Source organism: Heterocephalus glaber, unplaced genomic scaffold (genome assembly GCF_053883595.1).
Source record: "Heterocephalus glaber isolate CG9 unplaced genomic scaffold, H.glaber_assembly_v1.0 deba00001613, whole genome shotgun sequence".
Lineage (NCBI taxonomy): Eukaryota > Metazoa > Chordata > Mammalia > Rodentia > Bathyergidae > Heterocephalus > Heterocephalus glaber.
The window spans coordinates 9393368-9465456 of NW_028258384.1; the positions used below are offsets into that span (position 1 = coordinate 9393368).

At 34.4% G+C, this 72089-nt stretch overlaps 1 pseudogene; it reads right to left on the reverse strand.

The window, feature by feature from the left end:
• Window positions 1-14155: 14155 nt before the first annotated feature.
• Window positions 14156-16564, reverse strand: LOC101710929 (calpain-7 pseudogene; annotated as a pseudogene).
• Window positions 16565-72089: the final 55525 nt, after the last annotated feature.

Consider the following 72089-nt stretch of genomic DNA (forward strand, 5'->3'; position numbering starts at 1 on the left):
TTGTCTCCACAGTTTTGTTACTAAGAGAAATTATGTATTTTTGAAGTGAATATTAAAAATAGAAAATATAAGGGAAAAAGTGATCCTATTACTATAAAATGTTTCAGAAATGTACTTCTTTCAAAGAAATAAAGTAACTTGAAGGTCTTAGAATCCAGATTCTGAGAAGATTCTCACTAAAAGTGCAGAACAAATACTGGAAAATAAAAATCAATGGCAACATATACCAATTCTTGAAAATAAAATTTCATATGTGATTGACTTTCTATGTTTTCAATTACTCATAGTAAATCATACTCTGAATATATTATATGGAAAAGTCTAAAAATAAGCAATTTGTACGTTTTAAATTGCATGCTATTCTGAGGAGTGGTGATGAAATTTCATGCCATCCCACTTCTTCAGCTGGTATATGCATCACATTTCTGCAGCATACCTACAATGTATGTGGAACCTAACACATCAATATCTGGATAATGATCTGGTTATTAGATAATTTTAACAATACTGTAGTGCTTGTCTTCAAGTAATCCTTATTTTACTTAACAATACCCCCAAAGCAAAACAGCAGTGATGCTGGAATTCAAATATTCCAAACAGAAGCTATAAAGTGATTCCATTTAGAGTAAAAGTGAAAGTTTTTAACTTAAGGAAAATAAATTGTACACTGAGTTTGTGAAGATATACAAAAGGATTTTTCAAGAGAAAAGTTATTAACATCAATTTTGTTATAATATATTGTTATAATATTTCTATTGTTGTTTGTTGTGTATTGTGATTCATTTATAAAATAAACTTTATCCTAGAAATGTATGTTTAGGAAGATACATAATGCTTAAGTCTCCAGTACTGTATGTGGTTTTAGGCATTCACTGATGGTCTTAGAACATATCCACCATTGATAAGGGGGTACTACTGTAAGGCACAAAAACACATGCTTATCTCTTAGTAATGCCAATAGAAAAGTACTGAAAAGTCAACTTTTGTGAGAAAATGGCATTCAAAATAATGGAAAGCAATTGCTGTTACCACAATCAGGTTGAGCATTTAAGGGATGTAGAAAAAGCTAAAGTTTATTGCATGCATATATTAGTGATGTGAAACAAAGTTTAGGAAAATTAAACTCAACTTTGGTACTTCTGTTATAGATAATGGAGCTACACACAGACTTGTGCACCTGTACATCAACAAAATTACAGAAAAGTAGAAAATGAAATTAGATAATAGCCAGTTTACAAAGTATTTTTAGAATGTATTATTCACAGATGATCGAGTGATGATTGCTAAATCAGAATTCTAACTAAAGATCAATAAACTATAACTGCAATGAAACAGAATGTGAAAACAGAACATGCCTACAAATAAAAATTCAACAAATGGAAGAAAATCATCTTAGAATGAAAATAATACTTAAAGCTGAGCAAATTTTTGAAGGTGAAAAATGATTAATAACTTGAACTTAGTCAAATATTTAAAGGCTTTTCTAAAACTCTTACATTAATATTTATATATCAGATAGACAATGTTTGAATCATAACTTTTTTAAAAATTTTATTTTATTGGTACATTTTAGGGATATAATACAATGACATTCATCATTGGAAATTTGCAACTTTACATAATCTCTCTTGGTTCTTATTTGTAACATGGAGATAATAATCACTCTATATGCCCTACTGAACCTGTTTCTGAGTCATCCTCCAAACAAAATTAAGTTTCTTGTCTCTCCTTCAAATAATATTCTGTTATTCCTTTCTTGTTATATTTAATATTGCTTTATATATATATCAGTTGTCTGTTTTCATAACTAAGACAGTTATCTCTTGAGAAAAGAAATTTTATTGTACTTAATGTATATATCTAGCATGCGGCACAGTGCTTGGCACATGGCAGATGTTCCATAAGTGTTAATTGAAAGAAAATACAATAATTATTCTAAACTTCAATAATATGTTTTAAGTGTTTTTTGGCCATGGAATGTACTGTGGGTTATATGGTGTTCATTCACAAAGATTTAGGAGCATATAAGGAAGAACAGAAAACACTGGTATTGGTTGTGTTATCAACATACCAAAAATTGGAAAGAGGCTTAATTATTTAGCACTTGGCTCTATGAATAAATTATGTACATAAATATTTACACTAATAGAGAAATAGGCAAATAAGAAACCCTGAACAAAGCTCTCATTGAATGTGGTTACATTCTTAACACTGCACTAAGCCAGGGAGTTACAGAGTTGTGAGGAGTAAGGGAGACAATGTATCAAAAACATTTTAGTGCAGTTATGCAGTTACTGAATCATATGGAGGGTTCAATAAATGTTATCAGAGAGAATGAGGAAGAGAGAGAGAGAGACAGAGACAGAGAAAGAGACAATGGGTAAAAGTTGAAAGATGAAATAATTCAATTGTAAAAAATAGGTGAACTATAACAGAAAACTTGAACACTGATATCTGAAAAGAAGACATAACCTTTAATGTGTGCTTTATGTACAATTTCTTGAAATATCATGGTTACCTAATTTATTTTCTTATCTTTTATTATTTTTGATATATTTAGCCTTCAGTGCCATATGAGCAAGAAGTCCTTGCTGAAGATATCTGTGTTAGGTCTATATTTGAAATGCATTTTAGCTTAGTATTATTTTTTAAACTAACTGTATACCACAGCCTACACGAAGAGAAGCCAAAAAAATTCTAAAAAATGTAATGAAGTCTAATAAATATGAAAATTGAGGTGGTCATTTAAAATGTTTTTCAATAGTCAGCAAAAATCAAGTTAAGTTTGCTCTAGTTATGCATCATTCATTTTTTTCTCATGCAGTGCAAAACTTCAGTTGGTCACTTTTCTGTTTAGATATCCAAAAGAGTGAAAGTATTAGAGTGGATAGTATCTTTAAAATAACTTTTTTCTTTTTATATATCTTTATTCAAAACTATTATTCAGTTCAAATACAATTGGAATAATGTCATTTCCACTTTCTGAAATTTATCCTCCTTGACTGGTAATACAGCATGCTAAGCATTGTGTGACAAAGGAAACAGCTTAGATTTGGAGGAAAAATTGTTGAAAATTCTAATTCATATATTACTTTCACATCCTGAAGTTTGAAGCTTTCATTTTCTTTGATATGTAAATTGAGATATTACTTCCTCCCAGGAGACACTGAGATTTGCCAAGATACATAACAGTATATGTCCTTCAGGATAGAAGCTGAGCTGCCTGTAACAGTCAAATTCACATTTGTTTGGGGGCTGAACAATGAAATACCATTATTAGTAGATTTTACTTCCAACATAAATGTTTTTATATTTACTCAGCTATTCTTCTTGATTAGCAAATAGAAAACAAAAGCTTTGCTGTTCCTTTTTCTGTCCAATGTGTTACTAAACTTAATTTCTTCCTTTGAATATATTTTTATGGTAGCTTTGGGAGGCTCTGTAAAATTACACTTTCTCTATATAAAATTTATCTTAACTGGGTACAGAGACATACTTTGATGACGAGTAAAGCTTCTATAATTGTAAAATTGCTAGTTTACATTTAGAGAAAGAAAAATTTTTACCCCAGATATCATATACAGCATTTCTAAGAAAAAAAAAAGCCAAAAATTTAGGTTGAATCTTTTTACTTTACTTAGATTATTTTTTAAAATCCTGGCTCGCTTTGTAGTTTTTCCTGCTTATATATTATCATTAAAGTAAGAGTAAATGAATAATTACAGTAATTTCATTAATGCCTTACATTGTTAATAGCTTCTCTGAATTGATAGCTATTGGTTCATTCTTGGTTCTCAGATATTTAGTCATACATAAGTTGTAAAGTATAGTATTAGTGATATTATCTTACATTAAAGCTAAATAATATTGTAAAAACTTGCCAATGCTAATAATTAAGCCATAGCTATTCACTTTAAAGGCTAACATGAGGTTTTTATGAATTAATTTATAAATAAGTTTTCTTATACATGACACAAAGATAATGAAATTTTAAGATCAATACCTTAAAAATCACCCTTTTGTAATAAAAATTTAATAAAGTATTATTTTGAATAAGAATAATAATGGTTTCATTTGGAAATTCATAGACATGTAGCTTAATGAAAAATTATCTATTAATTTCTTCTCTCTGCCCTTCCAGATTTATTTCCCTGTATTTCTCTCCTTTATCACCTTCTTTGTTTCTTTTTTCAATTTTCTCCTTTGCTTTTTCTTGCTTTCTTTATTCTCTTATATTATTTCTTTACTTAATGTTATTTTTGTAATCTGTGTTCTTTTTCTTTCTATCTTCTCCCTTCTTCTTCACTGAAAGTTGAGATTTTTAATCTTTTTTCTCCTTGCTATTTGATTTACACAAACTTTCATTTATAAAATTCCTTTTGTCAAAGTATAAACTTTTCCATACTCTAAAATTCATAAATATATAAAGCAATACAGCTAAAAATAGCAATAACATTTGCCTTCTCAACCTTAAAATGATTATCTTTGATGTATAGGAAAGCCTTCTGCATTGGAAATTGTAGAATTTTAATGTTCAAAGGCTCCAACTTTCCAAATGTACTTTGTTTAATCCTGGCCAGATTATAGTTTGATTCCAACATCTTGAGGAAAAGACTTGTTTCTGATCAAGCACAGGTATATTTTTAAATTCAGAAATAAATAATAAAAAGGTAATTTCATTGTTCTTCTTAAGTGATACCTAAAGTTCTAAAAAAAGTCCTGAGGGCTAGTAAAAACATGGCAAATATTCTAAACCTTGCTCCCAATTAATATATATATACTATATATATATATATACTATATATATATATATATCAGTAATTCAAATTTATAGTGCAAACTTTTTTGTTTATATTGATTTTTAAAATATAGTTTAATGTATTATCTAAAATTCATTTAATAATATAATTTATATTATAATTTTATATTATACAATATTGAATAATATTTTACAAGAAACTTACAACATAGTCTCTGTTCTTGAAACTATCTAGCCAGATCTGTCTAGTTTTGGACATTAATGAACAAAGAAAAATTAACAAAAGTGTTCAGGTGCCTGAAGAATAACTAAGGTGAACTCATTTGTTTGCTATCATTATTTTCATTATTATTTTATCTTTTATTCATCTAGAGGTCTATTTTCAGTTTACAAAAGAATAATCTTTTTTGAAGCATGATGAGGAAAAGAGGTGCTTGTTTATTTTCTTGGAAGAAAGAGTTAAAATATATAAAGAGTAATTAGACAAAAGAGCATATAGTAGGTAGTTTAAGACCACACTGGCATTAGGAATTACAGAGGCTCTCACTGGGTGTAGTTGGCATTAAGAAATATCTGGAAATTTTTAATTTTGTTGCCAATTTCATAAGTACTACATCTTCAATTTATTATTTTAATGTATTATATTCAAAAATAAATTTAGACTCCAGAAAAAAATATTCCTACAGTGTTAAAGGTATTTAATCACTTGATTTCTATTAATCTGTATTAGAGGAGTGCACATACATGAAAATATTGTAATAAGTTAGTTATATCTTGAAAATAAATACTTCTATTACCAAACTAAGTCACTATCTATGTGCTGAAAATATTTTCAACATCTGAAAACTAAATGTGTCAAATACATAAAATTCCAAACAATGAATGAACAAAAAACTGTGCTTACCTGTCAGACACTTTTACTGTTGTATTTTATGTCTCAAAACAATTGTAACTTGCCTTAGTCCCTGAATCCTGGAAGAATTCATTGTGGAAAAAATAGTAGAGAAATCAAGGCAGCATTTATGAAAAATGTAGCTCATGATCTGATTGAAAATATCTATTTCTGATAACCTAGGTGAAGGGAAAAAGGCTGGTTGTCATTGTCTCAACCATAGCAAACAAGTACAATATCCAGGGAAATTAAAGTAGCTGCATTTGGTTTTTGAAGAATCCAAAACAACTACATACATTGGAGAATTTATAAACCTATATGATCTGGAAAAAAAATCAGGATCAGAAAAGATCAGGAAATGTATTAAGGTTTCACTTGAGACTCTTCTCTGGCACAGAGATATCACAAATCAGTTTAAAAAAAAAAAAAAATTCTAAGGGCCGGGGATTTAGCTCAGTGGTTCTGCCGCCTGCCTCGAAAGCACAAGAATCTGAGTTCTATCCCTGGTACCAAAAAAAAAAAAAAAATTCTGGAGAAGAGATATAATCCATATATTCCATAGTTACCATATTATAAGATTTAGGTATCCACTTTTTAACAGTAAGATCACAAGAATGCAAAAGAATAGAATGGTATGACCCATTCAAATGAACAACCTAAATTTAAACCACAAAATATGCAAGGAATTCCAGATGTTAGTCAGAGGACAAAGTTTTTAAAAGCTAAAAGAAACTAATGGAAAACACAAAGACAGCAAAACAACCTACAAAAACAAGACTATGAATAGAAAGATTTTGTTTGTTTATTTGTTTGTTTGTTTTGTGACAGTGTCTCTCACTACAATGTTCAGGCGGGCCTTGATTCATGGTGTAGTCCAGGGTGGCCTTGAAACCTCAGTGATCCTTTTGCCTCAGCTTCCCAAGTGCTGGTATTACAGGCATGTGTCACCACACCTGGCAGAAAATATGAATGAGGAGACATTATGAAAAGAAAACACACAAAAATTGTGTAGCTGAGAAGCACACTATCTGAAATCACAATTGCAATGTATGAGATCCAAAGGACTTTCATACAAGCAAAAGAAAGATTCACAGAAGTTGAAGTTAGGACAGCTGAAATGATAAATTCTGAGGAAGTTTGAAAGAAAGGAAGGAAGGAAAAAAGGAAAGAAGAAAAGAAGGAAGAGAGAAAAGAATAACTAAATTTAAAGGCCTTGTGGCACACATTCAAGTAAACCAACACATGCTGGTACATTGAAGAATATCTGAAAGAACAGAGAGAGAGGAGGGGAGAAATAGGGATGTGAGACAAAGGGCAGGACATAGTAGAACCTTAATTTGAAAGCTAACCTCCTTTACTGCAACGTATGTAGCCTGTCAAAGCATAGTTCTTTGGGGTAATATGTTCACAGCCCAAAGGTTTCAGATAATTGAGATTCACTTGATCTTAGCCATAAGGCTGAGAAGTAATGAGATAATTGAGATTTAGACAATTGAGAACAAACAAGACAGGGCTCACTGTTCTCTTGGTATCTTTATTTTTTTCCTGAATACAAATGAAGCCAAACACGCAGATGTTGCACTCTAAACTAGGTGTCAAATTAGTCTCCTCAGGAAATATTAATATTGTATTAGCTTTGATATTCTTAAAGTTGCCCTGAAAAACATTTAATTTCAGTGGTTTATTCAACAAAGAAGTTTGTTGAATTTTTCATTTTTGAAAGTCTTTAATGTATAAAATTCTTGAATATTTTATACTATTTATACAAATTTAAACATAGTTTATTAATTTATGTTACTAAAATAAAACTTGGGCCCTCATACCCTTTTTACAGAAACCTACTCATTGAATCTTTCTAGTCAAAAGAAATGGGAATCACTCAGGCAATGAGCAAATGAACAAATTCAAATTTTTGTTTCCAATAACCATAGTAATAGAGTTTAGTGATGTAATGTCCAGCTTGTTTGTACTAATCCTTCCAGCCACCCTTCCAATAATAAGGGAAATTAGAGTAACTAAAGAGAGATGCAGATCATTTGTGCTTAAAATCTACCTCCTCCATTTTTAATCTGAAGAATAAAAAGAGCAGAAAAAAGAAATTATTTTGCACAGAATTAAATGAATAATACATATTAAAGTGCTTTGTGAAGTATTTATTAAACTAAACTGTGATTTAGATACCCAGGGACATGAATTTTGTTGAAAAACTTTCTACTTTTAACCTCAGTGTTCCTCAAAATTCCTTTGTAACCCTATCTGTCATCCCAAACATTTCTCCAGAATTTAGCTTATCTGGCTAGTTCAGATAGTGATCTCAGAATCTGCGGGATACTAGTGACAGCAATAAAAGGATGCTTTTTGTCATTGGGAAAAATAAATAATCTTAATATTTGGAAAGAGTAGATCTCCTAAAACCCTACAAATAAGATCATCTTAGCATATTTATCATAAAGCAAAATACTCTCACAACTTCCATCTTGTTCTTCCTCTTTTTTTTTTTTTGGAAAAATAATTTTTTAACTTCTTTATTGGTACATTTTAGGTATGCAATACGTTTACATTTATCATTGGGTGCTTGTACCTGTACATGATATATCTTAGTTCTTATTTTTTTCCCCAGTACCTGTGCACCCTTCACCCCCTCCACCCTTCCCTATTTAGGTAGATTTTGTTTCCATTTTTTTTTCTTTTCTTATAATTTTTCCTTTCCCTTCTTCACTTTCGCCTTCCCCTCCCACCACCCCTACACCTTTGGACCTTTTCCTATTTCAAATTATCAATTATTCATTTTAATCATTTTAATCCTTATTTACACTTTCAGTGTCTCACACTAGAGAAACTATTTGGTATTTACACATGTGTGTCTTATTTATTTCACTTAAAAGTATGGCCTCAGTATGCATCCATTTAGCTATAAATGACTCTAGTTTCTCATTCTTTATTTATTCTTTCTCTTTAAGCCTTAAATCAATAGATTCTTTTTCCAGTAGTAAAGAGAATATGGTTAGCACATAGCATCACATTATTATAGTGAGGCACTCAAGGTAGCACCAATTGATACTCCTAATCAAATTCTTATAAAGAACTATATTCTAGGAAATACTGTTTTGATATTATACAACATTTTTATCACACTGATGAGTATAGTAAGATAGGATGATTGTTCCCAACTCTGCTGAAGTATGTAGGGAAAGAAAACAATAAGCTCAAGGGGATCTTTGACAAAGGGGCAAAAAGCATGATGTAAGAAAGATAATTTCTTTACCAAAGGTTGATGGAAAAAATGGTTACACACATGCAGAATATCAAAGGTACACCAACCACATTTATTACCATGTAAAAAAATCAGAACAGATCAAGACATAGATATTAAAACATAAACAGTTAATCTGTTGGAAGATAAAATATGTACATCTCTTGAAGGCATAGGAACTGGAAAGGACTTTCTAAACAGAACCCGAATGAAACAAGAAATATTATCAAGATTCAAGAAATTAGATTATATCAAATTAAAAAGCTTTTCCAAAGGAAATCATCAATAGAGAGAAAAGTAACCTACAGGACTGTGAAAATGTTTGCTAACTATTGCTCTGACAGAGGACTAATATCTAGATTTACAAAGACCTAAAAATTAGATGCCCTAATGTTATGGCTTATATATAGATGTCCCTTGAAGCCTCATCCACTTGTAGGTAGGACGTGGGAAGTACTTGTATTATGAGTGTGTGATATTAGATTATAGACATGTGATAATGGATTAGTCCACTGATTGTTTTAGCAATGGTCTAGGTGTGGCTGAATGAATTTACTGAAGATGGAAAGACCCATGCTGCATATGAGTTGCAAAAAATGATAGGCTTGTAGCCTTAATGGAATAAAAAATGGAAAGCAGAAGGATGGCTTCTGCCTCCTGCCTGACACATAAACTGTTTCTCCACTGTAATACCCCTGCACCATGGCACCCTTCCTTGGAGCCAGCCTACAAACTACAAACAACTACAAATTGTGAGGTAAAATGAATCTTTCCTTCTTTAATTTGCGGAGGTTGGAATTTTGTCCCAACAAGAAAGTAACTACAACAGATTTTGGTACCAGAATAGTGGGGTCATTACTGTGATACTACCTAGATATGTGGTTCTGAAGTCCTTGCAACTGGCTTGCAGCAAGAGTTTGGAAGGGTTTGGAGATGCCAAGTGTTGAAGAAGCCTTAGAATGCTGTGAGCCAAACTTAATGGGAGATTCTGTTCAGAGCACAGAGACTGAATGTTGACAACAATATAGCTGGAAAAGACCATACTCAAGATATTTAGGTTAAGAATAAGAACTGCAATGGCAATTGGACTCCAGACCATGTGTTTTGTGCTCTAGCCAAAAGGTTGTCCACATTTTGCTGATGTCCAGAGGCATTGCAGGAGGCTGAGATTAAGGACAGTGGCCTAATTGGTCTGATAGAAGAAATTTCAAAGTAGTTGTCATGGCTTTTGTCTAGCTGTCCCCCCATAGCCTCATGCAGTCATAGGTGGGGCTTTTGGAGATGACTGGATCTGGAGTGTGTGATTCTGGGATAAAGGTTATGTGATTAATAAATTAGTCCATTGATTGTTTTAGTATAGTTCTGGGTAGGATTAAAGGTGTCCCAAACTGGGTGTGACAGCCACCTGCCCTAAGCCCAGTTAGCCTGGCTAAAGTACAAGGGACAGAAAGAGCTGTTTGCCTGTCACTTGATTGCTATCTTCTGCCTGTATGAACACTTTCACCTATGTGATTTTCCTCTTGCCATGCCAACCTGCACTGGAGTCAGCCAACTATGAAATGAAACCTGTACATCTGTGAAGAAAACAAAAAGTTTTAATCAAAGTGGTGGAGGAAAAATCAAGACTAATGACTGGCTGGCCAAATGAAATTCATACTTTAGAAAAACCAGGGCTCAAAAAGGGGAGGTTTTATGTCATATTTTTAAGATGGGAGCGGGCTAGGGGTCAGCAAAGCAGAATTTTATAGGGGCAGAAATTTTTAGCAGATAAGCAGGTGTCACAATTGATCTGTGGTTAGGTGCTTTTTTTAGAACCAGATTGTTCACATAGCATAACAGGATGTTTAGTGCTAACATGACAGGATGCATATTATGACTATAAGGATAACAGGATATATATAACAGGACTTTTAGGGCTAACAGAAAGAACATATATTGTGAACACCAAAGCTATACATTGTGAATATATATATATACACACACAGACATTGTGAATGACAAAGGATATACATTGTGAATGATAACGCTAACTATATATATATCATATATATATATATATATCATATATATGTCAGAAAGAGCATAACAGGATACACATGAACTATAAAGCTAACAGAATATATAATGACTTACATTGTGATTATATTTAAGCATAAAATATAACCTTCTGGGAAGGGTTGTCGGTCCACTTGTTTCTGTAACATTGAATGGTGGACAAGTTTCACTTACATTTCATTTTCTTTTTTTTTTGTATTAAATTCTTTTATTGGTACATTGTAGGTATACAACACAATTACATTTCTCATTGGGAATTATACCTTTATATAATGCATCTTGGTTCTTATTTTTTCCCCATTCCTAGCCCTCCCTTCAGGCCCTCCACCCTTCCCTATTTACAAAGACTTTATTTCCATTTTTTCCATTTCTCAGCATTTTTCCTTTCCCCTTTTTCCTTTCCCCTGCCCCTCCCATTACCCCTACCCCTTTGGACCTTTTCTTCCTATTTTACATTATCGATTATTCATTCTAATCATTGGTACATTTTAGGTATGCAATATAATGACATTCATCATTGGAAAGTTGCACCTTTACATAATCTCTCTTTGTTCTTATTTTTCACCCTTGCCCAGCCCTCCCTTCATTTCATTTTCACAAGGGCATACAGCTAAGAGATTACATTATGTCTTAGAGGAGAATTTGGACTTGGACTTTTCAACAATGCTGAAGTTTTTAGTTTTGGAACAAACTCTTAGAGAAGGACTAAGTGTATTTTACATAAAGGTATGTTTGTGAGCCTTTTTTGGACCAGTGGCAAAAGGTTATGGCAAAAAGTTAGTATGTAGCTGTTGCCCCTGAAGCCTCATGTTCTCATAGGTATGGCTTTTCAGAGGTAGCTGGATCTAGGTTGCATGATATTGGATCGTGTGTGTGTGTGATACTGGATTAGTCCACTGATTCGCTTAGCATAGTTTTGGGTGTGGCTGAATGAGTTTACCAACCTTGGATGTGAGTAGTATCAATCGATAAACTTGTAGCTTTAGTGGAATAAAAAAAGTGAAAGTATAATGTGATAGTTGATCAATTGTGTCAATTTGAGTAAATAATGCCCAAGTAAATTTGCTTAGCATAGTTTTTGGTGTGGAAGACCCACCCTTTGAAGGGATTATTGCCAGAATACTATAAAAGGGAAATGAAGAGGGAAAGGTTGCTTCTTTTTCCTTTGGAGGAACTATAGTCTTCATGTTCACCTTGGCCATTATTTCTTGGCTTTCAGTATAGACTTTTCAGCCTCTAGCATCAACCCCTCAGCCTTCTGGCATAGAACTTCTAGCCTTCTGGCACAGACTTTTCAGCCTTCTGACACAGGCCATTTGGCCTCCTGATACAGACTTGCATGGGACACTACATGGAGCTCCAGGCCTTCAGCTGGATCCTTTCAATCCCCAGTGCACAGACAGACCTTTTGCACTCTTCCACCTTTTACTCTGTGGGCAGCCTTTATAAGCCAAACTGTAAATTCTTATATATTTGTATATCTGGTATTATATTTGTTTCTCTAGTAAACATTGACTGATACACAGAAAGAAGGCTCCTGCCTCTTGCCTGTCACACCATGTACTGTTTCTCCTCTTTGATTCCCTCTACTATGATGCCCTGCCTTGGAGCCAGCCAAATATGGACTGAATCCTCTACAAACTGACCTGAAATTAATCTTTCCTCCTTTATCTCATTTGTTTCAGGCATTTTGTTCCAGCAACAAGAAAGTAAGTAAAACATTCAATATACAGACTGAATTATATAACATGCAAATTAAATTAATACACACTTCTCTTGAGAAGAGATACAAATGGTCAATTAATATATAAAAAATTTCTCAACTTTTCTGACCATTAACAATAAATACTAAAACAATATCGAGATTTCTTTTTACTCAAAAGAATGGAAGGCACCATCGAAAAAAATCATACTATATCAAATTCCAGCAAGGTTGTTTGAGACAAAGTGGGCTTTCTCCATTGCTGGTAGAAATGTGAACTGGTACAACCATTATTTTTTTTTTCTTAAAGTGGCTTATAATATATTTGGGAGGATAGGCCATCGTCATAGTCCTAAAAAATAATAAAAGGTTTTGTAAGTGAGACATTTGTTGGTACATTTGTGTATATATATCATATATGTATATTATATATATTATATATATATCATATATATATATATATTATATATATCATATATATATGATATATATCATATATATCATATATGTGATATATATATAATAAGATTCATCGTAGGGATTTTTTTTCCTTAAGTATAAACTTTATTTCAATTAAAGGCAGCAGAAATACAAAATAAGAGGTTTTGATAATTATAAAGTAGAGACAAAAATCTCACCCTATTAATTTTCAGAACTTTAGAATCTCAAGCATTCTATTTGGATGGATTTTTATGTAAACAGCTAGGAATTTACAATACATGAGGTCCTGGCAACTCACCTTCTCTGAATGCTGTATAACCCCATCACCACAAACTAAATTTTCAATTTCTTCAAAGTGCTGTTACCACAAGAGCACTGAACTACAGAGTAATTTAAAAAGACTATACAAACTAAATTGTAACCTCTTCAATACCTCAGATTACTACTTTCATCAACCTGATAAAACTGCAACCGTGAATGTACCTCAGTTCTCTCTATGCTTCAATGGGAGACAGGTTCTAACCTCAGAGACCTTCATTCTTAAGCCTGAGCATCTCCATGCTAAGCTAATTAGTACTTCTTAAAGCTTTATTCTTTTATAACATCTGGGTAACAATAAACATTTAAAGTCATAAATAATGCAACATTAATTACAGTGACATGATTCATTTGGTAATCAGTTGTCCAAGATATACAGAGGAGTCAACACAAACAGGTTTAACAACATGCGTTCTAAAAAAAGGAAACATAATTAAATATTTCAGGGATATTAAAATAGTCCGCCATTCCGTTCAGTGAGTCTACATCCCTCATCTGATCTCAGCCTTGTCCTCTGAGCAAAGGCATCTCACAGTGATGACTAAATCTGATTTTTAATCATATACATTTTACACCTAAATGCAGGCCAACTCTCTATGTACACAAAACCATGTAAACAGTACTTTTAGGTGATAAGGTAATTCCGACTACTTACACTTCTTGCACCAGATTCCATTGTAACACGTTTTGAAACTTAATCCTATTCTGACTGTAGTATTTATCTTCCCAAAGATTGTGTCCTCGTTTGAAGAGTTGATGCTTCGTAAGTCCCAAATCCAGTTATTGCTGAGATTTCTGTCACTGAGGTTGCGTTGTCTTGATGGGGATAACGCTATTAAAGTCCAAGAAAAAAGGTCCTTCTTGTTTAGGCAAAAAAGTACTGGGAATGATATTAAAGATCCCAGCCGGTATGTTTTCTAATTCCAGGTAGCAAAATCCACACCTATAATCACCACTAGATTTCCTCTGAAACCCATAGGTAACAGGATCTCCCACCAAAGAAACTGTTACAACCTCGAATCCAACACTATATTGCCTTGGTCCTCTTAGCTCAATCAGTAAAGGCCCCATCTTTTCTATGTGGAATTGATAGATGGGGTTATTTCTGTGAGTCTCCTGGAAATTTCCACATCCTCCAGCACTCTGACCACTCCACTTTCCATTGATCCGTTTTGATAAGGTGTATGGTGAAGGAATCTTTGAAAAAGTAAAGCTGCATGCTGAATATACCCGGACTGTGTAATGGAGTGTGTTCTGTTTTTCATATTGAGAAACCACTAATGTAAAGGTGTGGGTCCCAGGTGTGGGTCCCAGTCGTGGTCAGCTTTATCTTAGTCAAGTAATGAGGGCTATTAATTCGAATTCCATCAATGTACAGAGGCGGGTCAGCTGGGTAATAAACTTTTTTCCCATCAGTCTTGTATACAACCATTGTGATAAATTCTCGATTGTTTGCAAAGTCATCCTTGTCTGTTACGTGCCTACTAAGCAAAACCCAAGCTGCAGCGCCGCCTTGTGGACACTGCACCTCCAGTTTGTACTGGGGGTTGTTGGCCAGGCTATAGGCATCTTTCACAGGTCCTTGCTTAGCATCCCAAGTACTGTGAATACATGTCGATTCTTTAAAAAGACCTGGATTCCAGCTCAAATAAATCACATCATAATACTGGCAGAGATCATCCCAGGAAATCCAAAATATTCCATTATCTATTTTCTGAGCTGTCCAGGGATCAAAGTTTAGATATTTTTGCAACTCTGGAGTCCAGTTTTTTGCATCATTTTCACTGTATCTCCCCTTCCAACGTAAATGGCTCCAAGGATTTTTCAACTGGATAAATCGCAGCCCCTTGAACTCTCTAATATCCAACACAGCGTAGGCGTGTGTGGGGACCAGGCCCCACTTCTCTCCTTCAGCCTCGGTCATCATTCCGGTTGACGCAGTGATGAGGACATCCCCTTTGTGAAATCGTTGATAAAGCATTCTGAAAGAATTATCCTTACTGAAAGTTTGGCTGTCCGAATGCATAGCAATCCTTTCTGGTATCCACCCAGTCAATGCATGCAGATCAATATTCGAGTTGGATCCTGGGAAATCATAGCCTCCCATCACTTTCATGTATGCCTTTTCTATAAGAGACACCCATAATTCACTTTTATTGTTGGAATAAGAACACAGCAGTTCTCCCTTATGATCAACAGGCAACTGGTCATCAATTATCACCTTTCTTGGGACACCATTGAGGTGAAGTTTTACCATATACTTTCCACATTGATTGTACTCTAGTTCACCATCCTTATTCTGAGGATAAATTATGCTGGTAATCAACTTTTTATTAAACCGTCTCTCATAAGCTGCACTGATAGCCAATGATGCCACAAAGGAACAATCTGATACGATTGTCTGCTTTATGCTAAAACTGGACACAGTATATATCATTGTAGGATTGTTGGTGAGGTCTTCTGGTCGTACCCACTTGGAAAACGTAGTTTTTTGTTTAGGTGATAATGGTAGCTTGCCCCATCTATCACAGAAAGGCATTGGATAAGCAAAACGTTCCCTCAGATCAACACTCATGAAAGGAACATATTCTATACCATTTATTTTTGAAGTTGTCCTGAGCACCTCTATCTCTTCTGCTGTATACCTCTGTGCTTGTGCATCACATGACTGCGGACTTATAAATGGCTGAGGCTTTTCAGGGAAAGAATTAGCTCCTAGTGGACAATGTGTTTTCACTGGAGGTGGCTTTGGTTTAATATTTGTTGACTTGACTTTGTAGAATGGTTTTGTCAAAGGCTCACTCAATGCTTCTGCTCTATCTAGTGCCTGCCGAGCCAACTGTTTCAGTTTATTTTGCAGGGTTTTATCAGCAGTTTCACAAGTTTTCAGACAGAGATCCACAGCTTCTGTATACAATTCTATAGCTTCATCAACATTCTGTTTTTCATCTTCATCAAAAGCTTGTGTAACAAGAAAATGAGCACTCTCTAAGTCTAATTGATGTTTTGATTTCAAAGGACCAGCATTTTTTGACTGAACTGCAGAATGTAGATTTTGAACTCTTTCAAGATACTCATTTAGTTTTTCTTGAATATGTTCTAGGCTTGATCCTGCCATCTCAGCATAAATTAAGGCCTGTGCTGCTTCCTATAATCACAGTACTTGGGAGGCTGAGGCAGGAGGATCCTTCTGAGTTCAAAGCCAGCCTGGGCTACATAGTGAGTTCAAGGCCAGCTTGGAACTACATAGCAAGTCCCTATCTTGTAGTAAAACACCGCCTCGGAGTAGCGGCCTTCGTGGTCGCGCTGCACCGCGAGCCGGGCGAAATGCAGGGCGTCCTGCTCCAGCGCCTTGGCGTCCATGGCCGCAAGGCCCCGCGCCGGGGCCAGAAGACGGGTCCTGACGCAGGAGCGCCCAGCTCGGCCGGGGAGCCTCGGCGCGGCCGGTGAGCGCCGAGCTCGGAGCAGGAAAGTTCACCGTCGGCGCTGGAGGGGACACGGCCGGCCTCCCCAGCTCCGGCCCGCCTCAACGCCGCGCATCTTCCGCCCGGCCCGCCTCACAGCCCGCGGTGCCCCATCGTAGGGAATTTGAACCAGCACAAGATAGATCTTGCTTCTTTTTTCCCCATTCCCATTATGTACAAAAGCTTTGTTTCCATTTTTCCTGATTTTCTATTTATCTTGTCCTTTCCTTTTTCCCTTGGAAAATCAGTATTGAGATTCCTCAAAAAAATTAAAATGAGAAATTTTATTTGACCTAGATATTACACTTCTACATGTCTTTCCAAATCAGTTAAAAACATGCGATCTCAGAAATGTTCATATCCATGTTTACAGCAGCAAAACTCATAATAGTTAAATCTTGGATGTGCCCTATATATTTGTCACTAGATGAATGGATTAAAACTGTGGTACTCATACACATTGCAATACTACTCTGCCATAAAGAGAGATAAACTTGAGTCATTTGTAGGAAAATGAATGCACTCTTGGACCATAATTTTACATGAAATAATTCAGATACATAACCTTACATATAACAACTTATTTTATATGAGAAACCTAAACTATAATTAATTTAAAACACAAAAGACAGACAACAAGAAACAGGCAGATAGAACTTCTGCAGAAGGGAAGGTAACCTAAAGATCGAGGTAGTGGTAGAGGTTGAAGGATGTTATGGTTTATCTAAATTTTTGCATAAACAGTCATGTGCTCAAGAGTGGGGCCTTTTGGGGATGAAGGGATTATTGGTGTGGTACTCTTGACTGAATCATGATGGTTAAGTTTATAGCTAAATGTGATTTGTGTGATGAAACCTGGTTGAAGGAGCTATGCTGCCAGGAGTGTACACTAAAATGGTCTTTCTACTTTCCTCTTACTTTGATCTTGCTCTCTTCTTCTTGCCTATCATAACATGAGCTCTTTCTCCTCTTCCTTGCCCTTTTGCATCCAGCTCTGTCTTAGAGCTAGCTGACTATGGACTGGAAGCTCTACAGTGAGCCAAAATAAACCATTCTTCATTATATTTATGTTAGGTATTATGCCTTAGTGATGAGACAGTAACTAAGAGGAGAAAGGGAATAAAAATAATTAATAGTTCAAGTACATGCATTCATGTACTAATAAAGAAAAAAATTAATAAAAATATGTTGCTGTAGAATAATCCTTGACATAGTCTGTACTTCCAGCAATTCAACAGTTTTATTTAAAATTTTATCATTATTTGTCATATTTTCAGTACATAATGATTATATTCCTTGTAGCAAGTTGGTACTTATAGATAACACATCTTAATTCTTTTCTTTCATCCTCTTTCTCTACTCTCTTCTTTCTTCCACATTCCCCCCAACTCTTTGACCCCTTTCTTTCACAATATATATATCTCACTTCCTATTGTTTATCTTTTTTGTTCTTTATTTATTTATACTCTATTTCTCATATAAGGGAAACCATATTTAATACTGATATTTAATACTGTGTCCTCAAACTGTATACATTTTCCTAAAAAAGATTCAGGCTTATCTGTCTTTATGGCAGAGTAGTATTTAATTGTGCACAAATGTCACATTTTCTTTATCCATTCAAATTTCAATGAACAGTAAAACTACTACCAAGATTTAGCTACTATGAGTTGTGCTGCTATAAACAGGTGTTTGCATGTATCACTCTGATACAATCTCTTTTTGGAAGATACCTACAAGGGGAATAGCCACATAGAATGGAATTTCAATTGTTAGGTTTTTGTGGAATCTCTAGGTTATGGGCCCAGCATGCTTCTGCTATGCCATGCTGCTTCTTTTGTGTGAAATCTCCATACTGACTTATATAATGATTGTACTAGCTTACTTTCCCACCAACAATGTGGAAGTTTTTTTTTTTCAAACAGCCTCTTCAAAATTTGTTCTTATTTGATTTCTTGGTGATAGACTTTTTTGGGGAGTAAGTTGGCATCTCAGCATTGTTTTCATTTATATTTCTCTATGGGCTCAAAATGTTGAACATTTTTTCGTGTATTTATTTAATGACCATTTGTAATTCTGCAAAGTGTCTATACATTTTAGGTGTAAATTTTTTCCTTTATTCTTTTATTGGGGGGGGTCTTATTTTCTTGATTTCTGTAAATAGTCTAGATATCAGTCCTCTGTCCAGTGAATAGCTTGTGAATATATTTTCATTCTGTAGGTTGTCTCTTCATTTTGTGATTTTTTTGCCTTTGCTATGCCAAGTTTTTTTTATATGATATGATCCCATGTTGATATTTGACAGTCAGAAAGTCTTTGCCTATCCCTGTCTTCAAGCATTTTGTCAATTGAATTTTCAGCATATCGTTTATATTTTAATGTTTAGATTTTTGATCCATTTTGATTTTACTTCAGTGCATGATGAGAAAGATGAGTCTAGATTCAGTCTTCATCATGTGATTAGCAAGTTTTCACAATACTATTTGTTTAAGATAATATTTTTCCTCTGATTTTGATTCTTCCCCTTTGTCAAAGATTTGATAGTGGAATTGCCTAAAGGCATTTCTCTATCCCTCATTCTGTTTCAATGATCTATATGTCTTTTTTTATGCTCATGACATACTATTTTATCACTGTAGATTTGTAGTATAACCTGAAGCATAGAATTGTGATGTCTTCTTTAACCAGAATTGCTTTCGATATACTGGGTCTCTACTGGTTCCATATTAATTTGGGGATTGATTTCTTCAGTTCTCTGAGGGATGCTTTTGGTATTTTGATTGGGATTGAAATAAATCTGTATATCAGTTTTGATAGTATGCCCATTTTAACAATTTTTTTTCTGCCTATCAAGGAACAGGGGATATCTTTCCATTTTCTGATGTCTTCTTTAATTTCTTTGTTCAGAGTACTGTAGTTTTCATTGTAGAGGCAGCTCACTTCCTTGGTTGGGTTAATTCACAATTAATTTTCATTGATGCTAATACAAATGGTAGTTTCCCTATTTCTTTCTCAATGAGTTCATTATTGTTCTACATGAGTGCTCTTGATTTTTGTGTTGATTCTGTATTCTACATTGTTGACTTTGGTTATAAATTCTAGGAGTGTTTGGGTAAAAATTTGGGTCCTCTATACAGAGGAATATGTCACCCACGTATCATGCTTCTTTAATTTCTTCCACTCCTATACATATTCCTTTCAATTCTTTCTCTTGCTGGTTTGCTATGGCTAATATTTTGAGTATTCTATTAAACAGAAGTGGGGATAGTGGTCATCCTTCTCCTGTTCCTCATTTTAGAGGAAAATATTTCAGCATATTCCCATTTAAGATGATGTTGGCAATTGTTGTGTTACAAATGGCTTTTATTGGATTGAGATAAGGTCCCTCTCTGTCTAATTTCTTAAGGGTTTTGAATTTTGTCAAATGTTTTTCTAGATCTACTGAGGGATTAATATGATTTTTTTGGTTTCCTTCCCTCTATATATAGTGTATATCAACCCATCCTTACATGTCCAAGTTGCAGCCTACTTGGTCATGATGTATGATATTTTTGTCCAGCATCAGATTTATCTATTTATTTTATGTCTTTAACCAGATAATTATTATAAGCATAGACTAACAGTCAGACTACCATATTAAAGCATATAAAACACATAAAAGTGTTATATTAAATCATGATACACTTTTAGATACATTGGACATGCAGGATTACAGTAGCTATTTACTTATTTATTTATTTATTTATTTTTATTTTTTATTTTTTTGGTACCAGGGATTGAACTCAGGTCCTTGCGCTTGTGGAGCAGGCAGCGAAACTACTGAGCTAAATCCCCAGCCCCATTTATTCTTTTTAAAATTTTTCCTATTATTTTATTTTAGATCCTCTACTCTGATCCATTGATCTAAACTTCCGTTTTCTCCAGTACAATACTGTTTTTATCAGTATAACTTTGTAGTATCACTTCAAGTGTGGGATTATGATGCCCCGTGCCTTGCCTTGTTGCCCAAAATTGCTCTTGCAATTCTGGGTCTCTTTTTCCTTAAAGAATCTTAGGATATTTTTTTTCTATGAGGATTGGTATTGTTCTGGTTGAGATGTCATTATATCTGAATAACAATTTGGAAGTATGACCATTTTCACAATATTAGTTCTGCATATCAAGGAATAAGGCTTAACTTTCTTATTCCAATGTTGTTAATTAATTTTTCAGAGTATTGCTGTTTATATTTAAGATGTCTTTCTCTTTCTTGTTTATTTTAATTCATGTGTATTTAATTTTTCTTAATGCTATTGTGAAAGTTACTGTTTCATTAATTTCTCTCTCCATTATTGGAGTACAGAGATGCAATTGAGTTTTGAGTGATGACTTTTCATCCTGATAAGCTATTGAATTTGACTGTTATTTCTAGGAGAATCTTTAGGTGGAGTTTTTGGGGACTTCTATGTAAAGGATCATATGGTCAGCATATAATGATAAATTTAAATTCTTCCTTTCCTATCTATATCCATTTTCTTTTTTTGTCTTATTGGTCTAGGTAATACTTCAAGAAATAAATTGAATAGCCATGGTGATAGCAAACAACATTTTCTTGTTCCTGATTTTAGAGGAAAAGCTTTTAATTACTCTTCATTTAATATTATGTTGGCAATTAGTTTGACATAGATGACGTTTAGCATATTGATATTAAGTCCTTCTTATAGCTATTTTCTTCAGTATTTTTATCATGAATGGATGTTGAATTTTGTCAAATACTGTATCTTCAACTATTGAGATGATTGTGTGATTTTTGTCCCTGCTTCTATTTATGTGTTTTATTACATTTATTGTTTTGTATTTGTTGAATGATCCCTGAATCCCTGGAATGAAATCAACTTGGTCATCATGTATAATCTTTTTGATAATTTACTGCATTTTGTTTGCCAATATTTTACTGAGGATTTTTGCATCTGTGTTCATTAAAGAAAGTGGCCTGTAGTTATCCTTTTTGGTTGGGTCCTTTTTAAATGAGAGTAATTCTATTTTCAAAGAATGACTTTGGGAATGCTTCTTCCCTTTAGATTCTGTTTCAGATTTTGTGTAGTATTGGCACTAAGTTTTCTCTAAAGATCTTGTAGATTTTGGCAGTGAATCCATTGGGAACTGCTCTTTTCTTAGTTGTTATTTTTTTTTTCCTTATTACTTCTTCAATTCATTGTTTGATATTGGATTATTCAAGATTTTTATACATTCTTGACAGCTTTGGTATTTCATATCTATCTAGGAATCTATTCATTTCTTCTAAATTTTCCATTTTATTAGAGTACAGTTACCAATGACTTCAGCAGAATCCATTGTGATTTTGACTTTTTCATTTTAATTGCATGGATTTGTGTCTTTCCTTTCCTTAGTTTTATACATTGGCTAAGAGTCGGTCTCTTTTGTTTATTCCTTTGGAGAACCAACTCTTTGATTAATTGATACTTTGTATTTTTTAAAGTCTCAGTTTCATTAATTTCTGCTCTAATCTTTATAAAGTCCTAAATATTGGATTTGGATGGTTCTTGATTTCTTGGACCTTGTGGTGCATCTTTAGGTTATTTATTTGTGCTGTTTCTGTTTTTCCAGTGTTGGAATTCACCATTATAAAATTACTCTTAGCATTGCTTTCATGTGTCCTATAGGTTCTTGTGTGTTGTACTGCTATTATCATTTGATTTTATGAACTGCCTAATTTCTTCTATGATCCATTATTGTTAAATTTCCATGTGTTTACATAAATTTTTTGATTTCTTTAATCATTGATGTTTAGTTTCATTTTGGCATGATCTAATAATATGCATGAGATAATTTTGATTCTTTCACATTTACTGAAGTGTGCTTTATGGGCCAGTATTTCATCTATTTGGGGGAATGTCCCATGTGCTTCCAAGAAAAATATGTATTCTGTTGTTGTTGGATGGAATACTCTCTCTCCTCTCTCTCTCTCTCTCTCTCTCTCTATATATATATATATATATAATGTTTTGTTTCAACTTTGATATTTCTTTCTTGATTTTTTGTCTTGTTAATCTATCCATTTGTGACAATGGGATATTGAACTTCCTCATTACAATTTTAGTGGTGTTTATCCAATTTTTCATGTCTATTAGTGTTTGTTTTATGAAATTCAACATGCTGTTATTTTTTATAATGTATAATTGTTATATCTTCTTTTCGGATTGTTCCCTTAACCAATATGTGGTGACTTTCTATGTCTCTTCTTATCAGTTTTGGCTTAAATAACCACTTTGTCTGAAATAAGTATAGCTACTCCTGCATTTTTCTGGATTTGTGTTCTATGAAATATTTTTTCCATCCTTTAATTTTTTTGTTTGTACCGGGAATCAAACCTGTCAGGACCTTGCACTTGTGAGGCAGGAGGCGGCACCACTGAGCCAAATCCCTGGCCCTCCATCCTTTAATTTATAATGTGTAAATTTTTTGAAGCAAATGTGCTTCTTGCATACTGCACTTCTTCAGGTTTTGTTTCATAATCTATTCTGCCAATCTGTTTTTGATTATGAAATTGAGAAAATTTACATTGAGAGTCATTACAGGAGAGTATTGACTTACACCTCTTATTGCATTATTTACTTGTTCCTGATTTCCTTAGTTTTTTCTTTTTGTTTAGATGCTGATCACTCCAGGTGTATTCATTCTGTTTGACTGTTGGCATTGTTGACATCATTGTGTCTTTCTATGATATCCTTGAGAATTTTTTGTAACGCTGTTTTGACGGTATTGCATTTCTTGAAGTGATCCTTGTCTTGAAAATACTTTACTTATTCATCATTTTTGAAGGAAATTTTGCACAATACATTATTTAGGATTGCAAATTGTAGTCTTTTAGGATTTGAAATACTTCATGTCCTGCTGGCCTTTAAAGTTTGTGTTGAAAATTCTGCTGTAATTCTAATAGGTTTATCTTCATATATAATTGTTTGCTTTTCTAGAACAGCTTTCAAATTTTATTCCTGTGATGAAATTCTGTTACTTTTATTATAATTGGCACAGGTAGGTTGCCTTTTGTTCATGGATATTTGGGGTTGCATATAGCTTACTTATGTTTATCTTTCTTTCATTATATTTGGGGAGTTTTCTGCGATTATTTCTGTGAACAGGTTTTTTTACACCATTGTTGTTGTCTTATGCTTTTGCATGTAAAAGAGTTACTCTTAGATTTGTCACCTGCATCATTTGACACCTGGTGGATCCATTTTCCATGTTCTGTTGTTGATTTGATTTTATTTTAATTTTTTTTCTGTTGTTCATTTTAAGGTGGCTTTGAGTAGTTGGTCTTTGAAGACATTGTTTTCTAGTTCTGAAATTCTGCGTTCACACTGGTCATTTCTGCAGCCAATATTTTCAGTACTACTTTTAATTTCCTGGATTTCTGATTGAAACCTTTTCAGGAACTCTAATTCTTTGCTAACCTGGTCATTTATGCTTTGTATTACTTTTCTTAGTTTATCTAGCTGTTTATTAGTCTTCTGAATGTTCTTGGATCATTTTGATTATTACCTCCATTATCTATTTGTTGTATCTTTTGTGATTCTTCTGAGTATCTCTTTGATCTGTTTTGTAACCTCATCTGTTATCCTTTCATGTAATCTGTATATGTGTTTTATGATTTTCTCCCTCTCTATATTCTTAGATAGGGATCAGGGGAGTTAGGATGTTTGGGAAGCACTGTGTTGCTTTGTCTTTTAATGTACTTGTTTCTGTGCTGAGATTTGTGGATGCTTACAGTGTAAAGACTGTTGGTAGCATAGAGAAATATTTTCTTTTATCAATTACTTTCCATTGATGTGTTTTAGGGATAGTTAACTACATTTGCCCTAAGATCCAACCACCTTGGCTAATGTTGGTCATGAGGATGCAGAGTAACTATCTAAACAACAAGCTTTCTTGGAATGTAAGTAGTGCTGTTAATGTCCCAAAGGTAATCTGGATGTTGACTGGCAGAGAACAACCATTAATAACAATTATAGCACCCTGGTAATATCAATAAAATCAGCTACAGTATTATCATCTAAGAAGAACTGGATATTGACATACAATAAGATCAACTCATGCACTGCCCTTAACCCAAGAGAAGATATCCACAATTCTAGTATAAAAATTAAGACAACCCAGGTATTATTGACTCACAGGTAATATGCACTGAATGTGACACCTATATCTCTACTCATGGTTAAAAAAATTCAATAGTAATTTTATGGAATTAACTAACTACAGTATATAGAGATTAATAAATCTTTATGATTATAAAATGGCATATCAGTTTATGAACTTAATTTTTTCCACAATTCTGGTCACAAAATGAATTGGATCAGAACTAAATCAAATTTATTGGTTAGAATCAGTGTTAACCTAATGGGGAAGTTTCATTCAGTTCTCATTCAATTCAGTTTGAAACCAGAATTGTGAAAAGAATAAAGTTTGTGAACTGAGTTGCCACTGTACTATTAAAGACATAAGGAGTTGGGAACTATGGAATTTATGATGAAAAATTTGAAACCTTAAACTCTACGATATGACAAGCAGCAAAGAGATGCGAGTCAAGGAATACTTTTGGGGAGTAGATGGATATTTGTAGAATTAGTTAAATGTAACAGAAAAAAATTGCCAAGATATAGATTTAAAAAGGAAAAAAATATAAATTGTATGGCGAATACAAAGAAGAAAGAAGAATATAAAGAGAGAAAATCAAAAGATAGAAGAAAAATAAAGTAGAAGTAAGAGAAACAGATATAAAAAAGTAGGACAAATAAAAAACACGCAAAACTTCAATAAAATAGTGAAGCAGAAAGAGGAAAGGAATGAAGAAAAAACACACTATACACACATACACAAAACAAAATGAAATGAAATGAAATTTCTTTGTTATTTTGAATTTGTGACTTTCTTCTAAGAACTATAGGGGTGGGACAGTATTCAATTCAAGATATGTCACTGCTCGTAATGGTAGAAAAAGAAGGCAGTCAGACCATAGATCCATACTGCCTGCAGGCTCCAGCAGGCTCTTGGTGTATGGTGAGGGTGCCAATGATACGACTTTCAAATCCAGAGCAACTCAGGCTAATCCTGGCCTCTGGCAATGGGAGGTGGGACCTTGTGTCCTTTAGCTCAAACCCCTCAGCTGTTCTCTTTTCAGACTTCTTCTTTACCGGGGCTGTCTCCCATAGATGGATCTCACCCAGTCAGTCTGAGAGGGTAACATTGTAAGCCTAAAGTTGAAACCATGCCCTGGCTACTCTGAGTCCTTCATTCAAACACTCAAACTTTCTCTTGAATGACATGTAACCAAGCACTTTCTCCACAGATATGGAGGGCACTTGGGGTGGAGTCACTCACTGGGCTCTTGCCCATTAAAGGACTCTCGTGAAAGCAGAGTCCTGTGCTATCCATGCATATTATAGCAACTGCTGGTCTCTTCTACCACATAACTCTCTGAGGCCCCTAGGGATCCCCAGCTTTCACTTTGTGTAGGTTTGGTCTCCTTTTCTTGAAAAGTGAGTGCTGAGAACCGTTGAGAAAGTGCAGACTGACTCTATCTTAATTGTGCTCTATTTAATTTCTCTATATGAGTTGTGCTCTATTTAATTTCTCTGTATGTTTGAATTTTCTTGTCAAGTCCTTCTTGGTTCACAGTGATCTACTAGTCTCTCTATTTTTCTTCTTCAAGTTATTTTCCAGTGTCTGGATTTTGAATCTTGGAGAATCTAATGTGCTCTCACTCACCTCTACACCATTTTTTCCTTGTACTTTGATTCCTTGTACTTTATCTTTTGCTTAACTGTTGACCCTGTCTAGAATATTCATTCCATCAGATTTTTTGACATTGTTCAAATCATTGTTTCTTAGGATATACTTTGGAATATTCTCAAGAGCTTGATTGATGTTCATGAATTTCTTAAAATGCTCTTTGTCATGGAAAATCTCATTTTTCCACCAATTTTGAATGGTAGTCTTGCAGTATATGCCAGTCTTGGATGGAATTCGTTTTATTTTATGGTTTGAAACACTGCCTCTCAACCCTTCATGTCCTTAAAATGTTTGTAAAGAAGTCTGCAGTAATTTTAATGGGGTTACTTTTATAAGTGATTCATTGCATTTTGTAATAGATTTTGTATTCAATCTCTAGGGTTTTGCCTATGATGGGTCATGAAGAAATTCTTTTTTAATCATGAATATTTGAGGTTCAATTATCTGTGTTTAATTCTTTCCCCATATTTTGAAAGTTTTCTTCTATTATTTGTTAAAAGGTTTTTAATGCAATTTAAGCATGTTCTGCATGTTTACTATTTGTAATTAATTTTATATTGGTCTTCTTTGTATAATCTAGCATGGTTTGGGTCTGTTTTTTATATTCTCTTGTTTTTAAGGTATCTCTGAATAAGTTCACAGACATTAGTACTGTCTTCTTGTTCTGACAATCTATCCATCCATTGGTCATTTCTGTTGCTCAAACTTTTGACAGAGCTTCAAATCACTTGATTTCTATTTGATACCTGTTCACTGACTCATATTCTTTGATAAGCTGGTCATTTATGTCATATATTTATTGTTTAGATCATCATTTTAAAATTAATTTCTTCTGCAAATTCATTGGTCTTTCTGTTTATTAAGTCCATTATCTGTTTTGTTTTATTTTCTCTGAGTGCCTGAGCATGTTTTTTGTCTCTTTTTTGTCCCATCTTTTACATATTGAATAATTCAGCCATATAGATATGATGTCTTCCCCTTGATGCCTGAGGGATTCACTTTGGAAAAGTTGAGAGTCTGGGGAGGTATTTTTTGCTTTGTCTTCTGAAATTTCTATTGTTGTTGTTGTTTCTTTCTTTTGATGATCGTGAGTGTTTATTGTAGAAAAAGCTTGTTGCTAGCATGGAGATCTCCATGTTGTCTGCTTTTCAGTCATGAATTCGGAGAGTGGTTAAATATAGGCCTATGCCTCTATCCCAAGATCTGGCAACCTCCATTAATTTGGTGGGGAAGGATGCAGTGTAATTGACCCAGGACCCTGTTCTCTGAGAATAGTTTGAAGTATTATTAATAAGAAAATGTCTATTGAGATACTGGCATACAGAGTAAACCTATTAATAGCAACTACTATGTCACCCTGACAATCACACCTAAATCAGCCACATAATGGTGTCAGACAAATTGGATATTGACATACCATATGAACCCCTAATATACCACCCTTGTCCATAGGAGAGAGATATATAATTATAATGTAACCACTAAGAGAAATCTACACTTCCACTAAAAGCAGAAAATTATTCTACAGTGACAACAATGAATTAAATACCAATGTAAGGCTTAAAAAATCTTAAGGGTTATACTAGTATATAGAGGGGGTGGGGAACAAGGCAGCATAAAAATAAAATGTAAAAAAATTAAACAATAGAAGATGAAGAGCAAATTGGAATAAAGTATCCTATTAAAATGACAATAAAAGAATAATTTAAAAAGAAAAACTTGAAATAAAAAAGAAAGAAAAATGGAAAATAACTGAATTCTCCAAACCTCAAAAAAATGATGAAAAAACAGAAAAAAAGGAGTTGAAAAGTAGAATAATCATCTTATTTTTGAATGATAGATTTCTTTTTAGTATTCAGTTTTAGAATCTCTCAAGTTATAGTTCCATAAATCTAGCTTTACTGGCTACATATTTGGAGGTTCTCTTCTGTTCTAGAGACCATTCTATCTATTCATTCCATACTGTGGCATCTTTCCAAGCCAAGGCTTGTCTTTGGTAGATGGGGAAAACAATTAGACTTATGATCTAAGATGGATTTAGTCAGCAGGGAAAGGATTTAAATAGATTGCTGTACAAATGCCAGCACTTTCAAAATACGATGTCTCTGAAAGCTGCAAACAACAGGTGTGGCTTCTCACCATAGAAGGTAGAGCCTCATACTCTTCAGGAGTGAGCTTAAACTTCACAAGGTGCCTGCACCCTCAACATGACTTTCTCCCATCACTGCCCCCCCCATTTACCATGGAAGGGTACCACTTGGGTCCCTGAATTGAAATTGTTTTGTTTTTCTGTTGCTCAGTCTTAAATAATCAACTCTTTCCTCAAATGGCATCTTATTGAACAGACAATATGCCAGGCTCTGCACTAGATTTCTAATTCAACTCTAGAATTCTGTGCAGGAGTCAATTTTAGTGTAAAAACCCTTTTGATTTTTGCAGTTTAAAATAGCCATGGGCTTTTCTTGGGACTAATACTACTGGACTTGTTTATTGTTTCTCTTGATCTTCAATGCTGGGGGCTTATTTTGTGTCTGCAGAAACAAGTTCCCCTCACCCAGAACCCTTGGTGTGCTTCCAGAGTGCTTCATTCTTTTCTCTGTCCTGTGTTCCATTTGTCTGGCTTCTCTGTGTTTCTAATTTCCCTGTCAGTTCCCTCACAATTCCTGGAGATCTTTTTGTTTTTCTATTCACCAAGATGTAATTTTTCAAGTGTCTATTTTCTAGGTCCTGGAATGGCTATATTTTGCTGCTGATCACTATTCCATCATTTTGGTTCAGCCTCAAATGTTATAGTTTAATTTCATATGCTAGGAAGAAAACATAGTATGACATTTGATTATATTTTCTTATTCAAGGGCTGTGCTCAGTGGTATCAATGAATGGTCAGGCCTATAATTGAAATACAATTAGAAAATTGGTGACAAAGAAAATTTGAGTATCATATTGATAGAGGTATTTGCCTTCTGAATGGGCAAAAGACATGAAGACATTTTTGTTTCATTTAAATTCACAACAAAAGCTACATTACAATATCTTAAGATACAATTGGCCTGGGTGGCCTAGTATGTGGTACCTATTATTTTTCTTTCCTCATTCTTTTCTTTCATCACCCACTCAATTCACATGATAGTTATTGTAACTGGAATATTTATCACATGTTGACTCAGCAAGATGAATTTCCACTCACCAAAGCTGACTTGGCTATGGCCACTGTTTAGTGCCCAATCTGAAATCAGCAATGAACAACATTCTGTCTCCAATCTGTCACCATTCCACAGATTAATTTTCCAGCCACCAAGGTTAGTGCTTCCATCAACGGAGGGTTTCCATCATAGAAGGATAATTTTTTTCTTATTGGAAAAAATACTTGCTTTGGATAATGATTTGACTTTCCTCAATAAAATAGCTGTGATAAAATTACCATCTCTAGACATATAGAATTACTTTCTTACTATCACAGTACTCCATACAACATAGCTTCTGATCAAGAAACTCCATAACTAAAGAATTGTCTCAGCAGAACAATTCTCATTCAGTTCACTGGTCTCATCATATTTCCTACCATCTTGAATTATCTAGATTGATATACATATCAAGTCACCTTTTGAAGACTCATTTTTGGCACCTGCCAGGTGGACATACTTTGTAAGGTAGGACTAGGTTATTCATACTGTTTTATATGCTCAAAAATAATATATAATATGTGGTACTACTATCATAGCCAGGATTCATGGTAAGATAAAAATTGGAGTGGCAATCACACAGAATTACCTCTTCTGAACCACTAGAAAGTTGTTTTCTATTTCTGAAATTTTAAGATTTTCTTGAATTATACTTCTTGGTGACAGAAAAGGGGATATTTCCACCAGAAAAGTAAAACTTGATTTCACTAAACTGGAAGTTAAAAATGCTAACTGACCACTTGGAATCCTCATGTGTGCCTCTGAATCAATGGGTAAAGAAAAGACTATTATGGGGCTGGGGTAACTGATCTTGCCTACCAGGGAAGAATTGTATTGTTACTCCAGAACTGAGGTAAGTAAGAGTATAACTGGAAAATAGGAGATTCTTTATTGAATTTATTAATATTACCAAGTATCATAGTGCCAATGGAATAATACAAAAAAACCACAGTGTAGTCAATGGCCGTAATTCCTCAGGAATGAGTATTTGTCACTCCACAGTTAAAGAACTATGACCAGCTAAGAGCTTCCTCAAGACAAAAAGAACACAGAATGTGTATTGGAAGAAGACCGTTACAAATACTAGCTATATCGATGTGTCTAGTTTCAGAAATTAATATTATTATTGTAATTAGTGTTTTCTCCTTAGTTTTCTGTAAGTGCATTTGTGTTTGTATGTATGTATCATTGCTTTCAGTTTTCTCTTATTATCTTACCATTCATGATGACATGTATGAAATATTTACCATAGTACAGTGTTTAAATACAGTTAAATTTACATCATAGTTTTAGGTTCTAGAATATTAAGGAAAAAAGAATAAACATCAGTCAAAAACTTTACCTCTTTTTATTGAGACAGGGTGTATTTTCACTTGTGCAAAGTGTAATTATGTCAGTAGGTAGAACTATGACCTAATATTTCTTTAGATGAAGATATGTGGTCTAGGAAATTGCATGTGAATGCTAAGTTGAAAAGTTGGATTTGTGACACTTAATTTTATATGTTAAGATACATATATGATTAACCATTATTTCTCTGTCTTTGAGGGTGTTCCCTGATGAAATTAATAGTTTAATTTGTTGACTCCATAAAGTATATTGCCCTACCTCAAATAAGTAGGCATTATCCAATTCATTGAAGGCATAAATAGAACAGAAGGGTGATAGAAGTAGGAATTTCTGTTTTGATTACAGCCATCTTCTCCTTTGACAGGCATTTACACTATGCCCTCTCTTGGTTTGTTACCCTTAAGATTTGCTCTAGAAAAATGCACTAGCAATTTTTCTGACTGTCTCTGTCTCTCTCTGTCTCTGTCACTCTCTCTTTCTCTCTCTGTGTCTCTCTAGCTAGCGAGTTAGCTGTTTCCTGTGGATTTTATTTTTACAAATATTTCTAAATAACTTTTAAATACCTAATAGTAAATGACAAAATAAACAGTTTGCAATAAATTTTATTCTCTTATATGGACTTAATTGCCCCCCCAAATAATTTATATTTTGAATCACTAAGTATCTTAGATTGTAACTGTATTTAGACATTAAGTTAAAATGAGATCATTAAGGTTGGCCTTAAAACCATTTTAGAGGTATTCTTATGTGAAGAGAAAATTTGGACACAAAAAGAGAAACTATGATTGCACATAACACCACACAAACACACACACACACACACATGAAAGATTCTGAATAATCAGTAAGAAGACTGCCATTTGTAAGTCATAGAGATGATTCAGATGATTCAGATGATTTCAATCCTGCTGATATTTTGATCTTGAATTTCTGACCTCCAGGACTGTAAGAAAATATTTTTTTTTATTTTAAAGTACCTAAAAGTCTAGTACACATACTCTAATGAGTATATCTATATTTTAGGCCTATGTCATAATTTACTTGTGAAAGATTTTGTCACCTTTGTCTTCTGCAGAAAATCACACTGGTCTATTACATTAATTATATTAGGGTGATTGGATCTAGTGAGCAAAATACGCTTGACATTCAAGACTTATTGATAATACATTTTCATTTCAGAAAATGGAAAATAAATCCAAAAAATACATGAGCATTTCAGCACAGTGAAATTTGTAATGGTTAATATTATGTGACATGTCAAGATGTCTCTGTAAGGTGAATGATATGTTGATGTATTTGATCCACCTATACCATAAAGGGCCACAATTTCTAAAGCACCTTTTCAATTTTGGAGAAAATACAGTCATCATTTGGGTGTGTTATTCTAGCCCATTTTCCAAGTGATCTAAACATTTTTTACTTTTGTGTGCGGTAGAGAACAGAAGAGAATTCTACAAAAGATCCATATTTCTGTGCAAGTTCCTCTACCACTGGGATCATGCAATTTACCAAATCAAATGATTCTTAAAGTACAAGTAGCAAATAAAGATTGGAGCCATTTGTAGGCCTCTATATGTAGTTCATACAGAAACCATTAGTAAAGAATTGCATTTCTAGTATAAGTCCTATCATTTTTCAAGGATAACAAGTCTTTTGAGAATAAGCTTTTCGGTTTTTACTGGGTCTTAATAGAGCTGAAATATTTAACCACAGGTGAACAAGATACCATGTATCTTAGCTTCTTTTCATGAAGTGGGTGTTGTTTCAGCTACCAAGTCACAAAGTTAGGCATGCTCAGCAATATTCTATCACAAAGTGGAACTGATATACACAAAATCAGTCTCAAGTAGATCCTGGAGGAAAAAATGAAGAATTTATCCAAATACTCTAATCTTATTACCTTATATTTTCCTGGTTCATCACCATAATTTCATAGAGAAGTCCTCATGATCAGCTGACTGCAGAAACAAAAACTAAGTGCTTTTTTTTTTACAGATTATTTAAGAAGATATATATGGGTCCTAAGATGAAAAATGATGGACTATTGTAGTTAATTTTGTGTGCCAAAGTGCTTGGGGTATAGTATTCACTCAACTAATTAATCAGTTATTAATCTCAGTGTTGCTCCGATAATATTTTGTACATGTGGATAGCACAGTGAGTCAGTTCAGTTTAAAATAAAGCATATTGCCTTTAATAATATGGATGAGACATATATAATAAACTAAAAGTCTTTAAATATAAAACCAATATTTTCTAGAGAAAAAGAAATTTTGCATCAAGCCCGTAGCAACAACTCCTGCTTCCATTTTTTAGTCTCCTGGCCTGCATTAACAATTTTATTCTTTTGCAGCTTCCACAACTCCATAGGCATGTTATCTGATGTTTTAAAAAATACTTTCACTTTTTCTCTCTTCACATCTGTATCTATATCATATATATGTTTCTGTATATGAATCTCTGTACATATCCATTTTTAGTATAGACTGTTCCTTTTTAAAATTAATTTTATTTGTAAACTTTTGATATACATAATAATTACATTCATCATAAGTAATTTGTACCTCTACATAATATATCTTGATATATTCTGTATTCCCATCCCTTTTCTTCAACTATTCTTCCCCTCCTGACTTCAAAAAGTATTGTTTCTATTTCTCCTTCCAATGTCTTTTTTTCTTTTTCCCTTCTCCTCACCTCTCCCTTGTATCGCAATCCTTTTGGTATATATGTATATATTTCCATATGTGGGTGCATATATACTATTCCGCTAGGGAACTTTAAAAATTGCTATGGTATTATAAACAAATTCCAAAGTTGTGAATTGGTCTACCCACTAATTTCCATATTTCTTTCATGTTATTCATTAAATTTATTGGTACATTTTATGTATACAATATGATGACATTCATCATTGGGAATTTGAACCTTTATGTGTTATATATTATTTTTAATTTTTCCCCATTCCACTGCACTCCCTTCAACCCCTCTACCCCTCCCTATCTACAAAGACTTTGTTTCCATGTTCTTTCCTTTCCTCATATTTATTCCTTTCTCTTTTTTCCTTTCCACTACCCCTCCCAATTCCCCTTCCAGTTTGGACATTTTCTTCCTATTTCACCTAATCTATTATACGTTTTGATCCTTATTTACACTTTCAGTTTCTCACACCAGAAAACTATTTGGTATTTACATGTGTGTCCTATTTATTTCACTTAAAAGTATGGCCTCATTGTGCCTCCATTTAGCTATAATTGTCTCTAGTTTCTCATTCTTTAGGGCTGAGTAGTACTCCATTTTATAAAAAGGTGACATTTTCTTTATCCAATCTCCAGGTGATGGGCAATTGGGCTGTTTCCAAGTTTTAGCTATTACAAAATGTGCTTCTGTGAACATGGGTGCACATATATCACTGTGGTATGATTCTTTTAATTCTTTTGGAAAGATACGCAGTATGGGAATAGGTAGGTCAAATGAGACTTTTAATCCTAGTTTTTTAATCCATACTGATTTCCACAGTGGATGAACCAGTCTATACTCCCACCAATAGTGGAGAAGGGTTCCTTTTTCTCCACAGCCCCACCAGCATTTGTTATTGGTTGATTTCATGATAGCAGCCATTGTTTTTGGAGTGATGTGGAATCTCAGTATTGTTTTCATTTGCATCTCTAATGACCAATGATGTTAAACATTTTTTTCATAAGTTTCTTTGCTGTTACTATTTCTTCATTTGAGAAATGTCTGTTCATCTCAGATGCCCAGTTTTGGACTGGGTTTTTATATTTGGGGGGGGGGTAATTTTTTTAAGCTCTCTATATATTCTAGGTAGTAGACCTTTGTCTGGGGAACAGCTGGTAAAAATTTATTCCCACATTGTGGGTTGTGTCTTCATGCTGTTGGTGGTTTCTCTTGCTTTGCAGAAACTTTTTAATGAGATAAGATCCCACTTGTTGATTCTTTGTGCTAAATCACGTGGGAGTGGGGTTTTGTTCATGAAATATTTTTGTATGCCAATGTTTTCAAGAGTTCTACCTAACCTCTTTTCCAGCCAGTTTAGTGTTACTGTTTTAATATTTAGAACTTTAATCCATTTCAATTTTAGTTTAGTGCATGGTGAGAGATATAAGTCTAGTTTTAATCTTTAGCAAGTTGACACCTATGTTTTCTTCCTTTCTTCCAGTGAGGGTGTTTGGCTCCTTTGTCAAAGATGAGAAGGCTTAGTATGTTTGGAGTTGTTTCAGCATCTACTAATCAGTTCCATTGATCCTCAGGTCTGTTTCTTTCCCAGTAAGATACTGTTTTTATCATACTACCTTTGTAGTATAGTTTCAAGTTGGACATTGTGATGATACTGCCTACCTTGTCCTTGTTGTCTAGAATTCTTTTCGGTATTCTAGGACTCATCTGGTTCCAAATGAATTTTTGGATTGTTTTCTTAAGGTCTGTGAAGTATGCCATTAGAATTACAATTGGGATTGCTTAGAATCTATATAGCAGTTTTGGAAGTATGGCTATTTTCACTATATTCATTCTTCCTACCCAAGATCAAGGGATGTCTTTGCATTTTCTGATATCCTCTTCAATCTCTTTTTTCAGAGTTTTGTAGTTTTCAGAGTAGAAGTCTTTGATTTCTTTTGTTTGGTTGATTCCTAGGTATTTCATTTTTTTGGAATCTATTGTGAAAGGAGTTGTTTCTCCAGTTTCTCTCTCAGTAGACTTTTGTTCATGTACAGGAAAGGTACTGATTTTTATGTGTTAATCTTGTATCCAGCTACCCTATGAATTTGGTTATTAAGTCTACAAAACAGTTGGTAGAATTCTTGGGTTCTTCTATATAGAGTATCATGTCATCTGCAAATAATGACAATTTAACTTCTTCATTTCCTATCTTTGGTCCTTTTATTTCTTTCTCTTGTCTAATTGCTGTGGATAATGTTTCCAAAACTATATTGAACAGGAATGGTGATAGTGGACATCCTTGTCTTGTTCCTGATTTTAGCTTGAAGGATTTCAGTTTTGGATCATTTAGTATGATATTGGCTGTTGGTTTTTCAGAGATGGCTTTTATCAGGTTGAGATAGAGACCATCTCTTCCAATTTTCTGTAGAGTGTTTTATCATGAATGGGTGTTGGATTTCGGTGAAAGCTCTTTCTGTATCTATTGAGATGATCATATATTTTGTCCTTGGCTCTATTAATATAGTGTATTACATTTATTGATTTATGTATGTGGACCCATCCCTGCACGCCTGGGATGAATCCCACTTGGTCAGGATGTATGACTTTTTTGATGACCTTCTGCATTCTGTTTGTCAGTATCTTATTAAGGATTTTTACATCTATGTTCATTAGGGAGATTGGCCTATAATTTTCTTTTTCATTTGGGTCTTTCTCTGCTTTTGGGATGATGCTTGCTTCCAGGAATGAATTTGGGAGTATTTCTTCCCTTTCATTTTCATTGATGAGTTTAAAAAATAGTGCCAATAGTTCTTCTCTACATGTCTTTTAGAATTCAGCCGTGTACCCATCAAGACCTGGGCTTTCCTTAGTTTGTAAGTTTTAATTATGTTTTCAATTTCATTGATTGATATTGGGTTGTTTGAAATATTTGTGTCTCATTTGTTTAACTTTGATAATTCATATGTATCTAGGAGTCTGTCCATTTCTTCTGTGTTTTCCATCTTTTTTTTTTTTTTTTTTTGTACCAGGGATCGAACTCCGGTCCTTGCGCTTGCGCAGCAGGCGACGAAACCACTGAGCTAAATCCCCGGCCCAGTTTTCCATCTTATTTGCATATAGGTTCTCAAAGTAGGTATTGATGATCCTCTGGATTTCTGCTGAGTCTATTGTAATTTCACCCTTTTCATTCCTAATTGCATGAATTTGGGTCTTTCCTTTTTTGGGTAAGGTTGGCTAAGGGTTTGTCAATTTTGTTTATTCTTTCAAAGAACAAACTCGTTGCTTCATGCATTATTTGCATCATTCTCTTAGTCTCCATTGCATTGATTTCTGTCCTGATGTTTATAATTTCCTTCCTTTTGTGAACTTTTGCTTTGTCCTACTCTTCTTTTTCTAGAAGCTGGAGTTTCGCATTAGGTTGTTTGTTTGTGCTTGTTCTGTTTTTCTAATATGAGTATTCACTGCTATGTATTTCCCTCACAGGACTACTTTCATTGTGTCCCATAAATTCCAATATGTTGTGCTGGGGTTGTCATTTAATTGTAGGAAGTGTCTGATTTCTTCTTTAATTTCCTCTGAGACCCTGTGGTTATTCCGGAGTGTGTTGTTCAATGTTCATGTGTATATGAAATTCTTGAGGTTTCTTTTGCTATTGATCTCCAATTTCATTGCACTCTGATGTGATAAAATAGATGGGACAAAATGAATTTCTTTGCATTTACTTCAACATGTTCTATGAGTATGTATGTTGGTCTATTTTAGAGAACAACTCATGTGAAGCTGAAAAGAATGTATATACTTATTTTGGGGGGTGGAACATTCTGTAAACATGTTAAGTTCATTCATTCAAGAGTTTGATTTCTAGTACTTCATTGTTTATTTTTCATCAAGTTGATCTATATATTTGTGACATTGGGGTATTGCAGTCCCCCACTAGTATTGTATTTATAGTTACTTGACTTTTCATGTCCCTTAATATTTGTTTTACATAGTTAGATGCAATAGTGTTTGGTGCATATATTTTTATGATTGTCATCTCTTCTTAGTTTGTTCTCTTTACAAGGACACAGTGGCCTTTTTTGTCTCTATTATTTAGTGTTCATTTGAAATCCATTGGTTCTGCAAATAGGATAGCTATTCCTTCTTTTTTTTTTCAGGTCCCTGTCACATGGAGTATTGTTTTCCACCCTTTAGCTTTCAGTCTATGAGTTTCTTTTTGAGTTAAATGTTTTTGCAACATATTCTTAGATCTTGCTTCTTGACCCATTCTGCCAGTCTATTTATTTTGATAGGCGAATTAAGACCATTAATATTGATGATTATAACTGATATGTATTGACTTATCCTTGTCATGACCTTTTCCTGTTGTTGGATTCTCCCCCTTTGCATTAATTTCTTTTCTTGCCTGATGGATTCATTCTGTTAGGCTTCACGTGGTTTTCTTTTCCTAGAACAGTGTTTAAAAATTTTTTGACTGTTGGTTTGGTATTCGTGAAGTTCCTCACGTGGTCTTCCTCATAAAAGTACCTTATTTCTGCATCAATTTTGAAAGATTGTTTTGAAGGGTACAGCAATCTGGGTTGAAGGTTGTTTTCTTTTATGGCTTGAAATAGTTCACTCCAGGCTCCTCTTGCCTTGAGGGTTTGTGTTGAAAAGTCTGTTGTGATTCTGATGGGCTTCCCTTTGTATGTGATTTTTTTCTTTTCTTTAACTGTTGTAAGTTTTTTTTCTTCTGTTGGGTTTCTGGAATCTTGACTGTTATATGCATAGGTGCAGATTTTTTTTTATCATGGCTACTTGGATTCCTATATGCCTCACTTATCTGTATGTCAAATTCTTTTCCACTACTTGGGAAGATTTCTGCCATTACTTCTGTGAACAGTTTTTTATTTGTCATTTGCACTATATCCTTGTTATTCATTGACTCTGATTAGTCTTATGTTGTTCTTCTTGGCATCATCCAGCAGCTGCTCAATTGTTTCTCATAGTCCCTTGCTATTTTTAAGAAATCTTTTTTTTTCTGGTCACTAATCACAATTCTATCTTCTATAACTGATATATTGTCCTAACATTGGCTCATTCTGTTGTGTAAACTTTCAGTGAAGTATTTAATCTCCTAGATATCTGTTTGCATTTGTTTTATGGATTCCATTTTTTTCCTATGCTGAGATTCCATCATGTTCTTCGGCTCCTGTATTTTTTTTTTTGTCTATGTCTGCTCTAGAGTTATTAATCATGTCTTTCACTATGGATACAATTACAATCTCTGTTGTTATCTGAAAAATGATTTCTGATTTTATTTTTTCCAGATCCTCTTTTGTTGGCAGTTCAGGGAGTCCAGGTGTTTGAATATCGTATTTGTCCATCTTGTTGCCCCTTGGGTTTGCCTTGGGTGATCTGGAAATATTGTTTTCAGTCTTGGTTAGGTTGCATCTCATTTCAACTGGTTCAGTCTGATGTACCTTTATTGCAGTGACTCTTTGCTCTCAGAGTGGGCTTCAATTCTCAACAAGTCTCCAAAAGTCCTTTTCTCTGCTGCTCACCACTGTGCCAATTCTTGGGTTCAGAATAATTGCCTTCTGGATCCCCATGCCTGGCTCTTTTCTGGGCGTGATTCTGACTGAATCTTTGGCACAATTAGCAATGGTATCTGAGTGATCCTCTGGCTGGGGCCTGCCTGCTTGCATAGCTGGTGTCTGGGCCACCCTTTGGGTAGGGGCTCTGCACCTGAGTAGCTAGTGTCTGAGTGTTCTTCTTTCTGGGGCCTGTGTGCCTGCACACCTGTTGTCCCAACAGGATTTTGGCTGAGGTCTCAGTGCACTTATCAGTGGTGTCTGGGTGCACCTCTGGCTGAGGCCTGTGCACCCACACTGCTGATAACTAGGCGAGCTTCTCTAATTTTCATATTTCTAACTATTCAACTTTTCAGATTCAATGGATGTGAGAAGGTCTGCAATACTGTAAATGTACAAGCAAGGAGTGGCATTCAACTGAAAAGATATCAGTCTTAGGAGTTTTTCTTAGCTTTAGTTTTTCTTTTGGTCTTTCATTAATTAACTTGGTGTCCTAGTTAAGTAGTTAATGCAATAAAAATTAAGTACTCAGCTCTCAATGACTTAAAATAACAGAAGTTTATTTTTTTATCAGATGATGAAGGTTCTTTGAGAGCTCTCATTCAAGCCTTAACTAAGAGATCTATGTATTTTACATCTTGTTGTATCCAATTTAAAGTGTTCCAGGAATATTCATAGGCTACAATTTAATCACATAGCCACAGTGTGACCTCAAGGGAGATTTGAAAATGTAGTCTTTCTGTGACAAACAAGAGAAAACAAAATCATATATTTAACATTATTTTAAGGATTTAACAAATCTCACTATATTATGGGAGGCTAAAAATTTAAGGAGACCTAGACACATCCTGGCTTTCGACAAAAAAGAGTGATCTAACTTCCAGAAAGCCTTTAAATTAGAAAGTATTTCAAAGAGTAATTTGTTCTTTATATCCTTTATGAGATTCTTGTCAGGCTAATACCATCAGAATGGTTTGATTTTTTAAAAGAATTCAATTAGCTTTTCCTATGCTTGTTTCTGAAAAGGACAAGGATAATAAAATAAACCAAAGAAACCAAATAAACCAAGCAATCAATTTTATCATTCCTGTAATCAATATATAAATATTTTAATTGGTACTTATTTTTTCTAGAATAAATTAAAGCAAGTATTTTAATTTAAAATATTTCAATATATTTGAAATTATGTTACGGAAAGAGAAATGTTTAAGGTATTTTCCCAAGAAGTAAACCAGACAAATCACTTAATGGCTAAATAGAATGTTATATGTGACAAATTATACTAATGAACAACCCTTCCAACTGCCTAAAACTATCACCCATGATTGCAGTGTTGTGACAGAAAGTACTAGAAATGTCATTATTATTTTGATAGGCATAACTGGATAAATATCCACATATTTCATATATCTGAATAACTAGGCTCAAGGAAAACTTCATTCTAAAGTCTCTTTCTTGAATACACATCTTTACTTCTTGGAATTGAAGACTATATATCTACAGAAGAAAACCAAAACCTTTGTTAAAGATATGCAGTAAAGCAGAATATTCAGGGACTAGTAGTGACATTTGTCACTAGGGTATATTTAGGAGGTGTTCTCATTCATATCTTCTGATCCATCTAGCAGAGCATTGGAATTTAAATGCTTAGACTTCATTTAAAAGATCTGTTTTCTGATGTGGGCAACAAAGTCTTCAAGGATATATAACACAGAAGCTAGCTAAAAGTAATCTGTTGATTAATGGTACAGTACTGAACTAAACAGCTTAATTTTGGCTTGTGGGCAAAGAATATATTCCATTCTACACCAACATTCCACTAGTACACAGATTACTTTGATTTTAGGTTTTCCCCTGTACTGGAAATTGAATCTAGGACTTTGCATGTAATAGGCAAATATTCTACCTGAGTTACTTCCCAAGATTTTTTCATTTTATTTTCAGGCAAGGTCTCCCTAAGTTGTTCCAGCTGCCCTCAAACATGAATCAGCCTCCTCAGTTTTTGGGATTAGAAGCATGCACCAACAAACACCACTGAGTTAAGTTTTTTTTTTTTTTTTTTAATTTCAGTTGAAATATAAACTAAAAAGCTAAGTGAGTCAGGTGGCTCCAAATGTACTTATCATAGTAGATGAAAATTTTCATGTCCCGTAACCTTCTTCTTTAGTCTCTCACAAAGACCAAATTCCTACCAAGACATATTGATTCCTTTAAGATATGAAGGTAGGTTGTCTTATAGTATATCCAAGGAAAATGGAGTATCAAAGATAAAAGGACTCAGATAAAAGAATCAGTAAGTACTGATTTTTAAAATTATCTTCTTGGAACCTCAGTATCTCAAGACACTACTTATTTTTAAAAAAGGATATACATACCTGTTTGTGTATGTGCATAAATGTTACTTGACTGAAAGGTGCTCAAATATACTACTAAATTAGTAAATCAAATACATAAAAATAAAATTTAAAAATGAAATTAAAATGATAAAATTTTAGGTTCATTTTCTATAGTTTCATTATCTAGAGATGGACACTTCTCTGCTTTAACCTACAAATTTGAAAGTACACAAAAAAGTTAGTATATGCTATACAACATAGTGAGTATTATAATGTGTTTACAAGTTTTCATCTGAATTTATTCATTTAACATTGTATCATGAACATTTCTGTACACCATTAAAAATGCGTTAGAAATACTGCTTTAATGCCTGTATAGCACTTCATGGTATAAATATATTAATGAAAAAACACACTCAGATTGCAACTCAGTTTCTCCTCCTATATTGTTAATAATATATACAAGTCAAGTTCCAATAACCTCTGCTTTGCCTTTGATTGACATCTACAAGTGTCCTACAGAGCTCAGAGAGATACTTGCATTGACAAGTTGTGTATAAAGGACATTGTAAAGGATAAAATTTAAAGGATGAGGAAAGGTATAGAGAAAGTTGTATGGAGCTTCAGAAGCCTAACTGAGCACACTATCCTCTAAGATCTTCCACATATTCAGCTGTCTGACATCTCTTCAAGCTCTATTCTTCTTTTTATGGAACTCCTACATACACACTATTGAATGGACAGCCATGTAGAAGCATGATTGTGCAAGATTATGAGCTAATGCTAACAGATTTAATGGAGAACACCAGTAAGACCTGTCTGATCATATTTTTTGGCAACTCTGTCTAGCTAGTATTCCTTCCTCTTGTGTATCAGAAAGAATCTTTTCTTAAATGCATTCCTTAGAATCTCCTATCAGACAAGGTAGAAGAGAATATATTTATGGCTAGTTCTAAGCCTCAAAGGAGAAAGAACAGTAGAGTTTCTTCGATCCATATTATGGAAGAGAGAGTCTAGGTTCTATGGCACACTTTGTGTAGAAAAATGAGCAAGTGAAAGGAGAGTAAAGGAAAATGTTTTTCTCTTTTCTGAGATGTAAAGTCCATCAACATTACTTTTTGTATTGTTCTGAAGCTGTTATGAAGCTGCTTCTGGAAACAAAGAAAGAAGGAGTATTAATTTAACAAAAGATATGCAAATTATTATAGTCATTTAGGAAATAGCAATGGCTCCTAAACTGATGAACAGGAAACCATGAATAAAAGCCCAAAATTTATTTCATAATATCACATCACACCATAAGTTATTTAAGCAATTCTATTTTTATAGTATGTTTATATTTCTAAATTAAGATGACTGTGTGTGTCTGTGTGTGTGTGCATGTGTGTGCACATCACATGCATGCTTATGCATGTTTGGTTTTTTGAGACAGGCTTTCACTATGTAATTCAGGCTGGAATTGAATTCACCACGTAGCATAGGCTGGCCTTGAACTCGCAGTGACCCTCACAGCTTTGAATAAAACCTACCCCAAATCTTTGTGTCCTAAAAAATAACATTTATTCACTCATAATTTTTATCTTTGGTCCAGATTCAGAAAGACATTTGTCTTAGAGTCACATGATACCGGTTAAGGAAGCTTATATATGTGAGAGATCTAAGATCATCATTTTCATATATGTTTTGCCTCATTTATGCTGTGTGGGATGGTTGGGTGTGTTACATACTGTGGATATGGGGTCCAGGGGTCCCCAGACTCACCCTCCCAAGATTACTCTCTCTCTCCCCAACATAGAAAAATGAACAGGAGTCAAGGAAGACAAGTGCAAATTGAGTAATTTATTCCAAGAGAAGGCAGCACAAAGCCACTCCAGAGAGAGTAGGGTGTCCAGAACTGGAGCACTGCTGAGTGCTGAGTGTGGCCATAATTCTTGTTTGTATGGAGTTAGGGTCCTATCTCCACTCCCCCATTGGAGGGTCACTGCTAGATTGCTTATTTGACTTGTTGGTAGGGGGCCAGGATCAGTGGGACAACAAGGGAATTTTTGAGGGGAGAAGTAACCTACTTAAAGGGGGTCTTATATGGGACAGTGTAGCTACACAGAAGAAGCTGTCAACAACAGATGATCATCTTAGTGAAATTACACAAAAGCATGTCTCAAAACCATACCCTGTCAGGCTATTTGCTGAGATGCAGAGGCCCCTTCCTTTCTAACTCTTAAAGGGGCCAAGTTCCTTAATCTAACACAATATAAGCATACCAACTGTCCCTACAGGTTTTGCATTTAACACCACTTCTCTATGTTCTGTAGTCCCCCAAGGCCTAGTTTTCCACAAGTGACTTCTCTGTTTATGAGTACACTCAGATCTTACAATAATGGCTGCTTCCAAGAAGAGTAAATTAGAAGATACCAGGACTCTTAGTGGTTAGGATCACACTTATTATATAATTATTTTCATAGCATTGTCTTGGTCAAAAGCAAACTAACTTAAAAAAAGGAATCTGATTGGAGGAATAGCATTAGAGTACAGGATAAGAAAATACTGTTATATTCATTTAGATGTATACCACAATAATCTCTGAGTACAACAGAAGGATAAAGGGTTCCAGAGAAAAAGGCTTGGGTCTCTTTCCTCTGTTTGAGAGGAAAATTAAAACACTACTTTACAGTTATTTCTACCAAGTATCAAGAGAGTCAATCATTTTAGTAGGGACATATGTTAGTGTTTTAAAATCACACATCACACAAATCACGTTCCTAATAGCAGAAATGTTATGAGTAGGTTCTCAAAAATATTCTGATGAAAATATAAATGATCATCAAATATACTTAAGTAACAGTTGGTATGCAACACTCAACTTGGAAGTTTACATCATAGTTTAGTATGAGAAAGGCTGTGATAATTATTATAGGAAGATCACTGTTACATAGAAATTATCCCAAAATTTCTCAATTTTTGATATACAAAATGTTTTCCACAGAGGCACTCATTAACCTTGTACAGTTAACACCATTGTTTTGAGAAAATTATGATGTAAGCATAGTTTCAGCTGCATCAAGATGTCTAAATAAACAATTTTTCTGTGACCAGGTAAACTGTTGGGCATGTTTAAATGTGATATAGAAGGAAAAGCAGTGATATAAAATATTTTCTTGTTATTTTTTTCTATATTTGTGTGGTTGTGCTGGTATTTTTTTTTCTATTTTATGGAATCCTTAGTGTCTAAAATAATACTATCTTCTGACCACTAATAATTACCTGAAGAATCAATATCACTTTGAATAAAGACCTTTCAATGCATAGAATACACTTAAATATACATGAGAATTGTATAAGTACAGATCGGTAGCTTTACTATTATGTAAGACTGTAGTGGAGCAAGGATCCAACATGGCTGACTAGAGAATGAGTCACATCTGAGATACTCAGAGAAGATTCACTGAAAATGAAGGTATTCTGAAGCAGAGAAAGGGCTTGTATCCTTAAATGGAAAAATACTAGAAAAAATTATATATGTAGATCAAACCAAATATCTGGATATTTGAAAAAAGGAAGTGGTGCTGCCATGATTGGCTCACTTACTCCTAAAACCTGCTCCTCTGTGGAGCAGCCAGTTTGTGAGTATTGCAAATAGCCTGTGGGGCCAAACCAGCCCTGCAAAGGCCAGTCTCCTGGGACAGACTTTGAGTACACCAGAAGCTCCCCCATTTCCCCCTCTACAAAAACTGGGGATGGCTGCATTGCTGTGTTGCTTTCCACTGATTGTCACAGGTATGCAATTCCCCCAGCCTTGTACTCTCCCAGAGAGAGAATAAACAAATCAGTGGTGCCCTACCTGACTCTGCCTGCCCAGTCATTGATACACCCACCCAGTTTTCCTGGCACTCACCCAGTTAAGCCATTTAAATACCGAGCCAGGTAAGCATGTCCACCTGTAGGCTGAGTTTGTCCTGTATTTACCCTCCATACCAGGTTGCCACCTGACTCACCAGCATGTACACCTAACATGTGTGGCCACCTGCAATCAGACTGAAACTAAGATAAGAAGGCATTTGTGTGGACAATTTTGCTGTATGTCATAGTAGTCATGAAGGATTACAATGTACATTCTCTTGATGCAATGCTGGATCTGGGTCCCCCTCAGATTTCTTTTCTTGTTTTTGTTAGTTTTTTTTCCTCTTATTTAATTCCCATTTATTTGTGCACTCTCTTCTCATCTGCCTAAAATTTTTCTTTAACCCCACCATCTATAACAGCACTATATTCTTAGATTATATTTGTTTCTCCTAATTTTAAAATTCTTCCTTTTAAATTTGTTTTTTCCCTATAGTTCACTTTCAGATGTTCCCATCTTGTCTCATACTTTTCTTCTGTCCGATATATTCTATTCTTTTTTGCCTTTCTCATTTTATTTAGCACCTTGTCTTTCCTAGCCTCTTCTTCACCTTACAGGTGCACAAATAAATTCACAGCTTCTGACAATGTTGCAGCATTCTCTAATTACACCTCCCATTCTTCTATATCCTACAAACCCTTCACAGATATCTTCCTTAACATTAACCCTTTACTTTAATTATAAAGGACCTCTAACAGAATCTGACCCTGGATCTAATTTCTTACATATTATTTTTCCTGTTTACCTTTTCTCCCACTGATTTATACCCCTTTTCCCTTTCCTTCCCCTTCTACATTACAGTTTAACTGCTAATAAAAATAGTATAGGGTGTAAAGGTTATCAATAATGGGTGAATGTATAAGTATAACTTTTAGCTAATATAAGTGATGTATGAATAGGTGTATAAACATTGATATAACCAATAATATTTCTTTCCTCACAACACAGTGAGAGAGTCCAAACCAATTAAATTAAGTATCAGGAAGGGTGAAAAAATATTTATGAACAAGTAAAGTCATAAAAGTATCACTGGAAGGAAGAATCAAATTCAAAAAAATGATTTTTTATACAGTGGAGTGCTACTCAGCCATAAAGAAAGATAACTTGAGACATTTGTGGCTAAATGGATTCAACTTGAGACTGTACTCTTAAGTGAAATAAATTGGACACATATGTGTAAACATTACATTATCTCTGTAGTGTGAGAACCTGAAAGGGTAAATAAGGACCAAAATTTATAACAGATAATATGAAATAGGAAGAAACTATTTAAAAGGAAAAGAAAACTGTGAAAGGGGGAGAGGGAAAAATTGAAGGAAAAAAATGGAAACAAAGCTTTTGTAAATAACGGTGGAGGGAAGGTTGAAGAAAGTGAAGGTGAATGGGCGGAAAAGAGGAATGCAGCTATATCATGTACAGTTACAAACTCCCTTTGATGATTATGATCTTTATGTACATTTTAATTGTACCAATAAAATTAACTTTTTAAAAAAGATCTTCATGGGCTGGGGATTTAGCTCAGTGGTGCTGCTGTCTGCCTGGCAAGTGCAAGATCCTGAGTTCGATGCCTGGTAATCCCCCAAAAAAGGAACTTCATATTAACTATGATGTCTCCTCATTTTGTTTGACCTCAACACTCAGAATGGAAAAAAATTGCACATATATAGATATAGATTTAGATATATTGTATCTACACAGATCCTCAAAGTCTCTCAGCTCTACCAAGACATTTAGGGGTCACCAATGGAAAGAAAACACCAGATAGTGAAGATTTTCAAATTGATTAAAGAAGAATTAAAGTAACTTGACATGTTAGAAAAGGACACAACCCACAAGTTCACAGAATTATCATAAAAATTTTTCAGTGCGGATGTAGGAGAAAAAAAAAAGCTTTGGAAGAGCAGATCAAAACCGTTCAAACCATAAACGACAAGTTTACCGAATGTGTAAACTCCATGAAAAGGTATCAGAGAGAAATACAAGATAAAAGAAAGTGTAAAGAATTGATAATTTGCTGGAATGACTAATATAAAAACAAGATTTCTGAAATAGAGGATAATGTGGTGAATTACAACAAAATACTCAGAAAAGTCTTACGAAACAAAAAGAGAACAAGAAAAATTTATCAAAAAGCTACTAGATGCCTCGAAAGTATAAGGTCCTAAGTTTGATCCCTGGTACTCCTCCCCGACAAAAGCTACTGGATCACACTAAGAAGATCAATACAAGTCTAATTTGAATTGGAGACAAATTATTGTCAAAGACATCACACAAAGAATAAAGAAATAATATAAAATTTCCTAAATATTAGGTAAGAGTTCGACATACAGTTAAGTGAGGTTTACAGAACAGGAACCAACTATGATGAAAACAGAATCTCCCCATGACACATTTTACTTAAAATTCCAGATGTCCAACAAAAAAATTCAGAATCTTAAAAGCTGACAGAAAAAAATGCAAAAAAATTCAAAAAAATTAAAACTACACCAGACTACAAAACAAAAACTTTGAAATCCAGCAGACCTAGGAGTGAAGTATTTCAAACTCTAAAACAAACAACTGCTAAGCCAGATTAACATATCTGGTGAAGGGAAGGTGGGAGTGAAGGAGATGTAAAAAAATTCAAGATTTGTACGTATGTCAAATTGTCACAATGAAGGTAATCATTATATGTTGCATACATCAGAAAAGTATAATAGTAACAATAATAATGAAAGTGGAGAAAGCAGATCTAGAGACTGAGTTGTGTAGCAAAGAAAAGGGGAATAAAAAATATGATGTATCATATGTGTGTACCTACTCTCTAAGATGAATGTAAAATTTATGTACTGCAAACGTGTAGTAATAAAATAAAATAAAATAGACTATGTGTAAGAAGGCAGTCTTATAAATTTTTATTTGTCTGTTATTAACATCTTTCCACTTTTTCCAAGCTCTCATCACTAAATTTGAGAGTTGTATTATAGGACTATCTTTGAGCATTGAATAGATCTAGGAAAATAAAAGAATGATCTGAAGTAAATATATGAAAGGGCTTGAGAAAAATAGTTTTATGGAAGCAACTGTGTGCCATACCTAAAAATGACAGAGCACAGGAAATTCAATGTCTTAGTTACATTCTTATCACTTGGACACAATACCTTATACCAACAACTCTAAGGAGAAAAGGTTATTTTGGCTTACATTTTGCAAAGGTTTCAGGTCATTGTCTCAGCTGACTCTAAGGCAAAGGAGAAACAGCTCATTTCATGAAAGCAGAAAGAAGAGAGAGATCAAGGGAGGAAGGAAGGAGATATACAATGCTAACTCATGCTCCCAGTGACCCACCTCCTCCAAATAGGTTTCACTTCCTGATATCATTTAGCCATAAACTCATCAGTACACTAATCCACTCAGGAGTATAATGTACATATGATCAAATCACCTTCCAAAGCCTCCCCAATGAGTCCATGAGATTTTGGATGGCATTAGATATAAATCATAATATTTCACAAAAGTCCCACAAAAGTAAAATGAGCATCCTTTTATGCAAATTGCATTTTGCCCGTGTCTAACAGTTGCTATCAGTTTCAGCATCACTGAGAAGTCCAAGTTCTGAGGCTTCTCTAAGATTTAAGGCAAACTCCTAACTGTGAACTCCTATAAAAAACAAAACAAAGATTAACAGTGTTGACATACAATGGCATGGTAAATATTTCCTCTTATGGCTTGTGTCAATGTCCCTCCAAAGCTTCATGTGGTCATAGGTGGGGCTTTTCAGGGGTGGCTGAATCTAGAGTGTGTGATGCTAGGATTAAGTGTATGTGATTATTAAATTTGTCCATTGGTTGACATAGTTGTGGATATCGATAATGGGATGGCCCACTCTGGATGTGAGTGCTACCCTCCCTAAGGTTTTGCAGCCTGGATAGACTAAAAGAGATATAAAGAGGGGTGCTGCCATTTCTTGCTATATGCTGCTTGCTGCCTTCTGCTTTATTGCCCTATTGGAGACCCCCATGGTGCATTCCAATTTTCTGCTTAATGCTTCAGCACAAGGTGAGAAGAAAAACTCAGAAAAAATTAAAGAGACAGAAATGGGGTGCCCAGATGACCAATGCTGAGCAAGCAGCAAAAGACCCTGGCCAGCCAAAGCTGCTGATATTTATTGGTGACATAATCAATAAATTAGGTTAGGGTGAGGGGACTATGTGTGGTTGCCAGAGATATACTGATGACACAGGCATGCTCGTAAAAGAAGAGACAAAGCATTCTTGTGTTAGTCTGGGAATGGAATTTGAGTAAGAGTTACTTTGACTTCATCTGTATGTTATTTCATATACTTTGGTCAGACTCATTTCTTAAAGTAAGCCAACTGCAGGGTTAACTCCTTACAGCCTGCTTTGGGTATAATCAATGGGGTGGTTCTCCACATGGCCCTCTGCCCTTCATGAACTGTTTCTCCTCTGCAATGCCCTTCTGCCATGCTACCCTGCCTTGAAGCCAAGCAATTATGACCTGAAACCTCTATGAACTGAGCTACAATAAACCTTTCCTCCTTTAACTTTGGATATTCAGTATTTTCTGTCAGCAACAAGAAAAGTAACTGAGACATTTCCCTTCTAGAAAGAGAATTAAAGAGAGTGAAAAGAATGGGACCAAAACAAGCCCAAAACCTAGCAAGACAAATAATTAATCTTGTAGTTCCATGTCCAGCACCTGGGGAATGTTGTGGTGAAATATGAATTCCAAAGGGTTTGGGTGGCCCCACATTTATGGAACTGACAGAGGTTGTAGAAGTCATGGTATTTCTCTTGGTCTGACTTTGCTCCATCCTTGCAGCTTTCCTCAGACATCCTACATCCTACATCCTACATCTTCTTCAACTTTCTGGAGGCTCTACTACACTTTTATATAAAAACTCACAGCTTCAAAAAGTGTCTTCTTAGGGGCACACTGACTGAACTATCAAGTCTTCTTTGGAAATCTGTGTGAACGCCTTTTTGATTTTGCAACTCTTAAATTCTGCATGCACTTTAAACCAGCACCATGTGGAATGATACTAAAGTCTATCGCCAGCTGGAAGAGTAGTTGAGCACTTTTTCATCCTATTTGTGGTTGCAGAAACCTCTGAGTGCCTGGATAGTGATCATGATGACCTGAATCTTGAGGAATCAATTGCCATTCCCTAGGTCACTGCCATTCTGTAACATTGTGCTCTAGGGTACTCTTTTTCAGTCAAAACCTCTCACTTTTCAACCCTTTAATCTGCAAAATTTTGGATATTCCAGATTTGTCCCATGCTTTCAAGGCATCATTTGTGTTGTGCAGATTCAATGTGTTTGGCTTCTTTCTATTGATAATCTTTTAAGAAATCTAGTTCTTCTCTATCCCATCTTTCTAAGCTCCAACATTAATGCAGGTTCTATTCTGGTCAAACTTAAAATTATTTAAATCATTCAGCTTTAGATTTTACTCTTGATTGTCAAGGTAGAACTGGCTAAAGCCAGTCAACAGTTCTGGTGCCACTGGCTCAACATAAGCCTGCCTTGAAATTTTCTTCCCCCCATTAAGTTTATTGGTACATTTTGTGTATAAAATACATTTACATACATCATTGGGATCTTGTACCATTACATGAGTATCTTGGTTCTTATTTTTTCCCCTTCCCCTTCCCTCCCTTCACTCCCTCCACCCTTCCCTATTTGCAAAAATTTTGTTTCCATTGTTTTCCTTCTCTCATATTTTTTCTTTTCCCTTCTTTCCTTTCCCCTACCCCTCCCACTTCCCCTGCTCCTTTAGACCTTTACTTCCTATTACACAATATCAATTACAGATTTTTAAAATTAAAATATCAAGACCTAGGAGACATTACCACATATTTTACAGAATTTAAAAGATATAGAAAGCATATTTCAAAAATCTGTATTGAAATAAATTTGACAACTTCTGAGAAGTAACTTGGAAGACAAATTAATGAAACTAACTCTGGAGGAAATATAAAAATTTGAATAGCACCTATTAAAGAAAGTATATTCCTAGCTTGAAAACCTACCTATATGACAACAACAGGCTCATATACATTTTAAGTGATAAATTATATCAAACATTTAAAGCAGAAAAAAAAGGAACACTTCTCCCCTCATTTTAAGAACTCAACATTGTGCTAATCCTAAAACTGGATAAAGATAATAGAAGAAAAATGTATGAACATAGATAGAAATTTGTTTAACAAAACAAACTATTAGAAGTCAGATCTGGCAGGATGTAGAAAGTGGTTTTATTATAGGGATGGCAGTGTTGGTTCAGCATTGGAAGATCCACCCCCAGAAGTCATCATTTTATGAGAGGAAAAGAAAAAGCCATATGATCCTGTCACTAGTTGGAGAAAAAGTATTGGACTAAATTCCACAGCTGTTCATGGTAAAAGCTATCAGGAGATTAGAAGTAGAACAGAACCTTCTCAACAGATTAAAGACATGTACTCCATACTTTCAGCGAGAATGCCTTACATAAATGGAGAAAATACAGTGCTTTCTCCTTAAGGTGGGGAACAAGGGCAGATATGCTTACTCTTCATCTGTCCATTAAACTTTGGACCTAGGCCCCAACCAAAATAGTTTGGCAATAAAATGACACAGTTAGGATAGGATTGGCAAGGCAGAAGCAAAGTCTTTATATCTAGATGAAATGATCATCCACAGAGAAAATACTAAGAAATCTCTAGGAGCCCCTAGAACTTGTATTTGAATTTAGCAGGATTAGCAAACACAACGTATACATAAAAATTCAGGTCTATGTATACTTGCTATAAATGAAGAATTGGATATTGAAATTTAAAAGTTATGTAGGAGTACAAAGGACCTAGAAAAGTAAAAAGGAAAAAAAAAAAGAAGAAAACAAAATAAAACAAAAAAACAGTGTTGGAAGACATTTAGTACCTAATTTTAAGACTTCTTCTAAAGCTACAGTAATCATGCCTTGAAATTTTCTCTGCTGATTAATAAGTTCACTATCCTTAATCTTAGTCTTCTACAGTTTCAGGAATAGTAGAAAAATGTAGACAAATTTTCAGTCAAAGCATAGCACTGCTGCGGCAAATTATAGACACATAAACAAAACAGAGGACAAAACTCAGATAATTAACATAAAATCATCCTATGGTCACCTGTGGCTGATGATTGTATCTGTGGCTGATGATAATCTAACCATCACATGCTTATCTGTGTACCATGTACTTGAGAAAATATACCCTACAGTATCCTTATGAAAATGTTATTTAAATTTACTGTATGTTGATCTTTCTTCTTTCCAGAAAGAAAGGCTAAAACCCTGATTTTTCAGACCACACCAATCAGTGAAACAGTTATTTTTCAGAAACCAGCTTACCACTATAAGTAAGAAGTACACCTCAAACTCACAGGGCATCCCATGCAGTATGCCTCCTATCTTGCAGCTTACTCTGCTGTTAATATAGCCTTCTTTCAATCTATATGTGCCACACTTAGATAAACTTTCACTTTGTACTATATGAGACTCACACATTTTTCCCTAAGAGCCCCACTTCTTCATTCTTCACCAGAGTGAGGGCAAGGACCCAGAGGCAGAGGGTTATTATGAGAGACTCCTATTCCCCCCCTCAGAGACCCTCTGGATGCAATAGTACACATGGCCTGGAGTCCAAATGCAAATGGAATCCTTGTTCCCAACTGAAACATCATGATCTTGAACTTTTCTTTCTTTTTTCTTATCAGCATTTGTCTTCTAAACTCTGACCTGAACCTCCCGACAAGCTCAGCTTACAGACTTCTAGGGTTGCTTCTCCAATCTGCATCTTCCAACCTTTCCAAAGTCCTTCTGCAAGACAGTTTCAAAGGCTTCTGAACCACGTGATCAGTATCAACCCCACTTCTATTTTTTGTCGTTGTTGTTATTGTTTTTTTGGTACCGGGAATCGAACTCAGGATCTTGTGCTTGCAAGGCAGGTGGCAGAACCATTGAGCTAAATCCCTGGCCTTCAACTCCATTTGTCTTGTAAAAATTTGTCCTAGTCATTTTCTTATCGCTGGAACAAAATACCAGACACTTGCAGTATAAAGGAGGAGATTTTTTTTTTTTTTGGCTCATGCTTCACTCCATATTCAGCAGTCTCCAAGTCAGGATGATATGGCAGAGGGGCATGGCAGAACAGCTTCTTACTTTATGGTAGTTAGAAAGCAGAGAGTAAGTAAAGGAAGGATCCCAGAAGGAAGACATGCGTTCTGTGTAATGCTTTCAGGTACCTGCCTCTTCCAACCAATCAGCTTTAGCATCCCTATAATCTAATCACCTTCAATACACTTGAGGTTTTGGGGGCCAATTCATATCTAAACCATAACACTGACTTTACTGTACACACTTTTATTGGAATTCTGGTCTTCTGAACTCTGATCAGTATCATTTGGCAAGCTCTGCTTACAGTATTCTAAGGCTCCTCTAGCCAACATCTCCAAACTTTTCCAAATTCTTCCCTCAAACAAGTTCCAAAGGCTTCTATGCCATATCTTCTGGAAGCCATGGCAATGATAAGCCACCTCACTCATCTGGTACCAAAATATTTTTAGTCACTTTTATATCCCTGAGACACAATACCCAATATGCACAACTTATAGGATGAGAGATCTATTTTGGCTCACATCTTAGTCCGTAGTGGACTCATTCCAATGCAGAAACTGCATGGTAGAATGACATGTGTGGAGAAAAGTTTGAAAAGGTTTAGAGATTCAGACTGGAGAAATACAACACATCATGGAGACAAGATGAGAGAGACAGAATAGAAAGTAATATACCCTTCCAGATCATGCTTTCAGGATATCCTCACTTCCAGCAGGTATTCTCTTTCCAAAAACGCACTAAGATACCCAACTCACCAGTTGGTGAATCAGCCAATAAGTAGTGTGCCCTCACGATACAAACACCCTCCAAAGGTCTGCCTCTGAGAACAGGAGAAGCTTGTGGGGACATTCCAGATACAAACTACACCAGCAAAAGCTTTGTATGATAAGGAGGTGTTTTACAGACTGTGGAATTATCAGTAAGTGATAGAATATTTACAAGGTGAGGCCTAGGTGAAGGAAGTTAGATCATCAGGGGCATAACCTTAAAGTAGATATTGGGACTCTGGCTTCACCTCTTCCTCTCTCTTTGCTTCCCAACCACCATGAAGTAAACTACTTCCTTTGCCACATGCTACCTACTGTGATTTCTTGCCTCACCACAGTTCCCAAAACAATGGAGCCAACCCTCTATAGACTAAAACTCTAAAATTGGGAGACAAATTACACCTTTCCTCTTTCAAGTTTATTATCTCAGGTATTTTGTTATAGTATTTAAAATTAACTAACACTAGAAAAGTGAATGATGAAGAAGGAAATTTCATGAAGTAATTAAGAGGTTCCAAATGGCAATTATAAGTTATTTCAATAATAATGTAGAAAAAGAAGTTAGTACAAAGATTAATCTCATAAAAATTTTCTGGAGTACCTATTACACACTAAGTTATGAGAAAGTGGAACAGGAATAAAACATGGAAAATCATAGTTCCCCTTGAAAGATCATAACATAAATATGAGATATTATAAGACTTGTGAAACTTCAAGAAGGAAATATGCCAGAGCAGTTATTGTGTTTTTCTTGACAAATAATCTGGCTGGCATTAAATAGGTACAGTGTGTTCTGAGCAAATTTATATGTGAGAAATAAATAATATATATAATAGAATATTAGCAGCAGAAAATCTTAGTGCTATAAAATCATGGAATGTTTTTGGAGAAGGGATTTGAGTTAAACTGTGGAGAATGAGGTTTGCAGAAGTGTAAAACAAGTGCCAGAAAATTCATAAGGAGAAAACATATGCAGAAAGCATGCATAAGAGAATTATAAGTTTGGTATATAGAAGATTGACTGATCAAAGCAGAGGTTTTAATTTAAGGATGAGTATAAAATACCTATTAAAGTAATATAACAGAAAAACATAAGTAGTGCTCAAATAAGTGTTGGATTCTGGAGCAGTTGGGAGCCATTAGAGATATTTGAATAGGCAATTGATCTAATGAAATTAATGTCACAGGAAGAGAGAAGAAAGCCATCTTCAATCCATATTGATTTCTCAAAATGATTTTTCATCCAATGAGGAAAGACTTTAGTCTATGCCATCTGTATTTACCTGCAGAACACAAAAATAATGCTACTGGAAGAGGGAATTTAGAGTTCATAACTGCCAATACATAAAGAATATTGCATGCTATGAGAGGGATTACTGCTGTGTATCATACTAGCACTTTAACAAAATAGACCATTTCCAAGATGGTTAATGATTAGAAGAATATGCTTTATAAATAAAACACAAAGTATATCAACAAATGATGAATTTAGTAATTTTATTGTATCCTTACTAATCACATCTCTTGCTGAAGTCAGAAAAGCTTTTTTTAAAACTCTTGGGAGAGTGGTTAAATGATTCAAATTTTCATCATGGTATTTTCTTAAAATGAAGATAAGTGTAAACATTTCAAGATGTATACATAGGAAATTACTAAATTATATGGCATTTGAGAGATATTACAAAGAAATTCTGATATTTCAGTGCAAAATATTGCCAATCACAGCAGCTGTCAATTTAACAATAGGCTTATTCACTATGGTATTTGATTAATGTGAAATTATTCAGTTGGCTACCTTGTAGTTGGCCTACTTTTGTGTCCAATTAGTATGCTAATAATGGTAATTATGTTCTATACTGCATGTCTCATCACCTAGAGGGTTTTTAAAATGATAAAATAATGAGAATAAACAAGCTGATGTTGACATTCAGTGGTCCATTCTAATTATTACAGAGAGCACACTGGGGAATGAACACTCAACCAGAGAAAATGATTCCAGTTTACTTTATTAAAACTACACTTTTTGAAGAGCAGTAAGTGCTTGCTAGTGTTCTATTTATGACTGAGCTATTTTACATTGCTATCCCATTTTTTGTTTTGTGTGTTTAGTTTCTGCATTTATTCTTTAAAGACAATCAAATTATGGATAGCTTTTGTGCCCAGTATGTGTGGTAAGAAGTCATAAAACAAAGAATAGAAATAGCTTGTGTACCTTTGCACCCAATAAATACCATTTCTTATTTTTATTCACTACCTACCAAAGAACAAAAGTAAAACAAAACAAAATCTCTTGAATAACAACATTTCTTGTACTTAGAAGTATACCATGAGAGGATGATAACCAAACTCACTAATACTCTGAAGGGATTTCCCTATCAAAAATATAAAGAAAAAACATTTTTGTTAAAAATCCTATATTTCAAATTGGCTACAGTACTTGTTTTAAGTAATCAGAATGAAGGTGTAAATCAAGATATTATGATGATATATAATTATTATAAAATGTATTTTAATTTTAAAGTATAATACACATTTTTAATTCATGCATAGTCATAATTTATAATATATAAAACATATTTTATATCTGTCTGGCTTTTAAGAAAGATCTTAAGTGGATTATGGAGTTTATTCTTTGAAATATCTAAAGTTGTATTTGTGTTTTTGATGATCACCAAATAAATTAAAACATTGTATACTGTACTTTGAACTGTTTCTAAGAGCAAAAAACGTGGATTCTATTCTTTGGAAGCTTCATACTTGGGAGAAAATTCTGGAATAAGCTTTTTATCCCTTATTTATTTAATGAGTCACAGTTAAAAATTAAACATTAGCTCTGTCTTATTATTTAAATTTATTTCAAATATGAAACAAAAGTGCTGAATTAAAACAGATTTTTCAAATCTGTTGCATGAATATGTTACTTGCAATATGTTATTGATAAACTTTTACATAAGAAGAGATTCTATGGTCAAATACATTTTGGAAATGCTGGAATACACCAAGGCAAATAGTTTTGTTTACTAGAGTTATTAGAGCACTTGATGTGCCAAAATGCCTCTGTAGGTCCTCAATCAGAGTGAAATAATATGTACCAATCATCAAATTTAATTATTTAAATTTATTAAACAGCTAGTGGTATCTCATAATACAACTACCATTTTGCAAAGAATGGTTTGGATGAGGAAAACCTAATATTTTCCATCACTAGAATATAAGTTCCACAAAAGGAGGGATAATACCTGCTCTTGTGTCACTGTTATGTGCTAGTTGTTTGTACTATGCAAAGTACTAGAACAAAATATGTTCTTAATAAATATTTATTGAAAGAATAAATTAATATATATATATATTAGCATATATTCAATAGATCTACAGAAGTTCAACAGATGGTGGGCAGGAAATAATTTTACCCTTCTCTACCCTTCTTTGGGCAGCCATTCCCTATTGTACTTTTCTTGGTGACTTTGCCTCCAGTTTGTAGCAAAGAGTGTATAATTTTCTCTGTTTTACATGTGATTAAGTAATGTGTTGATGATTCCAATAGAAGTGTTAGTTCTAGAATGCAAACAAAATCTCTCTGACTGCATAATATTAGCTCTTACAAATATGACCTCTTAATCATGTTATTTGAATAGTTCAACATCTCAGTGTTGATAATGAAAAAATTGTATTGTAAAATCATAGGCCTATATTTATGATATATCTATCTACCTATATTCTACCCTGTTGCATCTGTGATTGATCACTGTGATACTCTCTTACTTAACCCCCATTGTTCTTTGAGATTACAAATACTAAATCAAGCACCACAGCACAATTTAGGAGTAAGCCCAAGATGTGAATTTATAAGACACTTTCCACTTTGACTAATCCCAAGATGAACCAAATTAGCCTATTGAATTATTCTAGTATTTATATTTTTACTGGAGAGTAAAGGTGAGACAAATTTCTTTCACCATTCTGTTTAATAGGTAAAAAAGATTTCACATCTGCACATATCTGTATGTATGTGAAGAAGAAATATTCAACTGATATTTGAAATTAGTCATACTTTCTTGAAAGTAGGAAGACTCTTTAAAATCCTATGTAGTATTTAGAGTGATGTGTAAAATAAAAATTCTCTCACCTACAAATTAATATTTATTCACATGATACTAAAAGATAGTCTTTCCACTAATCAACTGGAGGGCATTTTTCAGTTTAGAACTCATTTCCAGCTTGCTCCTATAACAAATGTAAATGCATATATATATATATAGAGAGAGAGAGAGAGAGAGAGAGAGAAACAATAAAAGCATAAATATCAGGCAGAAAGGAGCAAATGTGCTTATGCAGAAAGCTCCAGAATCTAGGGGAAAATTTTCTCACATACCTAGCAATGAGAAGAGTAAACTATCATTTTGCTTGGGCATATTAAAGTGAAATAAAATCCCTAAGAGCCTAGTAATATTAATTATACGTACTTTAAATGAACTCCAAACAATCACATGTCAAGGTGAAAATCCATAAACTAATACAAGGTTCGTTAAGATGGTTAATTACAGCACAAATAGAGTAAGCGTATATTAGGTAGCATTTACATAAACAATGTAAAAAAGGGATTTATTGGGGCCAGGGATGTAGCTCAGCAGTGATGTGCCTGCTTGGCAAGCACAAGGTCCTGAATTCAATTCGCGGTACCCTCCCCACCAAAAAAAAGTTAAAAAGGGAATTCATTAGCTAACCTCACAGAATCAAAAGGAGAGGAGTCTTAATGGCAATTGGTGAGCTGGAGAGCTAGACGTCCTGGTGGTAGTTGAAGGCTGAAGTCCTGCAAGCTCACTGCACAGTCATTAGTGTGAGTCTGTGTTGAGAAGCTGGACTTTGCATTGGAAGCCTGAAGAATCAGTGTTGGAAGCCTGAAAGAAATGAAGACCAGTGTTCAAAACCAATGATGAAGACTTCATTTGCTTCAAAGAAAAAGGGCATATTTCCTGTTTTTTATTCCATTGAACAAACTTATTGGTTGGTTCCAACCACATCTAGACTGGTTCTTTCCTTCTCAGTTTTTGAACTACATGTCAATCATCCACAGATTCACCCAATGTTTTACTAATCTTCTAGGTGCTTCTTACTAAAGTCAATATTCAGTGAATTTATTTTATGAAGAGAAAAAACAAAAATATTGCTAAATATATGTCAATATATACACAAGCATATGAACAAAATAAATACTCATGACAATTCCAATCCTCTTTTCTGTGACTCGTCATATTGTCCCAATTGGTATTTAGAACTACCTTCTTCTATTACCCATTCTGTATTCTTTTTGCTTTGATGAAGCACCTCAACAGCTCTTGATTCTTCACCAGTGGAGTGACCAATACCTTTGTTCCTGAAGGTTCTAGATCATTTGTCATCCTGCCCGGATTGGGATGTTGTAGTTTTCCATTGACATTAATGATGGGGTGTGATAATAATAGGAGGCACCCTAAGGGAACTCCTACACTCCAAATATATTCTTCCTTTCTTCTGTTATAGAGTGATAGTCCACTGCTCCTTTGTAGTTGGAATCAACCACAACCATCAATGCTATAATCCCCTTTTTAGCTTGGTTACTCATTGGCATGCGGAGCACAAAATGACAAGAGGGAAGTGTTTTCTTCCAGTTCAATGGAATAATTGTTGTGCTTCCTGATACAAGCCTTTCCCCTATGGAACTAAGACTACTATATAGGGAGAGCATAAGAACATGAAAACAAGAAGCAAAACATTTTCTAATGAGTCATTAGGAGTAAAGGCAAGTGGTATCATTCCCACTTCCACTATTTGATTTCTAGACCCATGAATTCAGACTATGAGAGAAAAAGTAGTGTATATTGGATGCTGATTCAAAGCACACACAGCCTTTACAAGAACTTTGTCTCAGGTCTGCAAGGTTTGCTACCTTCCTGGAAGTATGATTGCATCTTCAAAATCCATTGCACTTTTCTATTAATCCTATTGCTTCTAGATGGTAGGGACTATGGTTATAACAGTGAGTTCCATGAAATGTAAGAAGTGGGGGAGTAATTTAAGTTGGGGTGGGCTTGGGATAAGCAAAATGGAGTTTTACAAAAACAGAAGCAGTTAACGTAACTGACTTGAGGTTGGGGCTTTCTTTAGGAACAGGATATTCACATAGCATAACAGGACATTTAGGGCTAACAGAGAAGACATAACAGGATACAAATTGTGAATGCTAAATCTAACAGTATATATAATTTGTGGTGGCTTACATTACATTTAAATATAAACTATTACCTTTTGGGCTGAGTTGCAGGTCTGCTTGTTTCTGGTAAATAGGAACAAAATAAGAGCTTGTGGGAATTCTTAAGGCTTGAAGGCCTAAAAATTTAAGGTTTTTGCATTAGTTGAACATCCAAAAGATCAGTTACACCAGTATTAAAGGGGCAATAGAATGTCATAATCCTATGACAGCAAGGTTCAATGCAAGAAAGTATCTAAATCTAAAGGTCTATGAAATTTCATGCTGATTTTTCTGTTTTACTAAATAGTAGTAGAAAGAAACCGATATAGGCTGAATTAGAAAGATAAGATGATATCTGTAAAATAAAAGTAAAACGATCACCATTATAGTATGGAGCCTTCTACTTTTTTCCTAGTCTAGAATTGGCCAGCTGTAAGCATCCAGTGACCAAAGGTATGCGTTTTCTCTGGTGCAGCTTATCAGATTTGCTACCAACATTTTAGGCAGAGATTTCAGCTCCAGGTGTCCCTTCAGACCAGGCTCCTTCACACATTCCATAAACCAATGAAAGAGATGAGTACTAAAGAAGAACAGAAAAGAAGCATGTTTAATCACCATGACCAAACTCTAAGCACAGTGAGATTCAAAGACTGTCTTTGAGGGGGGACAGAAGATGTGGGTTTAATATCGGCAAGTGTTGGGGATTGAGATGGAGCTGAAGAACTTTTCAGATATAGAAGTTCCTGAAAGGCCTCAAACACATAAATTGAGCTTGCATATATAAATCAGCCAGACCATGTGCTGGAGAAGGGATTTCTTACCTGAATTAGGAGGGGTTAACCTTCATTGACTCCAAGTAAAAAAGATAAGGAATCACTTGGGATTTTCCATATAAAACTTTGATGTTTTTCCCAATGGTAGAACTAGTGGATCATGCCAGATATATTCCCCACCCTAAAACTAGGAGTGCAGAGGTGGCATAGAGTAGACAGTAGCTAGAGAAAAAGGTGAAAAAAATCTGAGAAACATGGGGTCCCTAACCAAACAATGATTGATCTCCAATCCAGGGAATTTTAGGAAGGGAACCAGTTCCCCTCAAAAGAAAAACTAATGACTGAGATGAATAAGCAAATAACCAGAACTACTACCTGGATCCTGCAATTCCCAATAAATACAGGTCTCAATCAAATCATACTCTGGCATCCCAAGGCCCAAAACAACAGAGAGGTCAAGGAGAAAGGAAATTGGGGACATTTCAGGAAAAGAGCCAATATCCTCTAAACCAATAATTGTGATGAAACAGCAACTAACCAGCAATAAGAAAGGCCCTGATTCCTGATTGGTAAAAGTCCTGACTAATTTTTGATTATCTCAATGGAATTCAACATGGAGAGCCCAGGGAAAAGGTAAAAATAATATTAGAAGACTGACTGGAGGGCTGATTTATCTCTTGCTAACTCAGCAAACCAGAGTGTCAAATCTCAGTCAATTACAGGGTCCAGAAAATCCTGGAGCAGAGTGGATCAGCTGAATTTGGTACTAAGGTTTGTCACCAGCTAATATAGGTCCTTACATTAGTAGAAACAGAAATTAAAACTGAAGCTCAAATGTACAGTAAAAAAGTTACAAATAGAAAGATAAGGGGAAGAAGAAGCCCAAATGGACCAGAGCAGCACAGGTGCACACAGTTTCCAGCCAGGGCTCTGCCTAGACACCATCAGCTTGGGCCCACTGGCCCCAGCCAAAGACCTGCCTGGAAAAGAGCTGTGCAGGCATGCAGGCAACAGCCAGAGGCCTGCCCAGATACCATCAGTAAGTACATGCAGAACTGAGCCAGAAGCTTGCTCAGACGCCAGTAACTTGGGTGCACAGCCCCAAGCCAAGGGTCCTACCAGACAACAGCTGCACAAGTGGGCAAGGCCCAGCCCAAGACATGCCCAGATACCATCCCAAGTGTGCACCAGCCTCAGCCAGAACCCAACTTGCACAAGAGTGAAACATAGGGATCCAGAAATCCAGCATTCTGAACCCAGGAATTGGCCCAGTGGTGAGCAGCACAGGGAAGGCCTCTCTGAGGCTTGGTGAGAATTAAAGCACACTGGGCAAGCAAAAAGTCACTTGACAAAGGCACAACAGGCTGCATTTCATGAAATGAGAAGACACATCACAAGTCTCAAAAGCAGACTTCCAAGTCACCTGAAGCAACCCCAAGAGGCAACGAGATGGAGAAATCTGATACTCAGATGGACTCTCTGAACTGAAAATGAAAGAAGATCTGGAAAAAAAATCAGAAATAATTTATCAGATAACAACAGAGATTGTGTCCATAGTGAAAGACATGATTAATAACTCTAGAGCAGAAATGGATAAAAAAAATAGAGGAGCTGAGGAATATGATGGAATCCCAGCGTAGAAAATAAATGACATCCATAAAACAGTGCAAACAGGTACCCAGGAGATTAAAAACTCCATTGAAAGTTTATTCAGCACACTGAGCCAATGTGAGTACAGAATATCATATATAGAAGACAGAATTGTGGTTAGTGACCAGGAAAAGAAAGATTTCTTAAAAATAGCAATGTACCATGAGAAATTAATTGAGCAGCTGCTAGATGATGCAAAGAAGAATAACATAAAGACCCAATTCAAAATGGGCATCTGAAATGAACAAACATTTCTCAGCCAAAGAAATAGAAATAGCAAATTAACGTATGAAAAAAATGTGCAAAATCTTTGTTCTTTTGAGAAATGCAAATAAAAAGAAAGCTGAGATTCTACCTCATCCCAGAAAGAATGGCTATTATCATGAAAGCAACCAATAACAAATGCTGATGGGCTGCGAGGAACAAGGAATCCTTCTCCACTGTTGGTGGGAGCATAGACTGGTGCAACCACTGTGGAAATCAGTATGGAGACACCTCAACAATTAGGATTAGAGGTCCCCTTTGATCCAGCTATTTCCCAAGGGAATTAAAAGAATCATACCACAGTGATATATGTGCACCCATCTTCATAGCAGCACATTTTGTAACAGCTAAAACTTGGAAACAGCCCAATTGCCCATCAACTGAAGACTAAATAAAGAAAATGTGTTCTTTTTAAATAAAATGGAGTACTGCTCAGCTATAAAGAAAGAGAAACTAGAGACATTTATAGCTAAATGGAGGCACATTGAGGCCATAATTTTAAGTGAAATAAATAGGACACACGTGTAAATACCGAATAGTTTTCTGGTGTGGGAAACTGAAAGTGTCAATAAGAATCAAAATGTATAATACATAACATGAAATTGAAATAAAAGGTCCAAAGGAATATTTTCTCATATTACTATAGGGGAAAGGAAAAAAGGGAAGGGATGGAATATGAGAAAATTTTAAAAATGGAAACAAATTCTTTGTATATAGTTAGGAGTGGAGGGATTGAAGGAAGGGCAGGGGAATGTGTGAAAAATGAGAACCCAGATTTATTATGTGAAGGTACAAATTCCCAATAATGAATGCCAGCATATTGTATACCTAAATTGTAGTAATGAAATTATTGAGAAAAAAAAAGACAAGGAGAAGATAGGATGGAACTCTGAGTTAGGAAGCTATAGGGGGCACACTCTGATACACAATGTGTTCAGAGAGCTCCTATCACATTATTCTGGAAATAGTTGAATATTTTATGTTTATTACTGGATTAGTACACAACTTAAATGGCAACTTGTTGTTCTTAAGACTCAATGAAAACCACATGAGGTTCTGACTAAATGAGAAATGTCTTTTCTCTAATTTCTGCTTGGTAGTGTGGATATAGCTCTGGTGCATCTTGTAAATACAAATGTAAAGAATGATTAAAATAATAATAGAAATGGAATATTTCTAATTATGTTTTCCTCTAAATATAGGGTAAACTCAAAGCTTGTCATATAATTTGCAGTTCTTAACTGTCCTTTTGATTCATTTTAAATTTAAAAATTTCCACCTTCATTTTCCATTAATCTGGTGAAAAATATCCCATCTTATTTCTAGAAGTGACGCAGGGGAACAATATATCCACAAAAAATTGGAAAAAACTATTACTTATCTGAAAACAAACACAAAATATCTTGCAACAAAGTGGAGACAAATTATTTATTCCAGGAGCATAATTGAATATGACTAAATCAATTTCAATCATTTCAAAAAATAAAAAGAAACAAGTTTCCACCAAAACATAGTTATATATTTTTTGATAACAAAAGAAGAGCTCTTCTGCAAATATTTTACTATCCTGAAATTCCTTGGTACTGGAGAGGCAAATTTTTATACAAAAACAAACAGAAGCATCAAGCCATGTGTTTCATGTCACAATGCTATCTATTTCATTAACTACACTTCCTTCAACAATACCATACCTAGAAATTTCTTTATTGTGGGGTTTGAGGAATGGTTGGTGTTTTTCTTCACAGACAAGTGAGAACAAATTAGCTATCATTAATTTTATAAAATATCATAGGAATAGAATTGTTATGATTTAGGTCTGGAATGGCCCTTGTGATAGTTAACTGATTATATCAACTTGAGTAAGAAATCCCCAAGTAAATTGGATTAGCAGAATTCTGAATGTGGCTTAAGAGATTTACTGAAGACAAAAGATTCACTCTGGGTGTGAGTGGCACCAATCAATGGGCTTGTTGCCTAAATGGAATAAAAAGTAAATGAAGAAGGAAAGTTTGCTTCTGTTTCTTCAGATGAGCTCCAGGCTTCGCCTTCACTTGAGATGTCATCTCCTGGCTTCCAGTGCAGACTCTTCTGTAAACAAGCTTAAAAGGGAGGTACAGTGTTGGCCTGGGTGATTAGCTGAGACTATCAAAGGTAATTGGACTGTTACTTCATAAATGAGGAAAGGAAGAATATACTTGTAGTGTAAGAGATTCCTTAGTGTGCCTCCCAGTATCACCATGCCCTGTTCATAAAGTCAGTGGGAACCTACAACAACCCAATGCAGGTAAGATGACAAATGGTCCAGAAACTTCAGAAATGAAGGTATGGGTCACCCTATGCAAGGAAAGAACCGAAGCCTGCTGAGGTGCTTGCTAAACGCCAAGGGAACACAGCATGTGTAGTAGAAAAGGGTAGTTCTAAATACCAGTTATGACCCTGTGATCAGTTACAGAAATGAGGATTGTAATTTTAGTAGTTCTCTCCTAATATACTTCTGATATAATATAATGTTGTTAGCCTTAATATTGGTTAAGTACTGTCAATATATGTTATAATGTTCAAGTTATGAAATGTTTGGAGGAGGCAACACCCAAATAAAATTTGCTTTCTATTCTGGGGAGAAAATTAGTGCACTTCCATTTGTACACAGATATTAGGCGTAATTATGAACTTATTTTTGTATCTGGAGAGTATGGGTTTAAGGAAAAGTGTCTGGTTGTCAAGTTGACGAGGGATGGATTGTGATAGTTAACTGTGTCAACCTGAGTAAGAAATGTCCAACTAATTTGAATGAGCATAGTTTTGGGTATGGCTGAATGGATTTACTGAAAACAGAGGACCCACACTGGGTGTGACAGCAATCAATTGGCATGCCGCCTGAATGGAATCGTAGAGAAATGAATGATGAAGACTTGCTTCTGTTTTTTTGGAGGAGCTCCAGTCTTCACATTCACCTTGGACATTGCACACCCTTCATCCTCCTTATACAGACTTGCATGGCTCTCAAAAGTGAGCTTGTTCCTTGATATTCAAATGGATTCTTCATAATTCAAGTATATAGATAGGCCTTTTGCACTCTTACACACTTGACTCTGTGGGTGGCCTTTGTAAGCCTATCATGCAAACCCTTATATATTTATATATCTTGCATTAAATTTGTTTCTCTAGTGAGCACTGAATGATAAACACCCCAAAGTTCTCATGCATTTAGAAGTGGTATTTTTGAAAAATTATTGGATCATGGGAGGGTTATATATTCAGTGCATTAATCCACTGATGGTTTCATAGCTGGATATGTTTTGGGAAGTAGGAGCTTCTCAAAGGAGGTAGATCACTCAGAGTGTGACAAGGAAGGTTATATTCTTCTTTCTCTTTCTCCCTCCTGACTTCCATATAGTGAAAGTTTGTCTTCTGCCATGCTCTTCTACCATGCCATTTATGCTTTGAGTCTAACCAAGCATGAACTGAACCCACTGCAATAGTGAACCAAATAAACTTCTCTTTTAAAATGTGGGTGCCAATAGTTGGTTCTAGAAATGGAATAGTGACTAGTAAGTGAACCAGACACTTTGATTGGAAGTAGACTGACATTTAAATGTTGCTGCTGCAGCAGAGTGAATTTTCATGCAAATTTTGTTCAATAATTCTTATAAAATTAATGACATACTTTTATTTTTTTATGTTCTTAAACTTCAGTACAATCTTGACAAACCACTTAAATTTTGTCCAGTCCTTGAATACCTACACTTTTGTTGTGAAAATTATACATGATTAACATTTTGTCTGTAATTTAATTATTTATTAGAAAAAAATGTACATCAAACATGTTTTATGGACATTATAATCACATGCATAATTTTAAAATTATGGCTTAAGATCAAATGAAATATAATCAGATAATATACATGGGATAATTTTGATTTCTTTGCATTTACTTAAGCACACTCTATGGGCTAGTATGTGGTCTATATTGGAAAAATTCCCATGTTTTTCTGAGAATAATGTATACACTATTGTTGGGTGAACATCATGCAGACATCTATTAAGTCCATTTGTTCAAAGGTTTGGTTCAATTCTGATATTTGTTAAATTTTTTTCTACTCAATCTGTCTATTCCCCTTCTTATCATTTTCCTGAAAGAGTTAAAGTCATTATACCACAAAGATATAGGCATACCCATATTTATAGTAGCACAATTTATGATAGCTAAATCTTACAGCACATATGACACTGAACAAATAAATGGATAAAGAAAATGTGGTATTTATATATAATGGGATACTACTCTGCCATAAAGAAGGATAAACTTGAGGTAGATGCATGCACCTTGAGACCATAATCTTAGGTGAAATAAATCAAACACGCAAGTTTAAATACCATATTTTATCTCTTATATGAGAAACCCAAACTATAAATAAGGATCCAAATTGAGGATGGATTTTAGGAAATAGGAAGAAATTTTTCATATGAGAAGGGAAACAAGAGACAGGAGAGAGAGGGAGGACAGAAAAAGTGATTAAAGAGAAAAAAAGAATTGAAAAACTAAAAATAGAGCATTTGCAAATGGGGAGGGAAAGAAGGGTTGAAGGGAGGGGAGGGGAAGTTGAAAAAATAATGAAGATATGTGAAGTAAATGTTCAAATTTCCCATGATGAATGTGATCATTATGTATTGCAAATGTACTAATAAAAAAGAAATTAAATCCATACATATTTTGGACACATACAAAAATCACAAAAACAGTTTTGATCCTCCCCTGACTGCTAGATTTTTGGTCAGTTAATAATAGTCTATACATTAAAATAGTTTATATTAGCAAGGTGAATACATAAATCAAGAAGTATGGTTTTTTTTTTTAACATCATACAGAATAAGGGAGTGCTAATAGAGGATTGCAACATGACCAAAGTTTAGACACCAGCTGTTGCTTCTTGTAGAATAATTTTCAACTTCACCAATTCAAACATTTAAAAGGACAAAATAAAAACTTATATAAATAGATGAAAGGACATGTGATGCATTTCATTAAAAACACTTCCTTTATTGAAAAGGTCATATTTTCCATATAATTTCATCTGTTAATGTATATACAACTAGGCTAAGACCAAAATAAAACTAAAATAGCTTGAACAGAAGAGTTAAAAGTAGTTCAAAAAGGAGTGCCATTTGAAGTAGTTAATAACTAATATCTGGAGTCTTTTCAGTCAATGTACCATTGAGGAAACAGTAGTATGCTGTTATCTGGAAAGTCAAACTTTCAAAACTGTCAGGCCACTTGAGATCTACTGAACTAGAAATTGCATTTAAAGAAGCTTACCAGCTGATTTTATGTATATTAAAATTTGAGAAACATTGCTTAGTGCAGAACTTCTCAAACTGTGTCAGGAACCACTGTGAATTCCTGGAAAGTGTTAGGTACTCTTCAGGGAAAAAATTTTATAATACTAAAAATTTATTTAGATTTTCACTGAGTTGATATTTGAAGATGGAACAAAGCATAAAATAAATCAAGTTGTACTATTAGACACAGAAAAATTACTCACAGAAAAAAAGGCAGATTCATTTATGAATATTAATGAGGAAACCAGAAATTTTGTTAATTTTACTAAACCTTCATCCTTAAAAATGTATGTATTTAGTGCCGGGGATTTAGCTCGGTGGCACCGTGCCTGCCTCACAAGCACAAGGTTCTGATTTCAATCCTGGTACTGCAAAAAACAAACAAACAAAAAATATGTATTTAATAATTTGTGTGACAAAATGTCAAGGATATGTAAAACACTTTTGCTGTGTAACAAAGTGCCGTGATTCCACTAAAGAATAGTACATACTTGACTCCTTTGCAAGCTGAGCGAGGCAATTTTTAGTTTTTAACACCATTCTTACTTAAGAATAATGGATAATATATGTGATTTATATATTTATAGACTTTTAAGAAAAAAAGTGAGTGTAACTTGAAGAAAATGCGTTAATAATACTCACTGACAGTGACAAAATTTGAGATTTTGAGTAAAAGTTAAAATTTTGGAAAACTTGTGTCAGCCAGATGAGTTTGATGTCTTTTTAATAATTGAAGCTTGTGTTGAGATATAATTATGATTGCAATTAATGTTATTTCATTAATACTGTATAATGAAATAACGTTAATTCTATAAAATTCAGTGAAAGTTTTATCAAATGACCAATGATTAGAGTAATAAGATCATGAAAGTGCTCAAAGATCAATTCAAGTGCAACACAGTACAATGAATTTTAATGTAATGGAATAAAGTTCACCAATATGGTTTTAGATTCCACATTACAATGATCAAGACACAAAACATCTTTCTTTTCATGCATAGATCTGCTAACAAGTCAGATATACACCATTTCCTTTTGCCTCTAGCCAATATCCTATTCTTGTTTTGTGTGATTAACTAAGGTTAGAATTGTCCATCCCTTTATACTTAGCTAGAAACAGAAATAAAAATTTCTCATTTGAATAACACACTGAGGCAATCCCTCATTTTCAAAGAATACCAACTATAATTTTTCAATGTGTTAGGAACTTTACTTTTTTCTTTTTTTAACCAGCACATTTTGAGGTATATAAAGAATACATTAATTTTGATAGTTGGTACATGTACATGATATATGAAATTATTTTTACCTCTCCTTTGCATCCCAATTCCTCCTCCTTGGTCCCCTTCTTATTTTCAAAATATCTGCCTTCCTCTTTCCTATTGTCTATCTTTTATGTATAATTTGGGTTTCTCATTTAAGAAGAACAAATTGATACTGAAGCAGATGTGTTTGATTTATTTCACTTAATATTATGGTCTCAAGGTGCATCCATTTTCCTACAAATTACTCAAGCCTATCCTTCTATATGTAGAGTAGTGATACTCCATTGCATATAAATGTCAAATTTTCCATTTCCATATGTCTGTTGATGGGCATATAGCCTGCTTCTAAAATTTAGCTATTATGAATTTTGCTACTATAAACCTGGGTATGCATGCATCATTGTAATATGATGTCTTTAACTCTTTTGGGAAGATGCCTAGAAGAGAAACAGCTGGGTGAATTGGTATTTTTATTTTTAGTTTTTTGATTTCCATAGAAGTTGTGCTAGTTGGCATTACAACTGAAAATGCTGAATGGTTCCTTCTACCCACAGCCTCTATAGTACTTTTTATTATTTGATTTCTTGATGATTGCTCTTTTTTCTGGAGTAAAATGAAATATCCGTGTTGTTTCAATTTGCATGTCTGTAATGGCCACAGACTTTAAAAAAATTTCATGCATTTCTTGGCTATATATATTTTTTCTTCTAAGAAAGGTCAGTTTATATCACTTGCCCATATTTTGATTGGCTTTTTTATTCTGTGAGATAAAAATATTTTGATGTCTTTATATGCTCTAGATATTAATCCTCCATCCTAGGTGTAGCTGGCAAAATATTTTTCCCATTCTGTAGGTTGTCTTTTCACAATGTTAGTTGGTTCCTTTGCTATACAAAAGCATTTTTAGTACGTGGTTGTAATACAAGATGAAAACTTTCATCATGGGGAATTTGTACCTGTACATAATATGTCTTCATTTTTTTCCCATTCCATTTCCAATTTTCAACCTTCTTTCCCTCTACATTTACAAAATACTTTGTTTCCACTTTTCCTTCCATTTTCTTTTTAAAATACCTTTCCATTCTTTCCCTTTCCTACTCTCCATTGTTTCTCTTCACATTTGAACAAGTTCTTCCATCTTCCCAATTACATTTTGCTCCTTGTTTACACTTTATTTCCCTTGGTTGAATTTTGATGTTATTTCTTCTGGAAATAGGATTCTGTTCAGAAAGTTCTTGCCAATGCCTGTGACTTCAAGAGTTTTACCTATTTTATCATCCAGCAGGTGATGTATTTCAGTTTTAATATTTAGACATTTGAATCAATTTTATTTAATTTACTACATGGTGAGAAATACAAGGATAGTTTCAAATTTCTGCATGTGAATAGCCAGGTTTCCGAGCACCAATTCTTAGATCCTATCTTTCCTCTAACATGCTTTGGCCTCTTTTGTTAAACATCAGGTGACTAAATATCTGGGGTTGCTTTTGTATATTCCATTTTCTTGCATTGATCCATGTGCTTGTTTTTAAAACAGTACCATGCTGTTTTATGACTCTATATTTGTAATATAATTTGAAATCTGAGATTGTGATGCTTCCTGATTTGCTCTTATTACACAAGATTGCTTTTGCTATTATGGGTCTCTTCCGATTCCACATAAATTTTAGGATTGTTTTGTCTAGTTCTGTGAAGTATGTTGTACAAATTTTGATTGGGATTACATTAAATCTATGTATCAGTTTGGGGATTATGGCCATTGTGACAACATGGGTTTTGTCTATTCAAGAGCTTACTTCCTATAAATTTTAAGGTGAAACTACTTTATACAAACTTTCAAATCTTTGGATATAAGGTAATATATTCACTCAATTAATATGAATGAATTCAATCAACTTATTCTTCCAGCTTTTGTGTTGAACACACTGTTAGATGCTACTACTTGTATATCTTTGGCATATATCAAATAATATCTAG